The 72,089-nt window shown below is 42.9% G+C and overlaps 1 protein-coding gene and 1 pseudogene across 3 annotated transcripts; both read left to right on the forward strand.

The window, feature by feature from the left end:
- The first annotated feature begins 1,698 nt into the window (after positions 1-1,698).
- LOC147882623 (pentatricopeptide repeat-containing protein At5g27110 pseudogene) lies at positions 1,699-25,025 on the forward strand (annotated as a pseudogene). Of its 2 annotated transcripts, none has more exons than XR_015543844.1 (3): positions 1,699-5,225; positions 5,958-6,070; positions 24,406-25,025. The product of XR_015543844.1 is annotated as a pentatricopeptide repeat-containing protein At5g27110 pseudogene, transcript variant X1 (transcript). The 2 variants fall into 2 exon arrangements; XR_015543845.1 differs by having other exon boundaries at positions 24,477-25,025.
- Positions 25,026-47,279: 22,254 nt separating this feature from the next.
- LOC147882624 (receptor protein kinase TMK1-like) lies at positions 47,280-50,712 on the forward strand. The gene is made up of 2 exons (XM_087400350.1): positions 47,280-49,705; positions 49,817-50,712. Exons 1-2 carry the CDS (start codon positions 47,359-47,361, stop codon positions 50,320-50,322), a joined length of 2,853 nt encoding a protein of 950 aa, XP_087256476.1. The 5' UTR covers positions 47,280-47,358; the 3' UTR covers positions 50,323-50,712.
- Positions 50,713-72,089: the final 21,377 nt, after the last annotated feature.

Consider the following 72,089-nt stretch of genomic DNA (forward strand, 5'->3'; position numbering starts at 1 on the left):
AAGCCAATCCCATGGATTAGAGTTTGAAACTTACAAAAGATCTAAAATATTCTACAGTCAATGACAAGTACTATCAACGGCTCATCGGGTCTCTTATATATCTGACTATCACAAGGCTAGATATTTGTTATGTAGTAAGATCACTTGCACAGTTTATGGCAAATCCAAAACAGCCTCACTGGAATGCAACCAAGAGAGTTTTGAGATAAATCACAAGCACAAGACAATTTGGAATAGAATACAGAGGAAGTCATTTGAGATTGCATGGATACTGTGACATGATTATGCAGGAGATAATGAGGCCAATAGATCCACACAAGGATATGCATTTTTCCTTGGGAAAGGTGCTATATCATGGTTGTTAAACAAGCAACCACTATTTCTTTATCTTCAACAAAAGTAGAATATAGGGCACCCACAATAGTAAGGATGTAATTGATGAGAAATAAAAAATGGGTAGAGCTTAATATGGGGAGACATCAATGCATATTTTGACAAGGATCTTAGAGATTTTCATTTGTTGATAAGAAATATGCCTTGTGTTTGGGAAATGAACCATATTACAGATAAGATTAGTTGCCACTTTATAACTAATAAATTTCTAAAAGCATTTATCTTATGGTGTCTTACAATACTTGGTTGCTTGTTTTGTGAAATGATGTTTAGGATACTGTCTCGGATCATATTTTGATGTGGTAGGATGAGTGAGGATACTATATGAAACCGTATTTAGAGATTAAGTGTCCAAAGAGAGTGATGAGGATTTGAGGTAAGCGACCAACTAGATATGCATTGGTTCTACTAGCTCATCCCACTAGTATTCAGCTGTTGGGGGGTATGATGTCTATTTATAAAAAATAATGCACTATCTAACAAGGTGGCAAACAACCATTATAACCTTGCTTTTAATAAGGTGGCACAATCTCTAAGTCTCCATGTATAGTAACATGGATAAAAATTACAATAAGATTCTCCATTAATTTGTAAAAATGAAAGGAAGTGTGTAAATTGGAAGGAGAGGGAAAGAGAAGAAAGGAAGTGAAATGAGGAAAGGTTAATGAGTGGAAAGAGAGGAGAGGAGAGAGGAGATGGACCATTAAGTATGAGTGGGGACATAGTGGAGACATAAAGGTGGTGTCATACAAGCTAAAAGACAAGCATTTCATACCCCTCATATAAGGTAAACAACTTAACTGGAAACATTGTTAGTACAACGAAACTGCCATTACCGTAAAATCCCCTCCCCCCCGGTGTTCCTCTCGGCACCGCACCCTATTGACCTTGCTTGCAACACTCTTCACTCACTTGCCTAGGCGGTCCATATGTTTGGGCATGTTGTGCGGGTCCTGGGAAAGTAGGCCAAGGGCCACGGTAGTGGTCGAACCCCCACACACACACACACACACGTTTTGACCATAGGCCTAGAGTCCAATTGCACTAAAAAGGTCAACATGACTTTTTGAACATTGGCTTTTGATTACTTTCTATAGACCCTTTGGAGAGCTCCTTTCGAGTCTTCAAAAGTTGAGACCAAAATAAAAGTATTGCAGAAGAATGGATATACAATTTTTGCTGTTCGGGTAGCATATCATGGCAAAGGTTATGGGTGAAAGAGAGCTTGAAATCACAAAAACTTGTCGAAATGACTATCCGTTGCGAAAGCTATCAATTCCGTTAGGACGTAATCGTAAGCTCTCCAATATTTTATTTCCAACTTTGTTCTGATCCTTGTTTGTGAATATTTACATCTCGTATCGGCTCTCTTCAGCATCCTTGCATATGCTTAACTTGCGTGTTGGATGCATAAGATGTTCTTTTTGATTTCCCCCTCAAAGCTATGCTTATCCATCTGTTATATGCTCCCCGTGTCGTATGAAAAATTAGAGCTACAAGTTTAGAGGTATTAGATTGCGATCAGAAGCTACCACCAGGCTTCCCAGCAATGTTTGACCTACTGGATCTGCTGGAGGGGTTTGCAAAATGTCCAAAGTGGACCAGCTGGAGGACGCTGTGGGGACGCTGGATGCCATGCACAAGCAAGGGATCCCTATACTTTCAAGCATTATGCGCCTTCTTCAGAGGTGCAGTGCAAAGAAAGATTTGGCAACTGTTAGGCGTCTACATTCCCTCATGGTCAGCGAGGGGTTTGACTCACAGGCAATTTTAACAGACCATCTGATTCGCCTGTTTGCGTTTTGTGGGACCTTGCTAGAAGCAAACCTAGTGTTTTGCAAGATTTCAAAACCTAGTGTACATACATTTCATGAGGTCATTTCAGCGTATGCCAGGCATGGATATAGTAGCACGGCTCTTGAACTATATTATGGAATGCAACAGGAGGGCATACAGCCAAGCAAAATGATATTCCCATGTGTTTTGAAGGCCTGTGGTACCATAGGGGCCATTAACCAAGGAAAGCTGATACATGATCAGATAATTGGATGCGGACTTGAATCAAATGTCGTCATTGGGAACACTGTTATTGACATGTACGCCAAATGTGGAAGCCTAGAAGAGGCACGCAAAGTGTTTGATGACTTACCGAACCGAACTGTTGTGTCATGGAGTGCAATGATTGCAGGCTATATCCAGCACGGCCATGGCCTCCTTGCGCTTACGCTTTTTGAGAAAATGCAGCAGGAAGGCATCGTGCCAGATGTGGTTATGTTTTCAAGTATTTTGAAAGCAAGTGGCAGCATAGGAGCCTTGCGGCATGGCATGAACATACATGATCAGATAATCAGAAGTGGACTCAAATTAGATGCAGTTCTTGGGAACACTCTCATTGACATGTATGCAAAATGTGGGAGCCTGGAGGAGGCTCACAAAGTATTTGACGAGTTGCCAATCCGAAATGTGCAGTCCTGGGGGGTGATGGTTGCAGGATATGCCCAGAATGGACATGGTACTTCTGCTCTCAAGCTTTTTGAGAAGATGAAAAACGATGGCATACAGCCGGACAGAGTCATATATTTATGTGCCTTGAAAGCATGTGGAAGTATAGGAGCGTTAGAACAAGGCAAGCTGATACACAGTCAGGTAATCAAAAGAAGTCTTGATGCCGATGTGCCTATCAGAAACACCCTGATTGATATGTATGCAAAATGTGGAAGACTTGAAGAGGGATGCAAACTTTTCAATAAATTTCCAAATCAAGATGTTGTGTCATGGGCTGTGATGATTGCTGGATATGCTCAGCATGGACTTAGTCTTTCTGCCCTTGCGCTCTTCCAAAAAATGCAGCAGCAAGGCATAATGCCAGACAAAGCCTCCTGTCTATGCATGCTGAAAGCATGTGGCAGCATAGGTGCAATTCAGGAGGGCAAGTTCATACATGATCAAATTATCGGTAGTGGCCTTGAATTAGATTTAACTATCATGAATAGCCTTATTGATATGTATGCCAAATGTGGAGGCCTGAAGGAGGCATGCAAAATCTTTGACCGACTACCAAATCGAGATGTTCTCTCGTGGGGTGCTATGATTTCTGGATATGCTCAGCATGGCTATGGTGTTCCTGCTCTTGAACTTTTTGACAAGATGCAACAAGATGGCATTAAACCAGACATAGTCATTTTTTCATGTGCCTTGAAAGCATGTAGCAGTACAGGTGTCTTAAGGCATGGAATATGTATTCATGATGAGCTAATTAGAAGTCAAATTAAAGTTGATGTGGTCATCGGAAACACTCTTATTGACATGTATGCCAAATGTGGGAGCCTTGAGGAGGCCAGCAGAGTGTTTGCCAAATTGGAGGATCGAAATGTAATGTCGTGGGGTGCAATGATTGCTGGTTGTGTCCTGCATGAGCATGGCTGCCTTGCTCTTGAGCTGTTTGAGGAAATGCAGCAGGAAGGTATTAAGCCAAACGAGTTCTTATTCTCATCCATTTTGAAGGCATGTGGCATGATAGGAGCCATAGTGCAGGGTGCTTTGGTACACGACCAGGCTATCAGAAATGAACTTGAATCAGATGTGGTTGTCGGAAGTTCTCTGGTTGACATGTATGCCAAATGTGGGAGCTTGGAGGAGGCATACAAAGTGTTTGGAAAATTGCCAGATCGGAATGTGGTGTCATGGGGTGCAATGATTGCAGGATACACACATTCTGGCAATTGCAGGCTGGCCCTTCAATGTTTTGAGGATATGCAGCATCAAGGCTTGGCCCCAGATGAAACAATTTATGCAAGTGTTCTGTCTGCCTGCAGTCATGCAGGCCAAGTTGATAAAGGTTATCAATACTATAAATCGATGAGAGAAGACTACGGCATCACACCAAGTTCTAAGCACTTCAACTGCATCATTGACATTCTTGGGCGTGTAGGGCGCCTGGATGAGGCAAAAGAGCTACTCCAAACTATGCCAAACCCACCTGATATTTCTGGTTGGACCTCTATGTTAACTGCCTGCAGAATGTATGGCAACGTGGACCTAGGAACAAAATGCTTAGATCAGTTCGTTTGGTCGGATCCCAATGATGCTGCTGGCTTTGTGCTGTTGTCCAGCATGTATGCTGAGGCCCATATGTGGGACATTCAGCACATAATGCAAGAGCTGAGGACATGTGCTGGTGCCAGGAAGAAGCCTGGCAGAGCCTGGATTGAGATAAATGGAAATGTACATCAATTCATTGTGGGAGACAACACCCACCCACAAATTGATAATATTTATGCCAATTTAAGGAGATTAAGAGCTTTATCCAATGATAAAGGATATCTGCCACACTGGGAGTCTGTTTGGAGTCAATGTCAGACAGATCCAACAAAAGCATAATGATATTGCACCCATTCTATCCTCTGAATGTATATAAATAGAAACGAGGGAAGGATTCCTGCGGACACATTTACGGCTGACAAGATGAGACTGCCACCCAAATGCAATCTTTAGTCTTGTTCTGACACACCCTTGCTCATGCCAAATATTGGTTTGAGCTAAGCTAATAAGCTATACAATGATGTTGGGGCATATTGATCTTCTTAGACTTATAGTTAAAGCTTTTGGAAGCGGTGGAAGACCAGATTTTTCCTGTCATTGTCGCCATGGGATGCCTTCAGAAATTTTAACTCAAAGAGGAGACATATTTGAAGAATGTATGGCCATGCGAGATTGCAGACAACCACTTTTGCAGACAACCACTTTTTCCATGAGAGCTCCTCAATTGCAAAATAGTATCAGAACTAGTCAGAATAATTTTGTCAGAAGAGTATATGCAGCAAAATTTGAAGGTAAAAACTTGCATCCGTTCCTTCTATCTTTTTCTATACATTCCCACTTGGACTGTGCTGTGAATTGTGTGTTCTTGGTACTTGATATGATTTACAAGCTTGTAACATGCTTTCTTTGCAGTCCATTTTTGCTGGCAATTCTTGCATGGCCATCTGTGGTGATGAAATGCATTTGGCCAGAAAACCTGCTTAGAAAATGATTAGAAGATTAATGAAACAACATTGACATCATTCTATTCGGATGGGATGAAGTACAATGTTTTTCTGTGGTGAGAAGGAAAATGAGCATAAGAGTGAGAGAGAGAGAGAGAGAGAGAAAGCGTTATTCCAGTTTTTTGGAAGATTTTGTTTCTTGACTTGCTTGTTTATTTTTGCTTAGTCACCTGCTTCCTTTCTTCTTTATTTCTTGTTTTCTTTCTCTTTTGTTTATTTGACGTATTTTAGTAAGCACTGGGTTTGCCCAAGAGACTCCGCGGGTCTTTAGAAACCCAGTATAGCTGCTTATGCTTGGGCACTGATGACGACATAAGTGTTGCTTTGCTTGCTAAGTATGTCTTCCTTTTGTTTTTCATAAAAGTTTTTGTTTACCTCTTTTTTTCTTCTCTTTCATTTTCTCTTTTATTTTCTGTGTAGATTTTCGATCTTTAGAACAACAAAAAGATCTAAATTTGTATGATTGGACTTATTCTAGTCTTACAAAGGTATAATGTTTATAAATATTGTCTGCTCCAGGATCTCTCAGAACACTCCAGCACCAAAGCAACCTGCTTCTTGTATCAAGGCAAGGTTGGTGTACCATTGTGCATGAGTATTTTGAGAACCAGAGTGGTTGTTCATTGAATGAGGTGAGTATACAATAAGCCTCGATTTGTAAGATTGAACTTATTCTAACCTTGTAAAGGCATGTAATACGAAAGATGGTTGAAACAACATTCTTAACACCCCCCCCCCCCCCCCCCCCCCCCCCAAAAAAAAAAAAAACCACCACCACCCAATAGCCGGGAAATAGGCAAAACTGGACTTTACCCTTCTTTGGAAATAGATCCTCGAAACAAAAACAAGCACCAGGAGAGATACATCATACGATGATAGCTATGGTATCTGTGAGGAAGGAGAGGAGCGAGAGAGGACAAGGACATGACACAACAAGGTCACCTCTCAGTTCAAAAATAAACCTAGGTCATATATTCTACTAAGGTTAGGGTTGATCCCCATACACTACTTTAGACCACTCTACCCACACACTTATCCATGTACCTAATATTACATTAATATGAGACTGTAATAGTGACGCTAATATTACACCTGTTATGCTCTAGCCGGGATAGCATGACCTCGGATAGATCGGTGGGCATTTTCTCTTAGATGACCAACTTTTGTAATAGTTAATGTGCGTAATTGAAATGGTCAAGAGAAGTAACTGCCAAGGTCCTAGGTGAGGGCGGAATGGCATTGACTAGATAGTTCTGAGTGCTAAGGCCTAGGTGCACCTAAATGTGCAATAATGCCAAGGGGCAAGTGGTTTTTAATGTGCCCCAAGAGAGGGGTAAAAAGGTGCACCAAGTGGAGAGGCTAAATTGATGACATTTGGCAAGGAGAACTATCTAGGGAATTGAGGGTCTCATGGATAGGTATGAATGGAATAACGGATGGATCTGACGATGAACTATCCTTTGAGAAAAGGCTGGGTGGAACAACAGAAAGCCATCGTCCGTGAGTGTTTTAACCAAAAGAGAGGTTTAGGCTACCGATAATAACGAGGATAGATAAAGTCGTTGACATTTTGGTATCAGAGCTCAAGGCAACGAAGGGATCGATGGAAGGCTGTGCGTGAGGAAGAAGCGTGGCTGTAGTGGTGGGCAGAGGAATATCAATTTCAAGATCGAGGAAGCAGCGCAGAGATTTAGGAGGTGGACGAGGACTAGCGCAAAGTGGCCGTTGACGAAACTAGGCTATGCAGCTGGAAAAAAAAACCGATTTTTGGAGCACGATGGTAGTTCACGTAACGTGAAGGCGTCACGTCGATCAATGGCCGCATATTTGGTTTCATCTTGCTTGCTGTTCTACAGAAGCATCGGCTGCGAGGCATTCTAAGACCTTTGCACAGCCTATTTGAACTGTACGTCTGGGAAAGAGTAGCTGGCATCGTCGCAAAGATCAGGGAGCTCTTTCTTTCCGTGCAGTTTTTTTTTGTTTTCATATGGTCCTGTGATTTCTGCACTGTAGAAGAGAAAAAAAAAAAAAGGAAAGCGGAACAGAAGTGAAGGGTGTATATATTGGTTATTTGGGTTTTTTTTTTTAAAAAAAAAAAGGAAAAAAAAAAACACCATCTTCCACTGTGAACCTATGGAAGCAGAAGGGCAGAATTCAAGAGTGAATCCTAGTGAGTCTAGAGTATAGTCTACACAACAGATGTCACATCAGGCAGCACCTACTTTGATTGGTAGGATTTCGATATTAGAGGATGCTTTACAACAGATTATGAACCAGCAGTTTCAAGTGAATGCTGGTCAAAATGAGATTAGGGAGATGGTGCAAGCCTTGTTGGCTAGACCGTCTAGAATTGATAAGGGCAAAGCTCCAGCAGAGCCAGAGCCCAGTATACATTCCTTAGAGCGCGCAAGGGTCAAAGTGTCCAATATCGCTAATTATAGACCGGAGAAGTACGCTGGTCGGATGACCGAGCGCAGCTCTGATGTGATCGAGGTTTGGTTACACAAGTGGGAAGAAGCCTTCGCCATTTGTGAGATTAGATCCGATCTAAAGAAAATCCGCGAGGCCACACACCTGTTTATTGAGGCCGCGGACAGATGGTGGATAAAGCAACAGAAGGATCAAGTTGCTCCAACCACCTGGGAAGGGTTTAAAGCGGAATTCAAGAAACACTTTCTTCCACCTGATGAAGAGTCCCGAGCTTGGGATGCTTATAGAAATCTTCGTCAGAGGAGCTTGTCAGTGGTAGAGTACACTGACAAATTCAGGGAATGTGTCATGAAAATAACAGACCCTCTCCCTATGTCGGTTCAGTTAAAGGACTATATCTATGGACTGAACGACAAGATCAAAATGGAAGTTCGGGCTAAATATGTGACTACACTAGATGAATCTATTGCAGTAGCCTTGAACTATGAGGATGCCAGAGGCAGATTTGGTGGATTTGTGTAGGCAGGGACTCAGTATGAGTACCCGAAAAAAGGGGGATTTCCGAGGAAATGGGTTTCAAAGACAAGTGTCTCGCAGCCAAGTGGCCAAACCAAGCAGGTGAAGCCAGTTGAGGGACCAGTAAAAACAAGTACCACCGTTGGGGTGAAAAGGAAAATAACTCCAATGGCAGCCCGGGCTTGGTCAAAGTCCTCGTTGACCCCTGAACAAAAAGAAAAAGCTAGAAAAGAAGGATTGTGCTTCGGCTGCCTTCAGCGACATCAGTGGAAGGATTGTCCACTGAATAAAGATCGTCGCACGGCTAATATGATAATATCTGAATGCGACGTAGAAATTTAGGAGAGTCCCAATGCGGAACATATGCAGATGCAACTGGCGGGACCTTCTCAGAGGTTAGTACCTTGTTTGTTATGTGTATCTGTTGCTAAGTTAGTGACGAGTGCACCTGATAACATCCTATCTAAGCCCGCAGCAACGGGGTATACGGCCTTCAATGATACGGAGTTAATTAAAATGAAAGGGCAAGTGGCCAGTCATGATGTCATTGTGTTGTTTGACTCAGCGTCAACTCACAATGTGATTAACTCCAAGCTCGTGAAGAGGCTGAAATTAAAAACAAGTCCATCTGACTATGCGTATACAGTCAGGATGGCAGATGGAAGTTCAACTGAAGTATGGGACCAAAGGGTTACCCAGTTGGAGCTTCGGATTCAGGACTATGCTGAGAAGCTTGATTTTGAAATGACCAAGCTTGCTCATGCAGATATAGCCCTGGGTATGGCGTGGCATTCTAGAAAGAATCCAGCCATTGATTGGAAAAAGCACGTATATCAATTCAAGATGAATGATGTGCTTTATGTCTTGCGAGGTGAAAAAGATATACCTCAGGGACCGTTGGTTTCCGTGATGGAAATCAGAAAGGCTCAAGTAGAGTTTTTATTCCTTTGCACAGCATCGGTAGAGCCGGTGGATGAGTCTTCCGCTAGCACTGATGTTACGCAAAGTGGTGAGATGGCCAAGCTGGCTAATCTTATAACAAAAGAGTTCTCTGAATGTTTTAGGGATGAACTACCATATGGGTTACCTCCAGAGCGGAAAGTTCAACATAAGATTGAACTGATCCCGGGGGCAGAACCCGTGAATAGACCTCCCTATAGAATGAGTTTTGCTGAAGAAGTGGAGGTGCGTAGACAACTGGAAGAATACCTCAAGTTGGGGCAGATTCAACCAAGTTTCTCACCTTTTGCTTCGCCAGTGATATTAAAGAGGAAAAATGATGATACGTTTCGCTTTTGTATAGATTACAGAGCATTGAATAATATCACTATTAAGCACAGGTATCCGATGGCTCGGATTGATGATTTGCTAGATGCATTACATGGAGCTGTGATTTTCAGTAAGATAGATCTTAAGTGTGGCTACCATCAAATCCGGATTAGAGCCGAGGATGTGCATAAAACCGCTTTTAGAAGCAGGTTTGGTCATTATGAGTTTTTGGTAATGCCCTTCGGACTTACCAATGCTCCAGCGACCTTCGTCATGCTTATGAACGATTTACTACGTCCGTATATCGGAAAGTTCGTAGTACATTTTATTGACGATATCTTGATATTCAGTAAAGTGTTACTGAGCATCGTGAACACTTAAGAATAGTGTTCAGTACTTTGAGGAAAGCCAGTCTTTATGTGAATAAAAAGAAAACTATACTGTGTATGGTTAGGCTTGAATACTTAGGGTTCATAATTACTCCACAGGGGGTAGAAATGGATCCGAACTTGGCCAATCCCTCAGAGTCTGACCGCGTTGCGATCATTCTTGGGATTTGTCCAGTTTTATAGAAGGCATATCAAAGGATATTACGGAATAGTATCGCCATTGACTGATCTGACCTCAGATAAAGTACCTTTTATTTGGGGACAGAATCAACAGGAAAGTTTTAACACCATAAAACAAGCTGTGGTCTCAGGACCGGTGTTAAAAATAGTTGATCCCCAGAAACCGTTGTTCCTAGAAACCGATGCAAGTGGCATTGCGGTAGGAGCAGTTCTCCTTCAAGAGGGAAGGCCAGTAGCCTTTGAAAGCAAGAAGCTTTCTCCCTCTCAAAGGAATTGGCCAACTCATGAATTAGAGTTGTATGCTGTTATTCATGCTTTGAAAACATGGAGGCATTATTTGTATGGTTCAGAGTTTTATGTGGATGTAGATCATGATACTCTGAAACATTTTTGTAAACAGCCTGACTTGAGGGGCCGCCAAGCTAGGTGGGCAGAGCTCATGCAGGAGTTTAATCTAACGATTCGGTACCGAAGAGGAAAAGACAATAAGGTGGCTGATGCGTTGTCTCGCATTATGCACAACCTGAGTTTCACGGTATTAGAGAGTGCTCTAATGACCGAGATAAGAGAAACTCAAAAGGTGGACGAGTTTGTCCAGAGCTTATGGCCTAAAGCTCATGTGTTAAAACCCGGGGAAAGTGAAAAGGATGACCTGGCATCTAGAAAAGGCCAAACTTATGCAAGATATACCATAAGGGATGGTATGCTAGTTAGAAATGGCAAGGTTGTAGTACCTGGTCAGAATGATCTCAGGCAGAGAGTCATTCGACAGTGCCATGATAGCCCGTGTGCGGGACATCCAGGTGTCGAGAAGACCTATGATCTCGTGAAGCGAGATTTCTTTTGGCCAAAGATGAAAAAGCATATTCATGAATATGTGACACGGTGTTTCTCATGTCAGGTAAGTAAGGCCGAGCGGGTGAAGCCACCCGGACTTTTACAGCCCTTGGAGATACCACTAAGTAAGTGGGAGAGCATTTCCATGGACTTTATTGTAGGGCTACCTGCAACACAAGGAGGATATAATTCTATCCTTGTGGTGGTTGATCGTCTAACCAAGATGGCTCACTTCATTCCAACTAGAGAGTCTGTTAGTACCCCGCAAGTGGCGGATTTGTTCATTAGACATATATTTCGTCTGCATGGATTGCCTAGATCCATAGTGTCAGACAGAGATGTCAGATTTACCGGTCACTTTTGGACAGCGGTATTTGAGACACTGAGGACTGAGTTAGGAATGAGTAGTGGGGATCATCCTGAGACGGATGGTCAGACGGAGAGAGTCAACCAGACTTTAGAGGACATGCTGAGGGCATATGTGTCATTGAGGCAACATACATGGGACAAGTGGTTGCCATTGTTGGAGTTTGCCTACAATGATAGGAAACATTCCTCAACCGGGTTCAGTCCGTTTGAACTGAACTATGGTTATAGACCAGCAAATCCAACTATAGTTGGAATACCTTAGAAAGTGCCTAGTGCCGCGAACTTTGTAGTTCAGATGTGGGAGATGCTAGCACTTGCGAGAGCTAATATCCGCCAGGCTATGGATAGAGCCAAGGTGTATGCGGATGAAAATCGGTCTATAAGAGTATTTGAAGAAGGAGAAAAAGTTTTTCTCAGAATTCCTTCGCACTCGAAGTCGTTGACTTCAGGAGAGTGTGCTAAGTTATCACCTTGATACTGTGGGCCGTGGTTAATTCTAAAGAGAATAGGCAGTGTAGCCTATAAATTAGAATTGCCACAGGGGTGTAAGGTGCACCCGGTTTTTCATGTTTCGCGCTTAAAGAAATTTTTGCATACAGGTGACTCACTAATCGAAGGTGTGGTTTTGTTTCAGGAGATAGAGGATATTGCAAGGCGCAAGCCAACAAGAATCTTGGACCGAGGAACAATGCAAATACGAAATCGGAAGATACCCACGGTGTTGGTTGCATGGCATGGTCAGCCTCTATCGGAAGCTACCTGGGAATCCGTATACCAGTTACGGAGAGCTTTCCCAGATTTCATCATCGAGGACGCTGATGCTTGAAGAGGGAAGGAATGTTATGCTCTAGCCGGGATAGCATGACCTCGGATAGATCGGTGGGCATTTTCTCTTAGATGACCAACTTTTGTAATAGTTAATGTGCGTAATTGAAATGGTCAAGAGAAGTAACTGCCAAGGTCCTAGGTGAGGGCGGAATGGCATTGACTAGATAGTTCTGAGTGCTAAGGCCTAGGTGCACCTAAATGTGCAATAATGCCAAGGGGCAAGTGGTTTTTAATGTGCCCCAAGAGAGGGGTAAAAAGATGCACCAAGTGGAGAGGCTAAATTGATGACATTTGGCAAGGAGAACTATCTAGGGAATTGAGGGTCTCATGGATAGGTATGAATGGAATAACGTATGGATCTGACGATGAACTATCCTTTGAGAAAAGGCTGGGTGGAACAACAGAAAGCCATCGCCCGTGAGTGTTTTAACCAAAAGAGAGGTTTAGGCTACCGATAATAACGAGGATAGGTAAAGTCGTTGACAACACCCCTCCCCTTTAGTCGAAGGTTTCATGTTTATACACACAGAGGTTTCCCATACACATTTAAAATCTCACCATGGCAATCCTATGGGATAGTTGTGTCAACTTAGACAAAACAATGGCTAGGTTGAATTTCCCCTTTTTGCTTTAATGCCAAATGGAATGTTAGAAGATGCGAATGTGCTTTGCTTTTCCATGATGGTTTGGATTCTTAATTTCTTTGCTAAAGCAATTGTTATGTACCTAGATGCTAATCCTTGGATTAGTGGACTTAATCTAGTAGGGTTAGGGGCCCAAGGATTAAGGAAAGTAGGCTAACATGGGGCTAGAAGACTTAGAACAATGGCAAAGGACGAGTTGGCGATATTTAGCCAGTACGCTTTCTAGAAAGTGGGATGCTCTTCTATAAGAGTGGCCAAGGCTATTGGGTTAGCATTCTAGTGTGACCAGTGGAGGGTCTGGTATAGATCATGAGCCTCGACTCCTGCCTCTACATGGTGGATCACGAGATACTATACTAAAGGCTTCTAGTGGATGATTCCGATGGTATGGGCTGCCAGAGCTATGGGCATAGGTTGTGGGAGTTTGATCTCTAGCCCACATGCTCGGGTGTGGCTAGGAGGTGAGTCGCTTGCTGATCTTTATTTGGCTTTGCTAATTGTGTTTGCACCATGTTTAGGGCTAGATCCTAGTAGGGATGCATCAGTTGGTATTAGAGCAGCCCTCTACACAGTTGACGTGTATGAGGTATGCAGTTCAAATGGTGCTAGGGATGTAGTGGAGTGTTTTTGCATGTTGCTGACTCTATTCTTTTGTTTTTCAAAGAAAAGACTTCTATTTAGTATGAAAGAAGCCGTTGCTGAAGTGTTTTGAGGTTTGAAACTGAGCAAATTGTTGAATTATGGTGATGGGAAGTGTTTGCAATTGTTTGCGTGCAAGAAACCCCAAAGGGTGTTAAAACCTGCAAGGTAAGGGTGGGGAGGGGGGGCGGGACTTGCATGGTGGATTGCGGGCTTGCATGCTGGATGGTTAAGAATTGAGGGTGTGCTGCTGCTGTAGTTAATCGTGGATTTAGGAGGACAGCAAATTGACAGGGATCAGTTCGCAACTCCTCTTGTAGCAATTCACAGATGTTTGGGTAGTGTTCTTCTTTGTAATAAACTGGTTATCTGTAACAGGCGGGGACTAGCTGAGCGGAAATATAGATGAACATACAGGAGAACTTGAGCATGAGAGACACAAGGGATCTACCTAACTATAGTACACTGCTTTATTTATACATGGTTGCCAAATTGGCATACAAAAACTGTGCTGAGACCACTCCCCTAACTACGACATGTGGGAGATGGAGCTATGGAAGTAGGACATCCAAACCTCGCACATATGCTGGCTGGAAGCACTGCTGGAGGCTGGGAGCTGAGTCCTGAACTAAGGAAGGCTGAGTGAGTGAAAAGGGGGGTCGAAGGCCCCTTATATAGGGCTGGGAACCAGCCAACCTTGGGCCAGCACAACCGACTGGCTGGTCAGTTTGGCCGACCAGGCTGCTGGGCCTTGCCTATAAAACCAGGCCCTTTTGGGCCATTCATGAAGGCCTTGGTCCTGCGTATGCAAGGTGCCCCTCTTGCCCTCCGTACACTGTAAGCTGCCCTTTGGAATCCCCAAAGCTTGCCAAATTTGCTGCAATTTGCTGACTAGGAAGTTAGTTGTCACTGCCACCTAGTGCATGTGACATTCCCCTCTTTTGAACTTGTTGCTAGATCTGGCGAGCCGAACTGCTCCGCCGTGGCTTGTGACTTTGGGAACTGGGAATGGACCCCGTAGCTCGTGCCTGACACATCCTTGGACTAGGGCTCACAACGGGGTTATGGCGTATGATTAATGGGTCAGATTGTGTGTCACCATGCTCCCTAGTGTAGGGGTGCATGCGACGTTCCCTCCTGCTTCAATTCTGGATGATGATAGCTGTTGAGGGACCGAGTGAATCTGTGAAGAAAATGTGATCGTGTTGACCACCAGCTACTGCTCGAAACTTGACTGTCCTCCCAAAGAACTGAGGAATAACAGTCTGGCACTGGGACTGATCCGGTACCGCTCCAAAAGGCTTGAGGAACGAATGTTCAATTATGATAACACGGCGGCTCAATAAAAACTCCTAAGAATCGGTATTGCCGTGAAGACTGGAAGCTGAATTGCTGAGGCCAGTCATCCCACCACGCTGCTACTGTGAACACCTAATCCTTGGGTGGTATGGCATTTTGATAGGTTCCTGGCATGAAACTCGCTACCCTAGCATGCATTCTCCCCACTGCGGAAGATCCACCGACATAGAAATGCTAGTGCTACTCCAAGAACTGTTGGGGTGATGAGAAAGCCATTGAAGCTAGGCAACCAAAATTGGAAAACCTGGGAACTCCAGAATACTCACATGCACTCTTGGAAACGGTGGTACTATTATTTGCATGACTGCAGTAAGGGAAAGCTGGAATGAACCTGCCTCCTTTGCTCGCGTGATAATTGCTGAGGGTAAAAACTCTGCCACCCTCCTGGAATCTGGAACTGTGGATGGAAATGTCTCCCAAAGAACTTGCGTGATGCCGAGAGTTGTGGAAATAGCTGTCTCTCTGAGAAACTCCAAGAGAGATGGAACTGTGGCTGTCTCTCCAAGGAGCTGAGCGGCGATTGGCATTGCAGAGCACTCCTTCAAGGAGGAGACTATACTAGATGCTCTTCGAAGGAACGGAGGAGCTGTTGGGCACCCCTCTAATGACTCAACTGAATGTGATGCTACCTGAAAGGACTGTGAGATGTCCAGAACTACTGAGAACACCTTGTCTACCATGGATGACTGGTATGCCTCTCGAAAGAAGTGAGAGATGGCTGGCATAGCTTCTTCCTGACGGGATATTGGGACTAAGCATGTCCCCCTGAGGTACTGAGGAAGTACTAAGGCTGCTGAGCACACCTCTGATGAATCAACCGAATGGCTGTCATCACGAAGGGAACTGCAGGTGTAGACATTGGTCACTGATGTTGCTGGTGGCTCGTGATCTGATGGAGAGGACACTGTATGACTAACTTCCCGGAGTGTAGGACACAATAATGGGAAGGCCTCCTCAATCTCTCTGCTGATTGGTACTGCAGTGCTTCCCCAAAGTGCTAAGGAAGGTGAGCTGCGGAGGGAACTACATGACTACCGAGGAATCATCAACCTCCGTACTGGTGATTCCAATTGTCTTTGCACAGCTCAGGAAGCACAAGTTACTAATCAATGCCAAGAAGAGTGAGTTCTTCATGTACGAGATTCACTTTTTGGGGCACATAATAACCAAAGATGGATTGACCCTGCCAAAGCGGAAGCCATAAAGATTTGGCCACTGTTGAAGACTATCCATGAAGTACGCAGCTTTTTGGGTTTATGCTCGTATTACAAGCAGTTCATCCGCTATTTTGCAAAGACAGCATCACCCCTCTATGCTCTACGGAAGAAAGGAGTGCCTTTCAGGTGGGATACCAAGGAAATTGCAGCCTTTGACGAGCTTAAGGAAAAGCTATGCTCCAATTCTATCATTATCTTGCCAGATCTACGCAAGTCCTTTGCTGTCCAATGTGATGCTTGTGGGAACAGCATAGGAGGAGTGCTTATGCAGGATGGAAGAGTGGTTGCATACCAGAGCGGGGTGCTCAGTGATGCTGAAATATATGTGCAGATTTATGAGAAAGAGATGTTCGCTGTCATACATGCTCTTTCTACCTGGAACGCTACCTTTTAGGTGCTGATTTTTATGTGCAGACTGATCACTAATCCTTGAGGTACTTTCTCACTCAAAGAAAGCATGCGGAGGGCATGCTTCCTTTCAATGTTTCATTTGCAGATTGTACATGCAACTGGCAAAGAAAATGTTGTTGCTGATGCACTTTCAAGGAAGCCAATGCCAGATGCAGTATCCATAAAACTGCAAGTTTCAATTGTCACCATTGCATACCACAGTGAGCTTGATGCCATGAAGGATCAATATGCGCATGATGCTGACTTTGCAAGGATTTTTGATCGGTTGGTTGAGGGCCAAAGACATGAGCACTATTTTCTTAAGGATGGTTTTCAGATGATGCATGGTAGACTTTGTCTCACAAAGCAGCTCAGGCCAAAAGTTTTAACAGAGAGGCATGCCTCACTATATGCAGGATACAGAGGCATAGATGCTACAGCCAAAGCAGTAGAGCATTTCTTGTATTGGCTAGCTTTGAGGAAAGATGTCGAGGCATATGTAAAAGCATGCATCACTTGTCAGAAAGTGAAATATGACAGGCAAAAGGTACTTGGATTGCTACATCCACTACCTATTCCTTGGCAGAGCATTGCCATGGATTTTGTATTTGATCTTCCTCGTACTCCAACTGGACATGATGGGATCTGGACGATCATATGCAGATTCAACAAGCAAGCCCACTTCATTCCAGTCAAGAAGAAGATTACAACGGATCACATGGCGAAAATATTCATGCATAATATTTTCAAGATCATGGAATGCCACTATCCATTGTCAGTGATAGAGATCCGCGCATGACCAGCCTTTTTTGGAGAGGTCTCTTTGAAAACATGGACACTACACTGAATTTTTCATCCTCTTTCCACCCGTCAGATGGACAGTTAGAAGAGGCAAATTCTATTGTCTTGGATCTTCTAAAAGCTATGTTTCAGAGCATAAGGCAAAGTGGGAACAGTTTTTTGCCACTAGTTGAGTTTGCATACAATAACACAATGCATTCTTCTGTAGGGAAAGCACCCTTTGAAATGGTGGAAGGTGGAAGAAAGGTACCACCCATTTTGCACACGAAGGAAAATATCTTTGAAGTAGATCGATATGTGGAGAGTTTGGATGCAGCTTATAAGAAGGTTAAAGAAGCCTTCCAGAAAAGTCAGGAAAATCATAAGTGAGCAGCCTATCGTCACCGCCGGGAGCTCTTTTTCAAAGAGGGTGTCTGGATTTTGCTGTGTTTTCAGAAAGCAAGATTTCGGAATAAGAAAGGCGAAGAAAGGCTGTACAGCAAGCTGAACATGAGGTACTATGGGCCGTTTCAAGTCTTGTAGAAGATTAATGATGTAGCACAGGCTGAAGCTACCACAACACTGGACAATTCATAATGCTTTTCATGTGAGTTTGCTGAAACCTTTTCTATGGGGATGTGCTTGAAGAGATGCATGATGAGGAACAGCCTGAAATAGAGCAGGATAGCTCTTGATTCTAGATCAGATTTTGGCGCATAAGGAAAGAAAGATCAGAGGTAGAGTTTCCCGTCGTTATCTAGTAAAAGTCTGGAATTATTCAGCACTGGATGCAAAGTAGATGGAGGAAGATGAACTGGCAGATTCACCTGGGTTATTGCAACTCTACTTGGAAGCATTTCAGCTCGAGCTGATTGCGGTTGAGGCTCATTCAGGCTCAACAGAGCAGAGGTCTGGAGCATTGCCTGATGCTCAAAGGGGTAGCACCTCTACTCCCTCGGGACAGACAAGCTCGCGTATCTAGAGGTCGCTTGGTAACAGTGCAGGTCTCACCCGAGGTATTGATTGTTGATAGTATTTCTGCTGCGGGACCTCTATGATGAGTGTACTAGTCACTCCACACAGGTGATGCATTGATATATGGATGGACTCGCGCGCTTTCCCGACCATATAATCATTGCTGGTTGTATATTGCAGATGATGCACATTCTGGTATGGATGGACTCGCACGCTTTCCCGACCATATAATCATTGCTGGTTGTATATTGCAGATGATGCACATTCTGGTATTGTTGTTTATTTGCTGTAATTTTCAGCAGCAAACTAGATAGTTTGTTGTCTCAAGAGGGGGGTATTGACACGACCCCGCAGGATCTGACCCTATCACTGACCTAGAATCTCGTCCTCAATACAACTAGAATCATAGCGCAGGTGCCTCGATCCTCCCCGACCACCCCCAAGCACGTGGGCTACAACTCGACTCATCCATAGGCCCATATCTAACCTAGGCGTCCCATACCACCTGAGCCCGTCCAAAGGACCTTCGATACACCACCTATGATCCGCCATGTAGATGGCTAGAGTCTCGGCCTGGGTCCAAGCCCCATCCATCAGTTGAGGAGCGCTCAACTGATCTACACAATAGTACTGGCCCTCCCTCTATATAGAAGGAAACCCGCTATAGATAGCACAATGCTATGAATAGCTCCCTCCATATAAAGCGAGCACTATATATGAATCAATCTCTATATATAGCAAACTCGGCTAAAAATAGCCATCCAACCCTATACTATCCCGTAACCCATGTTCACTTGATATCCAACCCTAGGTACACCATGCACATGACATACTCCCCTTCCTCTAAGAACTCACTTCTGAGTTCACCAGAAAGCCCGAAAACTCTCTGTGAAGATGAGTCCATGCCAATAACTATACTCTGACTATCAGTTTGAGTGTGCTATACTTTCCATGAGATTCAAATCAAAGAAAATCTAAGGCCAAAGCCACAATCTTTGATAACTAACCCAAGGAAAGTAAATCTTTCAATCTAAACAAGGTTACATATCGTCGAGTAATCTTCTCGAGAAATCAAGTAACGCTTGAATCCACAGAGTTAATTCCGTTGACATATCCGTACACAAGCATGGTAAAATCCGTACCTGAAGGTAAATGATTCTATCAACCTTATCTATTGAGTATCCTTGAACTCAAAATCTTAGGTTGAGATTGAGGAATCATTGTTCGAACATCCCCATCAATTGAACCCCTCGAGGCCAATTTTTGGGTTGCAATTTCTATCAACCCTAATTCTTGAATTACTTAGGATTCCGAAAATCCCTCAACGGAATACCCTTGTAATTCAAATTCTTGGGTTGAAATACATGACAGACTTTCCATCGCAGAACAATTAGTTATCAGTTCATAACTCATGATGGAAGAATCTTCATGGAAAAGATATGGTCCCCCTGATCTATCCTTGAAATGCCCCTACATGAGGATAATCAGTAAAAATTCAGTTGGCTATATCCAATCAATGGTACTGTTCTAGACATGTATAATGAGTTCTTCTTCCTTTTGTCAAAGCAGCTGCTCATGCGTTCGATTAGTGAGTGATCTTATCAGCGTATGCCTTCTCAACTGAAGCCAACAAATCAAGTATGGGTGAGGCTCATTTATCTTTGGTCGTCAAGTTGTGTGTCTCTGAGCTCTTAATAATGAAAGATGTTTCTACTCGAGTCGAAGTAATTCTCTATGCTACAAGCTTATGGAAGGTCGTATAAGTTACAGTTTATATTTTATGTTTAGCTTTGGTTTCTTCATACGAACATTTGTGTGATGTGAGACTCCAAAAGCCAACAGTGGTATCAGAGTGGTTCAAGTCCATGGCTTGTTAAGGTTGTGGTTCGTGATTCTACCAGAGAGATCCAAGAGAGATTCTGATGGTCCAAGGGCATGTCTCATCATTCATGCTATGATTTATTTATCTTTCTCTTCTCTCTTGTGGTGGATTCCCAGATGCATGCAGTTGTGTTCTCTCCAGGTATGTTACCATAATGTTGGGAACAATGATTTTTTGTAGCATACTCCAAGTGCCCTAGTGCTTTGTTCTAGTTCAGAGGCTCAGGGGGGTCACTCATAAATATGTAAGCACAGCATGTGGGTTCAACAAATAGAAACCAAACAGGAATCTACGCACCAAGATTCGAGAAAGGGAAATCCAATTGTCTTAGTTAAGTCCAGTTTAAGATGTAACAAAGTCTCAGGTATGCTCAATGTACCATATATCTAAAAAACTGCAAGATATATGGAACAAAAGTACACGTTATATAATTTTGAAAAACCAATCAAATTATAAATGCCACTTAGTTACAAATCAAATCCAAATTAACCAAAACTTGGTCAATTTAATAACAAGACAATTTAGAACATAATTCATACAAAATTGGGGAGCTTCTTGAACCAAGAGTAAATAGCCAGGAAGGGCCAGCAAAAGCTAGGTGAATTTAGGGTGGGTGCTTGATTTAGAGCAAGTGCTTTCCTTGCTAGAGAAAAACAAAAAAGCAACCTGCTTTTTTTTAAAACCAAAAAACAGTCTCGCTTTTAATAGATTTGGTCCCGCTTTTCTCCAGCTAGCCAAAAATAGCCAAAACGCGCTAGATTTAGAGCAAGTGCTTTCCTTGCTAGAGAAAAACAAAAAAGCAACCTGCTTTTTAACCAAAAAACAGTCTCGCTTTTAATAGATTCTGTCCCGCTTTTCTCCAGCCAGCCAAAAGTAGCCAAAACGCGCTAAAATCAGGCCATACGCTCCTTCCCAAAGCCAAGCGCCTGCCCCCAATCATATCGCCCCTGTCTCTGATGCCTGAATCTCCTAGACAAGCCGCTTTCTAGGCTTATGAACGCTCTCTCTTTCCTCCTACTTCTCAACTGCAGCAAATCTAGGTCTCTAGGGTAGGAATCTCATCCTTGAGAACCTAGAGCGAATTCTTTCCCTAACCAGCCTACTGTCACGTGTCCCCACACAGCCAATCACATCAACAACCCAAGCGTGGGTAGTTATAGTTCAGTAATGATCCATCCTCATATCTCTTGCTGAAAGCATCAAGTCTTCTCATCGCCTAGAGAAGGGAATCACGATTTACAACCAGAATCATAGCACAGGTGCCTTGATCCTCCCGACCACCCCCGAGCACGTGGGCTACAACTCGACTCATCCATAGGCTCGTATCTAACCCAAGCGTCCCATACCACCTGAGCCCGTCCAGAGGACCTTCGATACACCACCTATGATCTGCCATGTAGATGGCTAGAGTCCCGGCCTGGGTCCAAGCCCCATCCATCAGTTGAGGAGCGCTCAACTGATCTACACAATAGCACTGGCGCTCCCTCTATATAGAAGGAAACCCGCTATAGATAGCACAATGCTATGAATAGCTCCCTCCATATAAAGCGAGCACTATATATGAATCAATCTCTATATATAGCAAACTTAGCTAAAAATAGCCATCTAGCCCTATGCTATCCCGTAACCCATGTTCACCTGATATCCAACCCTAGGTACACCATGCACATGACAGGTATGTCACGGGGACGTGATTTTCTATGTGCAGGCAAACCCGTGGATGCCAAAAACCCCTAGGATTTGATGCTAGAAGTGGGTTTCAATTGCCTAGGTGCACCCACTAGGCCCAAATCCTAGGGCCAAGGCAAGGAATAGAGGGGTCAAAAAGTTGGGCCCAAGGGAAAGTCATTGGTATGAGAGTTAGGGGCTTTATGAGCCATGTGGCAGTCCCCTGTGTGCATGTGCTTGCAAGTGTTGACCTTTTTCTCTCTCTATCTTGGATTTCTCTCGCTTTTGTCTCCTTTCGTCTCTCCAGCTCCCGTGCTTCTTCTCCGCTTGCACCCCCCGTTCCTGCCTAACGCCTAGCACTTAGCCTTTCTCGCTCCCGTCTCCTTCGGTCTACTATTGCAACAACAACATAGTATAATAGCAGTACACCGGCAAGGGACTACGCCAAGGACTAGGTTGCGGCAGCAATGGCATCAACAGTAGCAGCGCGTCTCGAATCTAGGTTGCACAGGAGGGGGTAGCCCTATCTTCAGCCCCTAGGCTGAGCTGAGTCCTTGGGCTTAGTCTGGGGTGTTAGAGACAGCAAGAGGGCCCCTAGCTATTCACAGGCCAACATGGAGTTCCCAAAGGTGAAGACCTTTGTTGCAACCCCTATCAGTAAACCCTCCTACTCCGACGTCGCAACAACACCCAGCCCATACACATTGCATTACAAGCGGAGGGCTAGCTCAGACCCACAGGAGAAGATATATTTTCTACAGTAGGAAGGGAGCTCCACCAAATGTCTCGTACTTGAGTTTCTCCTGTGTACCTATTGTAGATGTCACCGTACGGTACGGGTTGTCAACGAGTCTAAAGATGTCATGCATGTGGTTAGGCTAGATACACTATCTTTCTTGGAGTGAAAGTTTAGGGTTGTATTGTGGAGTGCAGCATCAATTGTAGAAGATACAGAGGACCATGCATTGCTGCTTTCAAAGGAAGGTGATGGACCATTTTATGGCTGTCTATTCACAGAGCAACTATGAGATTGATGAATTCAATAACCCATTGCACCCCAATCAACTGGTGTACTTTAAAAACCTGCAAGTGGTTTGGCATTCACACCCCTTATTCAATGACATGAACATGCTCATCGTTGATCATGCAATGTACATACTGGCTAGAAACAACAGACCATAAACCATCACTCCTCCAACATTTGACCACCCTAATGATAGTATTCAGGACATGTGTTACTGATGAAGGTGTTCTAGCCATGGCTACATGAGTGGGATTGCAGCCCAGACTGCGGCGGCAGTATGCTTGGGAACATTAGCACATTAACTATGATGATGATGAATTAATCAAAGTATAGAAGCAATTAGTAAAGATGGGTGAGAAAAAGAAATAGTAGGTGTTGGCAACAAGGTGTTACTGATGAAGGTGTTCTAGCCATGGCTACATGAGTGGGATTGCAGCCCAGACCGCGGCGGCAGTATGCTTGGGAACATTAGCACATTAACTATGATGATGATGACGTCAGTGGGGATGTCATAGTAGCTAGTCCTTGCTATGCATGATGGAGTTTATGGTTTTCAACCTTGTGAGTGACTATCATGAGATTGAAATTGCACTATGTTGTGTTTTTAGAGGATGAGTTTGGGAATGTTCCTGGATTCATCTAGGTATATGCTTCTGCCGTATTAGCGGACATGCAAATTTCACCTTGTGAAGTTTTCGTCCAAGTTGCGGCATGTTGGTATTGTGATAATTCTTTCTATCTTAAATGGTGCGTTGCCCTATCAGCTAGATTTAGATTTAGATGCTTGTTGGGGAGAGACTAAAATGAAAATGTTTAGACTTCACAAGCAGTTGTAGCTTGAATGAAGAGATTTTTGACTACCTTTTGATTAGCCTTCTCCTTTAGTGCTAGCCTTCATCATGGCTGAGTTTGCCCTTCACCTCCGGAGTGCCGACAGAAACTCAGTACAAAGATTTTGTATAAATGGATGCTCAAGTATGTGTGGGTGTGTGGATTTGTATGTGTGAGAGCATATTTTAATACTATGGTCTACACCCACTGTTGGGCGCTGATGACGTCAGTGGGGATGTCATAGTAGCTAGTCCCTGCTATGCATGATGGAGTTTATGGTTTTCAACCTTGTGAGTGACTATCATGAGATTGAAACTGCACTATGTTGTGTTTTTAGAGGATGAGTTTGGGAATGTTCCTGGATTCATCTAGGTATATATGATGATGATGAATTAATCAAAGTATAGAAGCAATTAGTAAAGATGGATGAGAAAAAGAAATAGTAGGTGTTGGCAACAAGGTAAGTTTCTGGCATTTGTAATGACTCTGGGTCACCAATTATATCTAAAGAATCAATTTCATTTATTCATGTTGCTTCTTGCGCTCTCTCTCTCTCTCTCTCTCTTCTCTCTCTTCTTGCAATGTTTTTATAGAGAGTGTTTTACTATCATGCAATTAAAATCAAACTTTGTAACCTTTTCAATTATATGTTTTTTTAAATATGGGATATTTTCTTGCAATTCAAAACCTTTATGAATTGCAATTCAAGTATTATGTTTGGATTTTGTTGAGAGCTTTAGAAAAGGGTTGCAAGAAAGTAAAGGAGATGGAGAACATTAGCAAGAAAGACATCATACAAGAAGTACTACAGATACACAGGGAAGCAGCACCTGCACCACAGTTGGTAACGAAAGTCTGGGACATGGTCACCAGTGAGGTCAAATCAATCAAAGAGGAAATCTCAGCAACAATGGACAACAAAGGCAACAAAGGCAACAAAAGTGAAGTATATGGAGAAGTACAAGAGCAAGGGAAAACAAGGCCTGCTAATGCTCGATGTCTACACATTGGAGGACTACCTGAAGATTTGGCATGAAGGGAGCCTGGTAGAAAAAATTGATAATATCATAGCAGCAACCCCTCAGATTGAGTGGGACTTAAAGGACATAACCATTGTGGCTCCTATTGGCACACAAGCCAAAGTGGTGCTCAATGACAGGAAAGCAAGAATCAAGATTCTCATGCAAACAATAAGTTGAGAGGTATCAAAGTATGGAGATTAGAGGAGCTCACCTCAATTCAGCTCAAAATTAAGTCCATAGAGTTGAACAAAGCAAAGGATGCTCGCAAAGAAGGGAAATGGGTTGTCTACAGAGATGGAAAAGCACTTATCAAAGACTTTAAATCCAAATCCAGGGACTCCCAGTCTTAAAGTGATGTAACACAGACTGACTACCTTGTACAATGTAGCTAATCTATAATAACTTTGGGAGTGGTATATGCACTTCCAAGACACTCTCAGTCTATAATGTTTAGTGTGTACCCTTTTTTATGTGTGCGCTTTGTCTCATAGTCTCGTGAGGGCTTTTGAAGACATTAATATATCTTTCTTTCTTTCTTTCTTTCTTTCTCTAGCATTGGACCTCAAGAGTTGAAACGTGGCGTACGGAATCGTTTCTCCTCACCCATGATCATTTGCATGCAAATCGAGGCTGTTGGCATGCATTTTCAAGGCCGTACAGGCCGTTGCACTCATCCCGAGGGGCCTCTCGCAAGAAATGGCCCCTCGGGATCGAGACATTTGCAGGGTCCCGAGGGGCCTCTCGCAAGAAATGGCCCCTCGGGATCGAGACATTTGCAGGGTATACGCTTTGTTTTCATGTCTCCCAAGACCTTGGGCTGATTGTACGGTCTGTTAGCATGCCATTCAATATAAATTGGTGTCCATATGACCTAATTGCACGCATCCCAAGGCATTTGATTAAATGTATGATTTTGTTGCATGCGCCTCGAGGCAATTCCTTGATTGTACGGATTTGTTGCACTCACTCCAAGGCGATGTACGGGGTTATATGGATATTCCTCATGCACGTGATCCTCCTACTCTCTCTGATCCTAGCCCATTCTCTCTATCTTCCTCTCCCTCTTTAAGCTGTAAAATTCTCCTGCTAGCCCTTGCTTGGTGGATCCGTTGTCTTTTGAGGCTGTTCTAACCCGGAACAGAGCACCTGGGAGCTGGTTGGATGCCATTTAGAGCTGGTTCAAGCTTATCAACTTCTGCTTCTTCTTTTGTTCGTGATTGAGGGTCAACTGTGCGCTGTTGGGGGCCTAAACAGAGGATAGCTGCGATGGCAGAGATGGCCCCTCTTCCAAGGACAACAGATACGGTCGTTCTGACCTTCATTTAGTTTCCATTTGTCATTTTTGAAGCTTGTTGTTTGAAGTTTCTTCTTGGCCATTTGGGCTGTGGACAAACACCCAAACACAGAGGGTGTGCCTAGATTGGTGCTAGAGGAAGAGTGGTTAGATTTTCTTCCTGCTTTGAGGTCATTTGTGCAGTTTGGGATCTGTGTTGATGCATTGTCACGCTGAGAGGCTGGACAGTGGATTGTGGGACTGCCAAACCCTCTAGACCAAGTTGGATGCCTTGTGGAATGCATTGATGCTTTTAGTTGGACACAGACAGTGGGAAATACCTTAGCCTTGCCTTGGCAGTTGGGTGGCAGTGTGTGCTTGGGATTGGATGCCTTTTGAAGCCAAGATTGGCTTAGACAATGAAACTACCAGTGAAGCAGAGTGAAAGGGGTGAGGCCCTGTTGTGAATGCATTTTCCATTGCCAAAAGAATTAAATAAATACCGAAAGGGGCACCAAAGCACTTGGGACCAATCTGCGTCCCTTGTATTTGGTTGCTGAGTAGCGGCACTCTAGCCTCCCTTTCATTGTGTTTAAAGTTGGTTTCTCAGTGTGTTTAAGTTGGTTTCTCAGTGTGTTTAAAGTTGGTTTCTCTTGTATTTGGTTTCTGAGCAGGGGCACTCTAGCCTCCCATTCAGTGTGTTTAAAGTTGGTTTCTCAGTGATATTCAACTAATGGATGTGGCTGGAAATGATGCATTGTGGCTGTGAATAGCATGGATGTCAAGTTAGTTATGGTGTACTGCCCTTTAGCTTGCTAGGGCGATTTCATTCAATCAGGATCGGGCTCATGTTATACAGGAGCAGGCCAGGGTTATATAGGAGCAGGCTGGCCTCATTCAAGGGCTTAGATATGACATTTTGCAGCTTCTAAAGGAGGGCACTGCCTTACATATAGCCCCAGCGAGTAAACCAGTGGTGGTAGAGGCACATATTGCTAGCATGCAATCTGTAATCGAGGAGACATCGAGATGGGTGGATGTGGCCAAACGGGAACTTGCAAAGGCAATTGTCTCGACTACGCTAATGGAGCAGCGGCAGAGGGCTAGTAAGGCTCTCAACATCAGAGCAAATGGGATCCCTCACACCATTATACCGATGGATGATGCAACCACTTTTGTGGCTACCACCTTGAGGGTCTCAGAGCACACGATCGAGAGGGCATGGCGAGTGGGGAGAGATCCGAATCGAGAGGAGCCTCTCGTCATACGATTCCATGATGCTCAGGCTCGACTAGCATCATTGTGCTGTAGATCGGTCCTAGGGGACCACCCATCGATCTCCATGGATGAGGATTTGACACCTTTGCAGGTTGAGGAGAGGCGTACCCTGATGCAGTAGCAGGATTTGGCCCACAACAAGGAGGGGAAGTGGGCAGTGGTACGAGACAGGAAGCTCCTCACAGTACCTTGTAGGTTACCTGCCCCTCCTCCCACGTATTGGGCGGGTTTGTGAGACTCAAGATACCAAGACTTGTCCTGTACCATAATGGTACCTTATGGTGAGAACCAGAGATTTCTCGTGGCATGTAGAGGTTGAGACATAATCTTTTACACAGAGACGCACCAGAGTCCAGAGCATCCACTACCAGTTGTCAGCGGGTACACCTGGGAGACTGCTTATAGAGACGCGATAAGGGATGAAGGTGGAGTACAACGTTCAGGATGAGTGGTAGTTCAGGTGCCATTTCTTGATTTAAGAGAGGATGCTATCTTGCTGTCAGACATAGACTCTGATGACACAAGCATGTCACGAGTCTTAGCTGATAGGCATGCCATGGCCACATCTTATGGGTAGGCACTGCTGGATTTGGGTTGGATGCATGATCTCATTATCTACAATGGTCTTAGCTGATGGCCCGCCTCAGGTGGTTTCTCACTTATTTTCCACATGGGGGGGCTCTAGCATAGTTGATTATATCATGGGATCCCCTGCCTTTGTCTCTCGTATCACTGACTTCACTGTTGCACCATCTCCTCCAGGAGCAGGCCACAGGTACTTCTTTTGCATCTCTACTCCCCGTCGTAGTACCACATACACGACCGATCATTAATACCACTTATCACGACATACACTTTGACCGCAGTCTTTCACCTACTAACTTTGCTTGACTATACACTGCTCACATATATAGATTTCATAACTCTTCTAGAGGGCCATGCAGCTTTGATCACTTGCTCACTTTACAAGGTTGCGCTTCATGCCTTTCCTTACACTACTCGTTCCACGAGTCCACTGCCTCTTGAGACTGTCCCCTATGATAGTTGGTACGATGATAAGTGTAAGGCTCTACGCTACCAAACTCAGATTCGAAACCAAACATAACCTTTCAAATGAATCGGAGACGATGCGTGAGTACCGCCAATTGGTTTGTCAGAAGAAGCAGGCTTTTGTCTGCCAGAACGAGGAGCTTCTAAGCGTCCTATTTAGTAACAACTCCACAGATTTACGGTGGAAGTTCCTTGAGCGGCGGTCCCCCTCCCCTCTTACAGATACTTAGGTTAGGCACGCCTATGTACGTACGTTATATTACATCCCACGTCAGCCCACCTGTGACCTTTTGCACTTACCTTGCCCCACCTCGTGCACTCTCTTCACTAAGGGTGGTATTAAAGACGTCGTGATGAAGCTCGTAATGGTCGAGTGAGGGTTTATGCACTGAATTACTGCATATGGGATTAATATCCTAGCCTCGCTCTTGGCAAAGCTCTTTAATGAAGTTGTTTTCCTTGGCTTTCCACATACCTGGACCCTTAACACCATTTCACCTATTCACAAGGCAGGGGATCCCATGAACGCGAAGAATTACAGGACCATCATGATAAGACATGTCATGTCCAAGATCTATGCATTAGCACTTGATATCGAGGTCAGTCATTTCAGAGAGATGAAGGGGCTTAGAGGAGAGGGACGGGCCGGGTTTCGGCATGTCACGAGACCATGGATCATATACTCACACTAAGGTGTATCATCGAGAAGCCATGCATGGAATAGAGGATTTATTGTTGTTTTGTGGATGTCTGCAAAGCCTTTGATACGGTATCGAGGGTTCGCCTCATCAGACAATTGTAGGTGGCACTCAAATGATGTAGAATTTGACTTTGACTTAAGAGGACAAAAGTGTTGATATCATCTAAGGAACAACTTTGCTTTTTACTTGAAACTGATCCAAGTAAATTATGCAATTCTTTGCCTATGAAAAAAGCTAGAGCAACAGCTTGGTAAGACTTCGGATGGAGGTGGCCAGAGAGGGACTCCTAGGGTTTATTTTGAATAAGGTTAGCTTGTTGAAGACTACAAACTAAAATCTAACACCACCCTAAGCTTGGTCATGGAGTCCAGCCTTGCTAGGGTGGGAGCATGGGAGAGGAAAAGGAGGAGGACAAAAACCTTTACTTTTTTCCCCCACTTGACTTTTGGTTGATCCCCCTTGCAGTCTGCCCTCTCTTAGTGTAGTGGGCCTCAAATCACCCCTCTTAGTGGGCCTCAAATCTCTTCTAACTTTTTCCCTCCAAAAATCGAATTTTTTTCAAAGTCTCCCCACACCCCCAAATACCTCTCAAAAATCCCCTCGAACTATCCCCATTCACCCATGACCTTTGCTTGCATGAAAAGGGCTTTTCTTTTTTTGTAGAATCCTGATGAACCTCTTCCTCCTCTCAACCTCTCCTCTCAACTTCTTCCTCTTTGCTTCCTAAAGTGGTGAAGTACTCACCTTCTCCTAGACCAAATGTATCATGTCAATTCTATGTATGTCACAATTTGAAGGATGAAAATGATGTTTGGATAACTCAAGAGTTTAGGCCAATGTCTTGGGTGACAGAGCAGCCTTGTACAATGGCTTCATACCAAAGTTTCAAGAAAGAATAGAGAAAATAAAGAGAAGCATTGGAAGAGTGGCATTGTGGGGTCTTTAAGTACAAAAAAGGTCTTAAGGCGAGGGTTCAGCACGTGTGCATGGCTTGAGATGCCTATCACGTTTAATGATTTATACGATATGATGTGCAAATACATGTCATCTGAAGTATGCTTTCTATTGGCATCAAAATGCCATAACTTGTGGTGCAACATGTATCTCTGTGTCAAGAAATTACTGAAACTATTTTGACTTTTTAGCGGCCTATGTTCATCCCTATGTTCATCCCTTGATAGAATAATGAGATTAGCAACACCCTTGTCTTTGTCTTTTCAAGATTATCATAAGTTTGAAATACAAGACTTTTGGGCCGTGCAAGTAAGAAGGGAACAAATAGGCACACTCGTCAAAAGATTTCATTGAGTGTGTTATCTAAGAATAGGAATGTTATTAAAATTTAAATATGCCACATTTGCAAACTTGGGGAAGACAACTTAATAGCTATTAAAATGATTGGATCTTGTAAATTAATCTTGCATTTCTTTAAATTGTGTGTATATTCATTTACATTGCAATTTTTGCATTATAGAACTCCACTTTTCCATTCTAGTGCATGTGTAAGTGTGTGCTTTTGTTGAGAGAGACAACCATATTGACGTGTGTGGGGGACAGATGTTGAGAGAGTAGGAGGGATGTGTGAGGGGGAGAGTAGAAGGGCAGTGTGACGAAGAGAGTATAGGGGGGGGGCATGGTGGGATGAGAGAGAGATCAGCATATCGACATCTTGTTTGGTTTACAGTGTAAATGTATTTCCTTCCACCAAAGTCAAAAGCCAACCTTTAGAGCATCTTAGAGGAACACTTCAAGCTTTTCATTCATAAATTGGGTAGTTAATCTTTTCACTAGAGTCCTATCTCGTTAACAAAGTCTAGTATTTATTTTCTATAATGCATGCTACCAAGTACCTCGAAGAAAAGGTGCATATGGAAGCCTTTGCCTGCTTCCTCTTCCTAACGTTAATGCTCTAGAATGGCCTCTTTCGGATACATCTAATGTAGATGCATTTAGAATGAAGATGAGGTCAAATATTCATTCATCATTGAAATTTACTTTTGGCTTAAAATCAAGAAATGTGAGTTCATTCATGCCCTCCTAATTGTATTTATTCACTACTTCAAATCCAACTTTCATTCAGAAAACAAAGACCATGTGGGTATGCAAAGACTTGGCATAGGAATTGCTTGATAATCTTCTAAACCCAATGTGAGATGTCAAAGAGGGCTTTCAGAAGGGATACCATTTTAGACGTGAAATTAGTAAGGAAAGTTCAATAGCAAGGTATCAAGTTGTGTGTGGAATTTCTTAAATGAGATATGCTTACAAGCGATGGAAAAATAATCATGGAAGATGTATTCTGGGGACATAATAGAGATAGAATACAAATGCCAAATGGTGAAATCCAATGCCTTGAGGTTACAAATAGTTCAAGCTTCAATCACAATTGAGAATATGTTAGTATCAACTTTGATGACTAAGACTTTCCTTTATATTTTAATTTTCTAAAGTGGACTCAAAGTATTACAAATCCTCGGCAGTGGCCTGACAATCTAGAAGAAGTACCAGTCGTGGTCCAAGAGGTGTGAGATTATAGGTATGATAAGAAGGGAGGGGGAACCTCTTTCGCAAATCGGGGGACTTCCTCACTATTCACTCTCCTCTTTATCCCTCCCCTTTCCTCTACAGCCCTTCCCTCATTTTTTCACTAATTTTAATACATTTTTAAAATTTTATTCAATTGGAGGGACTTATTGCCATAATGCTATATGAAAGTAGTGCAAGGATTAGTATCAATGGTGGATCTCTACATACATGCTAGCAACATATATGCAATAAAGAGTGAGAATGGTCCAATAATGGCAGTCTTTAGGCGCATCATTAGTTTTTCACAAGAACCAACTGACATTTATTAAAGGAGTACATGCTACATACACAAGGCACATAGGGAATATGTGGGTGGTTCTTCCACAGTGGGGAGGGTGCATGCCACTAGTTGATAGCCAGTATCGTGCCATTATAGGTCACTTGGACAAACACAGTATCCTTTAAACATATTGTGAAAATGTCCATTATAGACATCCTTTCGTGCTTGTGGGACCTTTTGTGTTGGAGCTTGAACTTTTTCATCAATAAGCACCCATACTTCCTTCAGAGATTCTTGATCCTACATTTCTAGATGTGGAAGTTATTCCCATGAAAAACTAGGGTGTTTGGGTGGTGTGTTGGTTCAAAAATATTCAGATTGGAGTTTTGAGCAACAAGTTATGCTCCTACAAAGTTCAATGCTTTTTTATGCCAAAGACGAGGCAAATTTTGCCATTGAGCACCAAAGAAAAAAAAAGGACTTTGAGGAACTTCACCGTTCAATTTTGGGACCACTAATTCGTGATCATTTCCAAGTGAAGTTCTCCTTTTAGTGATGAAGATTTGGAGATGTCAAGCTATTTGCACTTCAAGTTCAAAAAATCTCCCTCAAGCAAAGCTATCTTCTCAAGTGCACTTGTGAGGACTTGAACCTATGACCGTATGTGTATAACCTAAAAGGCTTACCATTGAGGTAAGCTTACTCATGTTAGTTGAGGAGGAAAAACTTAATTATATAAAGGACTTGGCTGTTGGACTTTGGATTAGTAAAAAAAGAAATCCTAAGTTTGAACTTTAGGGTAGCTTACCCATGTTGGTTGAGGACGAACAACTTAATTATACAGAGGACTTGGCCGTTGGACTTTGGAGAAGTAAAAAAAGAAAGCCTAAGTTTGAACTTTAGGCTAGCTTTTGCTTTGGTGTGCTCATGCAAGGTTTGTGTGTCACGTTGTCACTTCCAACATTGATTCACCTCCCTTCTTTCGCATTTGTTGTTGCGACTCTTAATCTCACCACTCCAATCTTCTCCACATCCTGAAGCTTTCTCTCACTCCTTTTAAAATATGTCCCTCCTTAATTGGCTGCCCGAATTTCCTTCAAGCTTACCACTCACCTGCAAGCTTTTCTTTGATCGAGCTCTCTCCATCCATGGCCCCTCATCCTACTTCTCCAAGTCTCCTTCTTCTCTGTGCATCTACATTTTACAATTTCTTCATCTTCATTTAGCTCAAGTTGATCTTCTCCACCATCCAAGATCCTCCTCCATGGTTGTCAGCCTCCTTTAGAAGCTCGTTTTATAGTAGTTCATCACACAGTCTACTTGCTCTTTGTTGGTCTCTCATTGTGTAGCTGCCGCTTGAGCTCTCTCAGATCTACTTCCTTGAAGTTCCCTCTTTTGTGCAAAGTGTAGAGATTTCCTTGTTTGTTGGAGCTGCCATTTGAGCTATTCACAAGTTCTTCCAACACAGCTCCTTCTACCTCACTACTATCGATTTGACATTCTTCTAAATAGTGTTTCTCTTGCTTTGTTTGTGTGTGGGTTTGATTGCTCTTGTGCTCGATCTTCCTTCACAAACTTTCTAGTTCATCACGCTGACTGAAACAATTCCTTCCTAGCTACTTGAGCTTTTGTTGCAGCTATTCCTTGTGCCTTCCTATCCTTTCAAGCTTCTCTCAAGATTCTATTTCATCATGTTTATTGAAACAAGTCGTTCCTAGCTACTTGAGGTTTTTTTTGTAGCTATTTGTTGTGCCTGTCTATGCTTTCAAGGTCCTCTCAAGATTCTCTTCTATTCTTCACAAGTCTTACTGCTATCCAATTTGTTGCTTCTGCAAACTCCACAATTGTTGCTATGCTCAAACTTTGTGGGCTTTCTTCTTGTGTTGTAGGTGGTTGTGGCTTCTTCAAGTAGTTTCTTCTTTGGGCTCTCCTCCTCATCTACTATTAATTCACACGCCTTATTCACTCTCCTTCCACATAGGGGACTCTCTTGAGATTTCTTCTACTGCCTCTCTATAGTTCATTCACGTGTAGTTTATCTAGCTACTTTCTTTGGACCTCTCAAGCTTCCTCGTCTTGAAGCTTCTTTGTTGTTGGCTTTATTTTAGCTATCTGTACCCTTTCAAGCACTCCCACTTTGAAGTAACTTCGATACATGGATTTCAAAACTCAAGCTGATGGAGAAACCTCCACCTGAGTGACATACTCTCAAAAATAGTTACAAACATTGCATGAAATGACACCTCTCTTTGCAACCCTTAAGAAACTTTTCTTACTTAGAAGTTTTGAATCTAAGATAGTAGAGGAAGGAAAACACATTCCCAAGACATACAGTCCACCCTTTGTACATTACCACTCATAGATTTCAAAAGTCTAACACACTTGTCTCCCAAACAATCAGCAAAGGACATAATTATGTTGCGGAGTCTATTGTTGGAATAGAGGCTCGAGTACATTATCAATACTTTGTGGGGTCAAGTCATGGATTAGATCTTGAGCTTGTCTCTCAGCCTCAAATTGAGCTTGTTTCTTAGCCTCAAATTGAGCTTGTTCCTTTTGTACCCATCGTTGAAGTGCCTGAAAACAAGCCTTCTCCACTTCTGCATTTGGGTATAGAGCTTCTTTTATTTGAGGCTCGAGAGCTGATGTGGATGAGCTTGGCTACTCATTGCTTGGCGGAGGTGGAGGCACTTGTGCTTTATTTTTAAGAAGTCGCTTTGGTTGGATTAGAATGTTAGGATCCTTGGTGGCCTCTTTCTGCTGGCGTGTAATTACATTCACAGGTAGTGATATTATGCTTACCGACCCCAGGCTTCTCGGCCCCAGGCTTTGATGGTCCAACCTAATGATGCCAATTGGGACGTCAGGCTTAACCTTTGTTTGTTGTGAGACCTTATTTTTCATGGTACAATCCATACAAGCATGTCCTATGCCACAATCTCTACAGAGTGGTTGGAATGTAGCGGGGCTACCACGATGAGGGCACTCTCTGCGATTCGGTGATTTTCTCCACAATCGTAGCACTTGATTGGTGCTCGATATGTGTTGGGACGTACTTGATTTGCATAGACTGATATTAGTCCCTTTGCGCCTTCTACATAGTACATGGGGTATTTTGCTTCATACTCAAATGGCGAGTCTACTTCCCCGGCTTGTAATTGATGTATTGGAACTGCCTGAGGAGCTGGATTTGGTGCTCTTGGATATGTTCGTGGATTCAGATTCCTAAGGAATTGGATTTAGCCTCGGAGCTGGGGGCGCTTGTGCAAGTGCCGGTTGCCTATACACAGGCATGGGTGCCTCTTGGTATTGTTGAGGTGCAGGCGGGTTGTTGTGCATGTTGAAGATATAATTATCTTCATCATGGCTGCCGACGACGTAGATATGGCACCACAACCTTGGCGGTGGATTTGCTTGTGCAGTGATCCTGACTCTTAGGATTGGGCACTCATTTGCTGTATGATTGGCCATGCAGTGTGGACACCAGACACTTTCTTGCCATGGATAAGTCTGAGGTGGCGGCTGAGACAAGTGAAGCTTTTATTCCATGGCCTGCATCATGTCTTCTTTCAGCTTCATGGGGTGGCCTCTAGGAGATCTTCATTTGATGTTTCGGAAGTGGACTTGGATTTGCCCTTTTTAGATGGTAGTAGCGCCCGCCAATCAACGGTGGCAGTGCCAACCAATCGACGGCAGTAGCGCTCGCTAATTTCAGGCGGCAGCGCCTGCCAACCGACGAGGCAACGCCAGTAGCAGCCCATCCTAAGGCAACAACTACCTATAAAAGGGCGGTGGTGCCTACCACATAGGCGATCACCCGCCCTCTATGTCATGTACATGGCACCTGCCCCGCCATCGCCGACAATGCTCATGGTGGTAGACCTCACCCCTCGTCCTCTCCACAAGCCTTCCCTGCTCCAATAGTTCCCACCCCTCATTGCCTTCCACCTCTACCCCGCCACCAATCTCCCTCCTCTCCCCTTCATGAACCCCTCCACGTCTACTCCCCACAGCCCCCTTTCCCCCCTCTCACTACCCTCCCCTTCTCCCACCTGGCAGCCCCCCCCCTCCATCTCCACCCCCTCCCCAAGCCCTCTCCCCTCTCCTAAGGCCCTTAGGGCCTTGCTTTGTAGGGCCAGCTGCCCGCACAGTGGTGGCATAGCTAGCCTACCTGTGGCGGCATAGCCGCATTCCGACGGCACACCCCACACAGAGGCAGAACCACCTCATCCCCTGCTTGACTACGGCTATCTCTGCCCGTAGCTGTGCTCCTCCCGCACTCTTCTCTGCCCGTAGCTGTGCTCCTCCCGCACTCTTCCCTGCCTCTAGTCCCGCTCCGCCCATTGCGCCCCCTCTGCCAACCTTCTGCCTCCATCTACCCCCTTTCCCCCCCTTCCAACTCCCACATTCCCCTCACCCCCTTTGCTCTCATCTCCACACACCCCTCTCTAGCCACTCGACCAGTGGCAACTCCCCCTCCCCCCCCAAAATAAAAAAACGCACACTAACTAAATCCTAAGTTAACCCTAGTTAACGATTAGGTAAAGGAGGGTTAGGTTGGTTAGATTAACTGTGGTTAGTAGGATAATTTTATTTTATTTATTTTTCCTTTATTTATTAAAAAAACAAAAACAAAGACCTAACCCTAACTTGAGGGACTTACCTCAGTTAGATTAGGACACACTAGTCAGGTTAGACTAACTAGAGTTAGTTAGGTTAGGTTAGCCTAACTATAACTAGGTTAAATTTTTGGATGGGCTAGGCTAACTTAACTCAAGTTAGTTAGCCTACGATTAGATCAACTAGCTAGGATAGTGCTTAACTAACAATTAGACAAATTGACTTAGTTATGATAACTACCTAGGGTCAACTGGATTGGTCCAGTTAGGTTAATTGAGTTGGTCTCCCCCCCCAAACACAAAAAAAAGACCACATTCTACCCCTACTTTGACCCATCATAACTCATCCATTTGGAACCCAAATTGGACCCGGATTGGAACCACGATTTCACACACGAAAACATCATGTTATGAGGAATTTTTCCAACCCATTGCACACCATTTCGGCATTCGTAGCACTCGTTAATTCATGCCTCCATGTGGGCCCCTTTTTGCACTAATTTGCTCATAAATTTTCGACGTGACCTTCGTAATGAAGGCTTTGGCCTTCATTGGGGGTTGAAGCGCTTAGAAGGATTTTAAGGGTTAGAGGGAGGTTCAGAGTTCAGAAGGATGTTCCAAGGTTTAGAAGGAGGTTCCAAGGTCTAGAAGAGGTTCAGGGTTCAGAAGGAGGATCCAAGGTTCAGGGTAGAGTACATGGCAGAGAACTCATCTCCCTCGTAGATCATGGAGGTCAAGGGTTAAGGGGCTAAGGGTTTAGGGGGAGCATAGAAATGGGAGAGGAAGAAGGTGGGAGAGGAAGAAGGTGTAAGAGCAGAGGAGGTGGGAAGAAGATGGAGAAGGGGGGAGGAGGAGGGAGGAGGAGAGGGTGGAGAAGGGAGGAGGAGAGGAAGGAGGAGAGGGAGAGGATGGGTTGCAAGGTTAGAGGAGAGGGGAGGAGGAGTTGCAAGGTTAGGACATGCTTTTGGACATGGAGTGCAAGGAAGCATGGACACTTGGAGACAATTGATTGGAATACCAAAGTAGAACTCAACACAATGCCCCAAAGAGTGTGGGCTTCATTCCATTATGGGGTATTTATACAAGTTAGAGACCTTCTCTCCTTGCATGTAGGAATTGTAAGACATCCTCTCTCTACATGTAGAACTTGCATGTAGGAGTTTCATGTTGCATGTAGGAGAATTGCTTGTAGGAGTTGCATGTTGCATGTAGGACTTGGATGTATAACATGCATGTAGGAATCGTATATAGAACTTGCATGTACAACATGCAAGTAGGAGTTGCATGTAGGACTTGCATGTTGGAGATGCATGTTGAGGATTCCTAAGAGAGATTATTCCTAGCCTTATGCAAGCACAAGCAGAGCTTTGCCGCTACTCTACACACACATTCTGTGCTACCTAAGTCCATGTTGGCATAGAGACAACAACTTGGTAGACTTTATCGATGACATCCAGGCAATTTCCATCCATAGAAGACAGGTCACTGCTGTGACCATCAAGGGCATGCAATTTCTCCTTTGCTTTTGGTGACCGAGGTATAGCTACGGTTATTCAGTATACTATGCTTTGGATGATGTGGAATGCCATCTTATATGAGGTTTCTCACAATATAAGAAGTTACTTTTGTTGCATCATTTGATATCTATCTATGCATTTGTCTTAGTTGTGTTTGCAATCTCTAATTTACTTACATGTACCTTAAGAAATGGAGATAATATTCAACAGTAGAAAAAAGAAAAAATTCAAAACTATAGCCTTTATTCAAATCATCAATGCTCAAATAATTACACAGTTTGATGACATAGATCGAGTATTTGGGGCAAGGACTACTCTAGCCTATGCTTCTTTCGGCTTGGTCTTGCACCCTCCTTGGCTCGTCTAAGAAGGTTGAGAGGTCTCATTTTCTAGCGCAAAGGGATCCGTAACACTGGCTAGCCTTGCAAAGATAGCCAAGACTATATTAAGAACAGCATGAAGATTCCTATGCACTCACGCTCGGTAGGCAAGGGAGTAGTTCGACGACAAAAATTCAAGGTGCACCAATACAAAGGCATTTCTAGCTAAGGCATCTTGAGTGTAGAGGCCTAAAGAAGAGTTGGTGTAAATTGATGAAGGGATTATGCCATGTAAAGAATTCATGAGAGTTATGAGGAAATGGATAAAAAAGGAGCTCAAGACTACCATTGATGAGCTAAACACATGCAGAATTGCCTTGGTAGGTTTTGAATGCTAGAATAGGAAATTCAAAGAACTTCTTGTCAATCTCTTGATTTCATTCCGATTTTGTAAGCTCTTTGCTTTTCTACCTCTTCACATGTTGCTGTGTCTTTAATGGATGTACTTTTTGAATTGATTCAATTTAGTAAAGAATGTTGTTGTGTGGACAACAAATGAAGATGAGACAAAAATGCACTCTTGAGAAGTGCGAATACGCATATAGGAATGGGGAAATGTTTGAGCTCATTTGGACTTAGGAGGACCTTGGAGACCAAGTTTTCATTACTATAGAACTCATGGACATGAATCTCATTTCCAAATGAGTACTATAAGTACTCATGGACATGAATCTCAAGTAGAAAAATGCAAGGGGATGAGCATCCCAACAATGCACATAGAAAGGATCAACAAACAAGTGGGGCCCATGGTAACAATGATGAGTAGGATGAGGAGAAAGAGGAGAGGGAAGATCAGGAGGAGAACTTGGCTTCAAGTATGTAATCTCTATTTTCCCTATATTTTAGTGTTTTAAAAGAGAAAATACATTATAGTATTGGGGGAATTTTACAGACAGGGTTCAAATTAGCCCTTGCAAAGGTCCCACCTCATACTATATAGACAATGTGAGCATGTCATAATTAATAGAAATTGGGTAGATTTAGGCATTGCTACAATCTTCTCTTGTTTTTTATTTCAAAACACAAAATAAATATAAGCATTGGTATTCTTTTTGGAACTATACCAATGCCTATTTTGATGCTTTTTCAATGTAATACCAACATTACATTTTGTGTTGTAATACCAATGTTAACAATGACAAAAAATCCACTTTTAAGAAATTCTAAGTGTCATAGTGTCGAAACAAGCCTTTTTTTAATAGTAGCCTTGGATTTTGGCTTGGGTAATCTCACACTTGTCTTGGTAGAGACAAGGCTTGCTGTTACCTTTGGCTACCTAGCTCTAGAGAATTCAAATATTGCTAGTGTTTCTTTTGTTAAAGCTATTTAGTTTTAGTGGTAGTGGTGGCTTTATTTTGAGTCATAGCTTGTATAGTCATAGGCCATGTCACAACAAAAGTAGATGTCTTCACCTTTGGTGTGGTACTCATGGAATCTATAACTAGCCAGAAAGCATTAGCTTAGATGCATCCCGAAGAGAGCATGCATCTTTGGTCATGCTCTTTAAATGCTTCATTTTGAATAAGGAGATGCTCCTCAAAGCTATGGATCATGTCATTGAGGTGATCAATGAGATCTCCCAAAGCACTTGCATGATGATAGAACTTGTTCTCCCCTTTATTTAATACTAAAAGGGAAACCACGAAAACTAGCTACATGAAACACGCCCTTTACAAGATAGGGCTACCTTATCTGAAAGGTTAAGCGCACAAGCTTCCCTATTAGACAAAGGGTGTCCAAATTCACCTATTTATATAGTCCCTCCTCATTAGAATTATTGTTTTAAGAAAAGGCATTCCATTCGACCCACCCTTTGTGACCATTATTCTTATGGTAATATATGCATTAGAAAAAATGGACGTAGAGTGAGAAATTCAAAATAACAAAGAAAACCACACACTTTGGGGGGGATGTGTTTATTCACATGTAGTGTTCTTGTGCACTCATATGGGACTCCTCCCATTGGGTTCTCCCTCTTTCATCATACGAATGTATGCAACCATGTGCTCTCCCTCTTGTAATGTTCTTGTGTACTCCTATGGGACTCTTCGCATTTGCTCTTCCTCTTTCATTGTAAGAATGTATGCAAGCATGTGCTCTCCTCTCCCATCAGGAAAAAGGCAGAGCTCATTTTGGGGCCCTGTAAGAAATTAATGATTTTCAAATTTCTTGGCTCAAAATTAAAATTTTCTAAAGTGAGAAGCACAAATTTATATAGTCGAGCATTCAATTGGAGATATAAATCATGAAACAAATAAATTGACATTTTGAAGTTCCCATTCAAGCATTTTTTAGTGTGTCATAAATGTTATGTCCCAAGGACCCAAATGGTTTTGTACTATTTTGCTATAGAATTTGGTGGTTTTGACATCACCATTGCATTTGGAGTATGTGAAAACCCCCAAAACGACTTTCGAATCACTAAATTTGGCCTCCTGGAGGGGTTAGAACGACCAAAACAGGCATCTGACAAGAGTGTGCTTAAGAAAGTGCCCCAATCGCTTTCTTAAGCACACTCTTATTAGACTCCTATTTTGGACGTTCTAACCCCTTTGGGAGGACATTTATGCCACACTAAAAAACACTCATGTGGGAACTTCAAAATGTCAATTTACCTGTTTCGGAATTTGGTGTAGCAGTTAAGACACACTAGAAAACAAGAGCGGGAACTTTAAAATGTCAGTCTATGTAGCGCCTCTAGAGAGATAGAGTCTATTTTTTTGAAAAAAGAAAAGCATTTCCAATGAAATGTTGGACTCTCTCTCATTGGAGGATCTCTATTTTTTGTTTGACCTAAAAGGCCACAAAATGAGCTCCGTTTTTTTCTAATGCAATGATCTACTCTCTTAAGCATACTCTCCCCCGTACTCTCCCTTTTATGATCTACTATATAGCCCTGTGCTTTTGAGCCTTTTTAGCTCTCTCCTATTGTTGATCTACTCTCTCACCCCCTTAAACTCTTAGTTTATGAAATTTATCAACTCTCAAGTTGAGTAGGACGATCAACCCTCCATCTCTCCCCCCCTTAGCAATTTGGGCCTAAATGGTACTCTTTTTTAAACTTAGCATCTTTTTGCACCCTTTATGTATGGGGAGGTGACATTCTTCACCAAAGACCATGGAACCCTTCGTCTTCACATAGCATTTGTGCTCTATTTATAATAGTATAGCCTTCTAATTGAATATGGACCAATGTCCTATGATGCATGACAAGCACCTTGTATTGTAGGTGGCTTAACAAAATCCTTGTGATAGTGCTATCATTGATCAAGTAGTAGGTAGTATAAGTACCAAGACTATGGGGATTCTGTATTGAAAAAGAGAATACAAAGAAAACACAAACTTAGGTGACGACGATAGATGTTAGATGCATAGTTTGAAAAGTACAAATTATATGCAAAAGATAAGCTTGATGTGAAAGGTACTAAAGCCAATACCCTTGCAATATGAAAGATTTAATACACGTGCCTTATGAGGATTTTGGCCAAGCTTTAGTGTTAATTACCTCACAAATGTTAAGATGAAGATAACCATTATAGTAATGCTTGATAAATAAATGTGAATGAGTTTGATAGTATGTCATTCAAGCCAATCATGATGTGATTGCTAAGGGTATTATTGATAAAGTATGAATGTATGAGAGTACTATAAAGACACTTTTTGGAGGATATCCTATGAACCTAAGAGAAGGGAGAGTAAAGGGTTATTTAAGGAGTCAGTCATACATATTATCCACGTACATACCAAGAGTTGAAGGGATTCACTCTTAATTCCATATGAATCAGGTGCATGTAAGGAAGGGAGTTTCTGTGATTCAGTTGTTCCATGTATAGAAGGGATGTTCTTTCAATATAAAAGCACATACATATATGTATAATTTACTAAACGAGTATTCGCTTTGAAAGGTCAACTCAAATATACAGAGGCTTTATTGAGTGTCCATGCATGCACATGACGAGGTTCCTCATAGTACAAGTGAATGACTAAGGTTCCACGTACTCTATTATGTCAACTTTGTGTATTGGAAACTTTTAGTTTTATAATGTGTGCACATCTATATAAGGATACCTTGATAGTTTACTAAAAATATTTTCTTTATACAAGGAAAAGTATTATGAAAATGCATTCTTCTAAGGTGTATAAGTAAGCTACACTAGTTTACTTATGGCATTGAAATGGTATGAAGATGGCATTAAAATGATGCAATAGAAAGCTCCATTTCTATAAATGTAAAAAAGGAACAAGCTTGGAAAACTAAAGTATAAGCCACAAGATGATTCTTAGTATGCTCATTTTGTCTCCAATCAAAGCATCGTTCGAGTTATCAGTATCAACCCAAGCTCGCACCCCTTGCTCTAGTTGTGTGGTGGAGTCGGCACCTCCTTAGAGAAGGTGTATTAGCATCTTAAAGAGCATGCACACACACATGCACATGCACACGTGCACGTGCATGCGCATGCACACACGCATGCGCACACACACACACATGCACATGCACGCACACGCACGCATGCATGTGCACATAGGCACATGCTTGCACATGCGTGAAAACGTGCACATACATGTATGCACATGCACACACACGTGCGCGTGCACACACACACACACACACACACACACACACACACACCATGTGCAAACATGTACACTATATATGCAAACATACTTTTGGGATTTAGATACATATGTGCAAAACACATACTATTTATAAAAGCAACCATACTTATGCGTATTACACTTTGCATAATGATTGCATTTTCTAGAAGGCTCACACATGATTGTATAGGCATTACCAATGACATTCAATATGATTGTATGGGTATTATCAATGAGCTTTGGTATAAAACTTAGAAAGAAAGAAGTCATGGGGTATCTTGGATCAAAAACCACAAGAGAATAGACATCCTTTGCCACCTAAATGCATCGATTCTTTCTTTTTTATAGCATAAATTTTTTTGAGTGAAAATAAGCTTTATGCAAAATGATAATTTAAGTGGGTAGTTACGAAAGAAGCTATTTTTGGCTCACTATAATAAGCGTTTTTGCATGCGCACACATGTGAAACCATCATAAACAAATGTAAAGGACACAACCATCCTTCTTAGATGTAAGTGATTAAGACATAAGTTTGGTACAATTTGGATGATGCTAAAGTCAAGATGAGCATGAAGGAACTATGCTTTAGCTAGGTTATACTAGGAAACAAGGTAGAACTATTTCACCCATTCGTGCATAAATGAACTAAGATAGCTCACAAAGGTACTCAAGACTACATTTATGAAGTGTAATGCTAGGAAATCTATGGCAATTGTTAAACAAACTAACCTTGCATTTTGTATATGGCCCGCTAGAATTATAGCACATGCAAGGAAAACTAGAATATGTTAAAGTGAATCATGGACTCAAACTTTATACACACATGATTGAGAATCTACTTGAAACTATAAACCTAGCTACCTCCACCTTAGTGCTTGTTAATTCCAAGACGTGACGACCCTAGAAGGATGTAATATTACAAATCATGAAATCTAATGAATCTTAGGTTTTTCCTTCTTATCCATGATAAAAAATGGTCATAAAGATAAGGGGAGGCTATAGAAGATTATATTTTTAGACCTAGAGTGGCAATGGGGTAAACGACATATTTTAGATTGTAGTTAGCTCTAAGACATGCCAGAAAGTAGTGGATTGTGCTTGTTGAAGGACATCAATCAAAAAATTATAGAACCCTACTTTAATCATGAGGCCCCTTCGATGGATTCTAATGATGTATTACATTTTGGCTTTGAAGCTAGTAGTGCAATTAGGAATACACTTTATTTGGCAATTATCTATAAGGAAGGTTTCCAAGTGTGGCATGCTCTTGGCATATGCTTCCTTTTATTAAAAATACTACAAGTTAACCTACTTCCCATCTTATTGCACATTGAAAAAACCTATCTGTGACCTTGTAGTTTTCCTATAAGGTGTACAAGTTTACAAAATAAGTTAGTACCAAAATTATTGTAATCATCAAGGAGAGCCCTCTCAAATTGGTATCTTGCTTATTGGGCTCATCATCCCATTGGACAAAAAAATTCTGATGGAGCAATTTGATTGAATTCAAGAGTATCCTTCATCGTAGGAAAGGCCATCTTATGCAGTGTGTAGGAAGCCCAGTGTGACAAAATGGAGTATTAGCTAACTAGGTTAGCTTGCTCAAATTAGTCTGTCTTACGAGATGAGGAGATGAGAACTTTGAGGAGCAAAAAAGAAGATTTGTCTCCCTTCATCTTTAAGATTGATGATAAGCAAGGGGCAAAGGGAATAAGAAAGGCTCATTTAGGTTTTGAAATAGTGTGCCATCTTAACACTAAGGCGCTTTTCATGGTATTGCTTGTGCTATTGTGTGTGTGATCTAAATGCTTATAGGTCATTCCTATCTGTTGTGTTAGTTTAATGCTACAAGTTCGGTTTTGGGATGCCCTTTGGAGAATTCATATATATATGCATTTGTATATGGGTCCCATGTAACTTCAAGGTGAGTGTAATCATAACTTTGTTTGTGGTTGCAGGTCATGGTCATGGGAGTCTCATGGTGCCATCTCTTGGAGTAGGTCTGGAGCACATTTGGCATGCTTCTTTTTTGATGGGTTGTGATCGTATAAGTGCCTAATTCTTTATTTGTTATTAAGAAAACGAGTGCGCATTTCTTTCTTGAGATTTTAAATGCAAAGGTAGATTTTATAAGCAGAATGAGCAAAAGGTTAGGGTGGTAGCACCCTTGCAACTTTTGGTCCCTCAAGCCTATCTTGGTTCTTTAGGTTAAGGGAATCTTGCTTGATGTAATATTTTTAAGTAGTTTGCAGAGGGGGGGAGGGGGGGGGGGTGTAATTTCGGGATCTGCACACCTATATATTCTTTATGAATTAGCTTTTTCTTTAAATATGCGATGGTGGCTATACCATAAAAGAATGAATGTTCAAGGGAGTAAAGGTACTAACACTTGAAAGACTAAGGTTTGCCTTTAGCATCAACTTGCAAGGCTAGAAAGCAATGGAGTCATAAAGTGGCATTTTGAAGAAGCAATGTTGTGCTTTGTGTTATCAAGGAGAGACATCATGATGAAGAGGGATGGGTTTTTGAAAATTCCTTAGAAGGGAGGGAGCCTTGAAGGAATAAGGAAAGGTCTTCTCTCAAGGAAAATGGCTTGCTCCACCTGTCTAGATGGAGGGGTCAACTCCATATCAAAGGAGATGCATCACGAAGGAGATTTCTCTTGGGCTCACAACTGCTTTGTGGGCTGATAATGATGTTTACACACTTGCCCTGTGCCTAAGCTTGGGCAAGTGATGGGTGGCCAAGATTGGCTGTCCATCAAGTTTGGGTGATGGATATGTTTGCCACATTAGCTCAACTTGGAGAGCACCCTCAGTGTATAAGCACTAGAAAGATGTGTGGAAACTACCAGGTGGGTAAGAGGCCATCTGCATGCACTGGCTAGAGATGATGGGGGGCCTAAAAGCTCACTCCATCCCCATATCAAGCTTCCAAGGGTTCTGCCTACAAAGCTCTGACATAGAAACATGCCTTCGTAGATAGAATTTTCTGTAAGAAGAATTAAATGTATGACCTACCCTCCCCCCCCACCAAACCCTCGTTGCTAGAGGGTGCTGTAGACACTCAAGGCTGCCTATGGGGGCTCTCCTTGGACTCCTAGACTTGCTTGCCCTACGGTGTGGGCTAGACGCTAGTGTTCCTAAAGAGGGCAAACTACGAGGAACGGATGATAGAGACTAAAGGTAACTTGGAAGGGCGGAAAACAGGGCTGAAACAACGTGATTGGTGTTGGAGTTGGGCGCGATTACAGTTGGTGGACGTTGGAATGGGCGGTTTGGAGATAGATATAATTAAAGGTTAGAGGTCAAACTTGGGGGGGGGGGGGAACTTTGGATGCGGAGGACCGGGGATGATGAACCTATCTGATCTGGCGTGCACTGTATAGCACAACAACTTTGGCGCAAATCACTGAGATGCCATCTACGGAGGTGGGTCCCATGGGCAAACAAACGCGGGTGCGCGCCACAGGCTGGCGCCAGCCTTTTTTCTTGCTTGACAGCGAGGACAAATCTCCGACGTGGCGCCATGTGTGGGTTTTACCCGCGCTCTTTGCTAACAGCGGCGTGGCGCCACGTCACCCAAGCTGGGATGCCTTTGAGTTATTAATAGAAACGTTGTTGGCGCCGGACAGCAAACTGCGCGCCGGCGGGCCGGGCGTGTCAGTTGGCTCCCTCGGGAGTTGGTAGGTGTAAAAACTCGAGTGTGACTTTGAAATGCCCGGCTGGCATTGTCAACCGTCCGAGGTGGCAACGTAGGGTCCACGCGGACAGCACGGCGGAGTAACAGGCAGCTCAAGCGCTACATGTGGCCTATGCCTGCTGGACACAGCAGGGTAAGCCAACTGGTGCGGCGCACGAAGCTCGGACGGCGGCCAAACAGGGGCGTAGGCACAGATGTCTGACTGCGAAGTGGGCAGCACAGCCAACGTGGCGAAAAAGGGCAGTGGCGTAGGGGCCAGCAGGCAGCAAGGCGGATCTTTTGCACACGTGGCCAATGCCTGCTGGAGACAGCAGGGCAAGGTCGGGCGAGAGGATGGCCGGTCCAACTGGTGCATGGGGTCCACGAAGGGGGAATAAAACAGGAGGACGCACCTGTATTCTCTGCCAAAAAACTGTCACCCACTGCCAACCTGGACGGCGGGCGGATGCGATACAGGGGCGTAAAGCAGAGGTGTACAAAGCTGACGAGGAGTACGCACCTGTAATTGCTGCCAAACGTGTGGCCAACCTGGAAGCCATGCACATGGTCTGAAATCTTTTTGCATATCTAAAACAAGATCTTGATGGAGATAAATTTCGTCTTCTTAATCATTACATTTTTCTCGTCTTCTTCTTCTTCTATTTCTTCTTCTTCATCATAGGTTCATATTCTTCAGCTTCTTTATCGTTTTCATCAACTGCTTCGTTATCGTCGTCTGTCTGGTTATTGTCGAGCTCGAGCTCCTGGCTATGGCGGAGCACAGCTTCCACCCCGCCATCTTCCTCCTCCTCCTCCTCCTCTCTCTCCTCCCCACCTCCTTCGCCTCCACAGACCCTTCCGATCTCGCCGTCCTCCAATCCCTCCTCCAGAGTGTCTCCACCCCCTCCAAGCTCTCCGACTGGTCCGGCAACGACCCCTGTGGCTCCGGCTGGCTCTACGTCCTCTGCACCGGCTCCTCCGTCACCCAGCTCCAGTTCGGCAACGCAGGCCTCTCCGGCTCCCTCCCTCCTTCGCTCAACCAGCTCTCCAACCTCCAGCAAATCGCCCTCCAAGGTAACAACTTCTCTGGTGCTCTCCCTTCCTTCAACGGTCTCTCCCATCTCTCCATCGCTTACCTCGGTGATCAGTCCTTCTCCTCCATTCCTGCTGATTTCTTCACCGGCCTCTCCTCCCTCACCACCCTCACCCTCCAGAATAACCCCCTCAACTGTAGCTCCGGCGGCTGGACTCTCCCCTCCCAGCTCTCTGCTTCCTCCTCCCTCTCCCTCCTCACCCTCACCAGCACCTGCCTCTCAGGTCCCATCCCTGCCTTCCTCGGCTCCATGCCCAGCTTGCAGCAGCTCCGCCTCGCCTACAACCGCCTCTCCGGCTCCCTCCCTTCGACTTTCTCCGGCTCCTCCCTCCTCCACCTCGAGCTCAACAATCAGAACGCCACCCTCTCCGGCCCCATTGATGTCGTCGCCTCCATGCCCTCCATCACCACCCTCTGGCTTCACGTCAACAGCTTCTCTGGTCCCATTCCTCCTTCCCTCGCCTCTGCAGTCTCGCTCACAGAACTCAGGCTCAACAACAATAAGCTTGTCGGCCAAATACCTTCCACGTTCTCTTCGTCCTCGTTGCAGATCTTGGATGTCCATGGCAACATGCTAGACGGCCCTATAGTTTCCATCCCCTCCATCACCAACGCTTCCGATTATATATACTCGGGAAACAGCTTCTGTTCGAGCCTAGTGGGAGTAGCCTGCGACCCACAAGTCACCACATTGCTGTCGTTCCTGGCTGGCGTGAATTATCCCACGACTTTGGTGTCGTCGTGGACTGGTAACGATGCTTGCTCTTCCTGGCAGGGCATCAACTGCGACTCTCAAGGGAAGAATGTTATCTCCGTCAACCTGCCCAAACATCAGCTCTCCGGTACTATTTCTCCTGATCTTGCAAACCTGACTTCCCTCACCAAGATAGTCCTTAGCGACAATAACCTCACCGGCACCATCCCAGCTTCCCTCATCAACATGAAGTTCCTCGTGCTGGTCGACGTGAGTAACAATAACATTTATGGTCCCGTCCCTGCATTTAACACCAGCCAAGTGACGGTGAACTCTACCGGCAACGCCAACATCAACAACATTTTGTCGCCGTCCCCGTCTCTGACACCTGGTTCTTCTTCCGGGGCGCCTGCCGGCTCTAGTGGAAGCCCATCGGGGTCTACAGCAGGAGCTGCGGGTGGCAAGAAGAAATCTTCACTGTCCGTCGGAGCCATCGCTGGCGCTGTCGTTGGGGGGATGGCTGTTATTCTGGCGGGTGCCCTATTTGCTGTATTTGTGCTTTCAAAGAGAAGGAACAAGTTCTTCAGGGTGCAGAGTCCAAATACGGTGTACCTCCATCCACAAGACGGAGGTGATGACACAGACGTGGTGAAAATTACCGTCAACGGTAACGCTGCTAACGGAGGTAACCATGAGATACGCACTCATGCAGGCAGCGGTCCCAGTGACGTTCATGTGTTGGAGGCTGGCAACCTTGTAATCTCCATCCAACTGTTGCGCAACGTGACGGATAACTTTCACGAATCGAACGTGCTTGGGAAAGGAGGGTTTGGAGTGGTTTACAAAGGGGAGCTGGACGACGGAACAAAGATTGCTGTGAAGAGGATGCTGGCCTCTGTGGTCAGCAACAAAGCTCTAGACGAGTTCCAGGCAGAAATTGCAGTTCTGACAAAGGTGAGGCATAGGCATTTGGTGGCTCTTCTCGGGTATTGTGTTGAAGGGGGTGAAAGGCTTCTGGTGTACGAGTACATGCCTCAAGGTACCCTGAGCCAGCACTTGTTTGAGTGGAAGAAACACGATCTGCCACCTTTGGACTGGAAGAAGCGTCTGAGCATCGCATTGGATGTGGCTCGTGGGGTGGAGTACCTGCACGGACTGGCGCACAAAAGCTTCATTCACAGAGATCTGAAGCCGTCAAACATATTACTTGGGGATGATTTCAGGGCAAAGGTCTCGGATTTTGGCTTGGTTAAGCTTGCACCTGAAGGCAAGTTCTCAGTAGAGACGAGGCTAGCTGGCACCTTCGGTTACCTGGCTCCTGAATATGCAGGTATGCTGGAATCATATCATTTGTGGGGTGAAGTAGCTTCTTCAGTCAGCTAATTTTGAGACGCCATCTCTCTGTTTCTTCTCCTAATTGTGTTTTGACTTCCTCCTGCAGTCACAGGCCGTGTCACAACGAAAGCTGATGTTTTCAGTTTTGGTGTGGTACTAATGGAACTAATCACTGGCCGCAAAGCGTTAGATGAGACTCAGCCTGAAGAGAGCATGCATCTGGTCACGTGGTTCCGACGCTTGATTGTGAACAAGGAGACTCTTCTCAAAGCTGTGGATCCTGTCCTTGAAGTGACCGATGAGAGCTCCCAAAGCATCTGTATGGTGGCAGAACTTGCAGGGCACTGCACAGCAAGAGAGCCCTACCAACGCCCAGACATGAGCCATGCTGTGAATGTTCTATCGCCCCTTGTTGAACAATGGAAGCCCACAGACGTTGATGAGGAGGATGGGATCGACCTGGATATGACTCTTCCCCAAGCCCTCAAGAAATGGCAAGCCTTCGAAGGCTCGAGTTCAGAGTTGCTTGATAACACGAACGCCTCCATAGCAAGCATGCCTGCTTGTCCCTCGGGACTTGCAAATACCTTCTCTTCAACAGATGGTCGGTAGGCTGCAATGTTTTTGCAAGTGTCTTTATTCTGCATGTGATTTGCAGATACAAGTTTGATCAAGGTGGAGCTGTTATGGAAGCATGGTCAAGTTCAGAGGGCAAAGGCTACCCGCCAAGTACCTTGGTGGATTAAGATTTGTGCACAAGATGACATACTAGTACAGCAATCAAAGTGATCTCTGTTAATATAGGTCCAGCCTTACACGCAGGTTGTTTTCCAGCTAATCCTGACAGGTGGACTTGAAACCATTTTCTTAAGGAAATCTTGCGCTCGGAGCAGCACTGCTTGTTCCTCAGCTGTCAGTCTATCATTTTTTCCCCTTTCATTCAGGGGGGTTGTATCATGTATGTTCAACAGGCATGAACAATACGGGATTTAGATTTGCGTAGAGGACCTTTTTGTTGGATCTGTTTTCAGGATTCTCCTAACTCCTGAACAGAACTCATGTTCATAACATTGTCTCTGTGATGGTAATGGGGTGGAACAGTGTACCCTTCCACAATGGGTGCTGATGAGCTTGACACATACATGTCTAGGATGTGATTTTTATCACTGTGTGATTTACTTTACCGGTCTCCTCATTAGAAGTTGAAAAAAAAAGATGTAGCTACAATGTTGCCCTGTCCTAACTGGAATAACTAGAGGTGTGCCTCATTGTACATGGGGAGAATCTGCCCAATATATATGAGTTTTGCTCAGTTTCTTTACTTGAAAAAAAGGGGAAAAGAGGTTTCAGTGTAATATCCTTTAGAGTTATCTTTATACCTCTGACAAAAGTACAACAATTTTCCTAGTGGTTCTCATCTCATTAGCACGCCTCAACAGTTTGTGCTTGTGATTGAAAGGTTTATATATTCAATAACCTGATGAAAATCTTGCCTGATAGTGCATATGAATGAACGTGGCCTACGCATGTTTGCTCCAAGCATACTTAAATAAATGAGTAAAAGACACATAGGGGCACCAGTGCATGAAGCTTCCGGCAGCAATAAAAAAGATAAATTGGCTCTAGAGTGGAGATTGCCTCGGTTCCACTGGAACATATTTTGTAAATGGTAATGAATCGGGTAACATGCTCTTCTGATTGATGGTAAGATAAAGAAAGTCGAGCTAGTTTAGGTGTCGCCCTTAAGTTTTGTGGCTGACTGTATTTTTGGCATACAGATTATACATCTTGCTACCTTGTGATGAAACAAGCCGTCTTTAGTTGACTAGGATTAGGATATACTCCAGGGTCAAGAGAGACGGAAACCTGTGATGAGGTCAGGCTCCATGAGCTGTGGATGAGACACTGACAATGAAAGTGCTCATTGAGGTTGTTACAGACTTCGAGTGCCAGGGTCAAGACAGGCAGAACCCCGTGATGAGGTCGGGCTCCATGAGCTCTGGATGAAACACTGACAATGATAGTGCTCATCCTTAAGACTGAGTTAGATTGACTTTTTTTGGACACGGGAAGGTGAAGGTCTGACGAAGATGAAAAGATTTAGTTGATTGAGGCCATCCTAGGGTGTCAGTGGAGAGGATGAGTTTGGAAATATTCCTGGATTCATCCAGGGATGTGGCAGCCTGTTGGTTTAGGGGACATGCAAATTTCACCCTGTGAAGTTTTAGCCCAAGTTGCAGCCTGTTGGTTTTGCGATAATTCTTTCTATCTTAAAATAGTGCGTTGCCAGATTTAGATGCTCGTTTGGGAGAGACAAATGAAATCATTTAGACTTAACAAGTAGTTGTAGCTTGTACTTTTTGATTAGCCTTCTCTTGGAGTGCTAGCCTTTGTCATGGCTGAGTCTGCCCTTCACCTCCGGAGTGTCGACAGAAACTTCGTACGAAGACCTTTGTATCAATGGACTTAAGTATGTGTGGGCATGTGGATTTGTATGTGTGAGCATATTTTTATACTATGTTCTAAACCCACAGTTGGGCACTGACGACATCAATGGGGATGTCATAGTATTTGCTATGCGTGATGGAGCTTATGGTTTTCAATCTTGTGAGTGACCGAAATTGCACATTGTTGTGTTTTTAAAGGATGAGTTTTGGGAATGTTCCTAGATTCATCTAGGTATACAGGATTGAGGTTGGCTTTAAAAACAAAATGCCACCGGAGAGGAGAGAGGTTGGAGATTTAAAAAATAAGAAACAACCGAGAGGTTTGTGGGAGCGACTAAGGTCATTTGAGTGAAGAACTAAAGAACACCTAGTTGAGGGCTGCAAAGAATGGAAGACCTGTTGTTTGAGCTAATGGAGCTAGCTATGAATTTTTAGAGCTTTTGTTATTAAAGATGTTTTATCTCTGGTAGAGTTGTTGTGATCCCTCATGTAGAACTCCCTTATTGAGCCCTTGTAGTCTGAGTGAGTATTCTAGGCCTTCCTTGACTTTACGGACTCCTTCCTATGGGTGGGAGTGACTCTTGAAAAATCTTTGACGCTGTGAGGTGAACACTCCTCCCTCAAAAGAAGGCTCTCTCTCAAAGACGGGGGCTTGTTGTTAGAAGCATCCTTGCACATGAGAGGGGATGCTTGTGAGTTACACTAAACACTACTCTCCACGATGTCTGCTCATTCATTCTTCCATTCTTCCACTCTTCTACACTAATTGAAGTGGAAGAGTGTCCTCTCTCAAACGAAGGCACTCTCTCAAAGACGGGGGCTTGTTGTTAGAAGCATCATTGCACATGAGAGGGGATGCTCGTGAGTTCCACTTAACACTACTCTCCACGATATCCGAACTTACTGAACACTACTCTCCACGATATCTGCTCATTCCATTCTTCCATTCTTCCACTCTTCTACACTAATTGAAGTGGAAGAGTGGTATTGAGTGCCACTACTCACACCACTCTCCACGCTCTCTACTCATTCTCTTCTTCCATTCTTCCACACTAATCTAATTGGAAAAACCCAGAATATATATCTTCCCTATGTGTTACCCTCGTTCCCCCTCCAAGAGGATGGGGATCTTTATGTGTTGATCTTCGTTGGGTAAGAGTTTTGGAGCCTATGACATTACTCTAGGTGACCCATAATTTGACACCTTGAGTGATGAGTTGGGCTCCAAGGAGGAAGTTTCACTTCTCTTGACTTTGCCACATCATTCATGACGATTTGGAAGGATTTAACGAGTTGGGTCTGATCTACTAGAGTATCCATTTGTAATTGAAGATCAAGGCCTGCTTCATAGATAGTCATTGATAGCTGGCCACGGCTTTGATTCGGGTGTTGAAGGCTAGTTGTCAAGGCTAAGATTAGTTTGATTGCTGGACCTAAGCTTTTAAGAGCACTGACTGCATATGTTTGTCTTTCGGAGGTTGGTCGAGGGTTCTAGTTGAGCTTGGTAGTTGGATGTTGGATCTTGACTATGGACTTTTGGAACTATGCTACTGGATGGAGGTTGAGGTTGGGTATGATGACTTTTGTTGAACCTCCTTGATGGTGTTATTGGAGTGCGACGTAGAGGTCCTATTATCCTTGCTTCAACCTTGAGTTGATAGATAGATGACTTTGCAAATGCCTCGACTATGTTTGGTGCATCTAAATGACAAATCATCCTAGTTCTTAAAGGGTGGTCAGTGCACTAGGCCTTTATGAATGTGGTGCCAATTCTTGGACTGTTAGATAAAGACAACCCATAGTTCCAGAACCAAGAAACAAATAATACTTACAGTACAAAATTAAGAAGAAATTACATTTAAGACTTTGACATTATTTCATAAAATGCCCCTTTTCGGGGAGGGAAAAAACGAGAGTAATTGGGGCCCTTTTTAATCCAATTTAAGGATAGAATCAACCTCCTTAAGCTATTAAACTTTCTAGTTTTTCTAGAATCGATGATCGTACCAAACCTGCTTGGAAATTCCATTCATCTACAATACAAATTTTATTAGTAGCATTGACTTTGAAATCACATTCAATCCATAAAGAGGGTGTTGGTGTTTAATTTCTATCAAGGTAGTCTTGACATTCAGCATTATGAAAATAGCCTTGATGGACAAAGACCATGAAGATGGCCTTGATATCATGCTTCTATCAAGATGGCCTTAATGGTTGACATGTAACCTAGCTTTAAATTTACAACCTAAATCTAATTTGAAATTTAGAAATAATCAACTTGACTCCATGGAAGATCTATTGAATCCATATAGTATTATATCTTCACGAATAGTCCTTAATAAACTGGATGAAGTCCAAAATATTATACTTCTTCATGGAATTAATCCATCAACAAACACAGGATTTCCAAAAGACTATCCTCCATGGAATTAGTCCAAGCAAAAATTGAATGAATCCCAAAAGATATCCATCTTTAAAATTGGATGAATTTCGAAAGACTGTCCATCTTCATAATTTAATACATGAAGAATTTGGGAAAAATTCCAAAACACTATTGATCCTCATGGACTTAGTTTGTTAATAACCTAGTAGTCTAAGAGAAACTTTGCAATGGCGCTAATGAAGTTTACACAACTGGCTAAGAGAATTGAGGTGGTTATCTATACGATGTGGTCACTTTATAAAAGTTCTCGGTAGTCCATGTCATTTTGAGCATGACATCTATCATGTTGTCAAAGAGGGATGGACATGCCGAGAGGAGACGCATCAAGGAGGAGGGATGGGAATTGAGGAGAGGGGAGGTGCTAACTCTACATCAACATGGACTCAAGTAGCACAGAATGTGTGTGTAGAGTAGCGGCAAACCTCTGCTTGTGCTTACATAAGGCTTGGAATAATCTCTCTTAGGAATCCCACATGCTATTCCTACATGCAAGTTCTAGATGCGATTCCTACATGCATGTTCTAGATGCTACATCTACATGTGCATCCTACATGCAAGTTCTACATGCGCATCATACATGCAAGTTCTGCATGCGATTCCTACATGCATGTTCTAGATGCAATTTGTACATGAGCATCTTACATCCAAGTTCTATATGCCATTCCTATATGTGCACTCTAGATGCAATTTCTACATGTAGAGAGAGAAATTCCTACAATTCCTATATGTAGGAATCATAGAGAGAGCAATGCCTACATGTAGAGAGAGAAATTCCTACAATTCCTATATGTAGAGAGAGAAATTCCTATATGTAGAGACAAAAGCTCACCAAACTTGTATAAATATCTCGTGATGCCACTAAGCCCACACTCTTTGGGGCATTGTGTTGAGTTCTACTTTTGTCTTCTATGTAATTGTCTCCTAGTGTCCATGCTCCCTTGCACTCTCACGTCCAAAAGCATGTCCTACGCTTGTCTCCTACTCCACCCTCCTCTAACCTTACAACTCCTCCTCCCCTCTCCTGCTCCCCTCTCTTGTCTCTCCCCCAACACCTTTGCTCTTACACCTTTTCTCTCACCCACGCCTACGCTTCTCCTAAACCTTACCCTCTTAGATTAGTTTTCCCTTTTCCTCCAAAATCTATGAGGGAGACGAGTTCTCCATGATGTACTCTATCCTGAACCTTGGGTCTCCCTTCTAAACTTGAAGCTCCTTATGAAACTTGAAACTCCTTCTAAACCTTAAAACCCCAATGGAGGCGAAAGCCTTCATTACCCCAACCATGTTGTTGAGTGTTTCTTTCATGCAAGCATGTGTAATGTTTGTTACCCACACTTGAGTCCACGTCTCTCTTCGGAATATGACCCTAGGCCCTAAGCAACATGTATACTACAATGACAACAACAATGACATCGACACCGACACCGACACCGATATACTTGTAGGTGACAAAAAACCTTAGAACCCTACACACCTTGCACATCCTTCAAATGCAGTCAAGAAGGGACAACACATCCTGAGAATGCCATGGAGAAGGGTCAACACACATGCGGAATTGTGTTGAGTTCTAGTTTTGTGTTCTTTGCAATTGTCTCCAAGTGTCCATGCTCCCTTGCACTCTCACGTCCAATATCATCATGTACTACCCTTGTCTCCTACTCCCCCCTCCTGCAATCTTGCAAATCCTCCTCCCCCTCTCCTCCTTCCTTATCCTCTCTCTCTCTCTCTCTCTCTCTCCCTCCCAACCCCTTTGCGCTTACACCTTTTGCACTCACTCCTACACTTCCCTCAAACCCTTATTCTCTTCGATTAGTTCCTCAAGCCTTGTCCTCCAAGATCTATGAGGGAGACGAGTTCTCCACCATTACTCTATTCTGAACCCTGGATCCCCCTTCTAACCTTGAACCTCCTTCTGAACCCTGAAACTCCTTCTAAACCTTAAAACCCGAATGGAGGCAAAAGCCTTCATTACCCCAACCATGTTGCCGAGTGTTCCTTTCACCCAACCATGTTGCCCCCTCACCCCTCCACCTCCCCTCACACTCCCTCAGAGCAATTGCCCCCTCCCCCCTCCACCTAGCCCCCTCACCCCTCCGCCTCCCCTCACACTCCCTGAGAGCAATCCCCCTCCCTTGCCTCTTGGCCTCGTGCCCTCATCCCTTCGCCTCCCCCCACACTCCCTCCCCCCCTCCCCTTCACACACAGGCTGCCGTGCCCCCCCCGGAAAAAAAGCCTTAACACTAACTTACCTTAGTTAGGTGAGCCTACCTTAGGTTAGGTTAGGTTAACATACGACTAGGTTAGTTATGTTAGTTTAACAATAGTTAGGTTAGATGAACTAAAGCTAGGTTAGCTTAATTGTAGTTATGTTACACTAATTACAATTAAGTTAGATTAATCAGCCTTAGGTTAGGTTAACTATAGCTAGGTCAGGCTAATTGACAAGTAGCTTAGTTGAAGTAACTACCCAGTGAGACTAACTGGATAGTGAGGCTAGTTAGAATAACTGGTAATTAGACTAACTAGTAGTTAGACTAACTAAACCTAGTTTAGTCCCTTAAGTCTACGGCCCATTCACACTTAGACTTAAGTCTAAAGACCCCTCAAAACCCTAGAATTCTCCCCAACTTTGAAGGACCATAACTCACCCATTTGGGCCCAAATTGAACTTGGTTTGAACCCAGATTTCACACATGAAAACAACACATAACAAGGTTATTTTCCTACTCATTCAATGCAATTTTGTCATCCCTAGCACTTGTTAATTTGGGATCCCATGTGGGCTAATTTTTACACTAATTCTCTCATAACTTTCGCTCGTCACCTGCGATTGACAATCCATTTGCATCGACACATTCCCACTCTCAAGGGGGACAATCCTAGGCACATTTTCTAGCACAAATTTGTGCACATTACCAACGTATCTATAACCCTCATAACATACACAACTCAACTTGTGGGCCAAAGGAAGATGCACTTAATCAAACACATGCCAAGTGTGCATGCAAACGATCATGCTAACATCTACGACAATCCTCCTCACTGGATCCACCTCCTCAATCAAAACCGTCGTCCTCATCCAATCCGAAACATGGTAGATCGTCATCGAGATGATGATGACCTTGACTTAGACAACTATGGCAACAACTTCTTCAACCACACAAACTTCAACAACAATGGATGAAGACCCATGGGAAAGCTTGAACTTCCAACATACAATGGCCAAGGTGATCTAAAGGGATTCTGTCAACTCTTTGATGCTACTTGTAGAGCAAGAGGTGACCAATCGAATGAGACCAAAGCCGCTTAGTTCCCCATGGCATTGTTCAACAAAGCCTCCGAAGGGTACTTAGATCTTCTAGTTGAGGAACGTGCCACATGGTCCCTCCGTTCAAGCCAATTAAAGTGACGATTCCAATTGGAATGCCGTCAAGATGACCCGGCTCTCCAACCAGGCAAGATCAAACAAGGCCGTCAAGTAGAAGGCCACACATATCTAGGCTAGATGAAGTGTGTGATTGCCAAATGCAAGCCATGCCCAAATGATAAATACCTGATCACATGGTACACTGTAGGCCTAAAAAAGAAATTTTGCAAAGAAATGAAGAAGGTAAGCAATTATGAGACATTCAGTGCTACCCATGCGGTAGCAGTGGACATTGAAGATGCCATGATGAATTCTAACTCCAATAGTGATGATAGTAACCAAGGACAAACAATCCAAAAAAGGCAAATATAGATCAACTATAGAAACATCTGATGAAGGTTTCTTCTCGACCATGACCATGAAGCTGAAAGACGAAATGATGCAGACCATAAAGAAAAAGTTGCACGTCTCTCAGCCACCACAATACCCAAGAAGAGAGAATGTCTGGTGCCTACACTGTATGGCCAACCACACAACCAATGAGTGCTCCACCCTTTGATAAACAAACTCAACCCATCAAAAGTGGCTCAACCCTCAAGGTTATGGTGTGCCATTTGCAACGTGAAAGACTTTGATGTAAACACCTACTTCTATAATATGAGGGTTGCACAACCCCCACCCCAACAATGCCAACAAGCACTAATCCCTATATAAGCAGCAAGCACTAGCACTCAATGCACAAGTGCCATAGATTAATTCCATCCGAATGAGGACACAAGTGCCTAAACTATTGAGAAATCCCAATCCTCCGCAATATCCTCAAGCCCCCAATCTTGCTCTAGTAGCTCTCGTGTAATAACTCCAACCTGAAGAGCTAGAACCTCAATATGAGTATGAACCAGAATACCCCATGTACTACATGGATGGTGATGAAGGACTCATTCCAATGTATGCCAATCATGTAAGACCAACCACATATTGAGCACCTATCAAGTGTTGCGGATGTGGAGAAAACCATCGGATTGCTGAGTGCCCTCACAAAGGTAGCCCTAGTCCTTTCCAACATGTGTGTAGAGATTGTGGATTTGTGCATGCTTGTATGGATTTCCCACTCAAAGCAAAGCCTCAACCCCATGAAGCAAAGCTGGATGTACCCTTGGAATCATTGGCATAGAGAGCCATAGTGTAGCAACACCAAGTGTTGCATTCCAACCGGTACTAGTGATAATAAGGAAGTGGCACAACAAAAACTAAATTTTGCTCAAAAAGCAAAAATCCCAAAGGCCACGCAACAAGAACATTGATGACACTTTTTCCAGCATAGCCACCAGTCACACATCACTTGAACTCAAACCCACAAAAGGTGATAGCCAAAGTGACATCAACAATTGGATAAAGACATTAGCCACAATTGACAATTGCAAAACAACACATCCAATGTTGCCAGAATGGGCACACAAATGATACATCTAGAACCACTAATCTGGGATGATGAAATTGAGGTGGTGGATTTACCTATCTTCATGGTGGGCATAGAATGGGATAGTGATCATGGAAGAAGCCATCATTGAAGGTTATGTGAAGAATTTGATTGGGATTCGGAAATAGAAGCCAATAATGCCACACTCCACCTTGATCAAGCAATATCTCTTGATCCAAGAAGGATTTGAGGGCACTCCAAAAAGGAAAAACACTCGATTTTTTGTGCTCTACATGCTCGTTACTTCATGTGCACATTTCAGCACAAGTATCACACACTTTTTAGCCTCGGAGACAAATCCACTTCTTGCATGCACGTTAGGCTCTACATCAAAGCATCTGACCCATCATTGAAAACGAGCAAAGAAAAGAAATTATTTTCTATTTTTTCATCACTTGACGGTGGGTCTAGATCTAGATAAGACTAGATTAGTTCATCCTTAGAGGAGAGAACTCCAAAGCAACCACTCATAGCCATGCCCAAAAATTTCTAAATAGTACTTACTTGGAGTGAGTCCCTTCGCTCACATATGGTTTCGCATCATGACATTTTCTGAAACTAGACCACCCATCAGTTTAGTGAGTAGACTTTAGAGTTTTTAGAGGCATTGGCTGATTGATCAGTGGGCAAATTGCACATTACACACACATGTCACCATTGTAAAGACCTCATTGGCTATTTTTTGATATTGCGCACTTTATTTGAGCCTTGTAAAGCCTCTCGACTATTCTCGACATCATTTACCACAAACCTTGTAACTTATTGGATTATATATTGTAGTTCTATCTCCATCAATAGTTCACATGCTAGTTGATATAGATAGCATATCGCGGGGTTAATTCAGGTGGTGATTTTCAGGAACTTTGAGTACTATCTTGCACCATGTCTACTGCTAGCAACCTTAACTTGGAGGCATCTGCTAAGCTAGACAATTCCAACTATGGCACATGGAAATACCGAATGGAGACCATTGTTGTACTTCAATAAAAATGGGAGTATGTTGATGGCTCTACACCTAGACCATTGGATGATCTAGCATCCACTCGCACCATTGCCGCAGCACAAGCAGCGGGATCTACACTTGCACTAATAGTGTCCACACTTGCAGTAAGTCCTGCCATTGCCCAAGCATAGGTAGAATGGGACAAGAAAGACAAATATGCATATCATTTGATCAAGTAGAATGTCCAAAATGTCATGCTAGGATAGCTCAATACCGTGAAGACATCAAAAGAAGCATGGGATATGTTCACAGCTCTTTATGAGTCCAAGAACACATCCAGGATTCTCACACTGAGGAAGCAAATCAACTAGAGTTTTTGCAATAGCAGCAATGAAACTGGTCATGCTTACATACTCAAGATCAAGGATTACAACAATCAAAACTCACAGCAATAGGAGAGACCATGAATCCCGTAGAAATGGTTCACGTCATCCTGAATGGACTAGAAGAGTGATACGAGAATCTACTCCAGAGTATTGCCATTCATCAAAAAATTCCAACATTGGAATAAGTACAGACAATGTTACTTGGTGAGGAACTTAGGACTTAGGCCATTCATGCATGCAAAGGTCATTCCAATGATTAAGCATTCATAGCTTTAGATAGAAGCAGAGGTAGAGGTAGAGAATTTCAGCAAATTGGTCATCGTCAACAACAAAGTCATCCTCAAAGTCAAAATCAGCATCAGCATAATCCTCAGCAGCATCAACATTAGCAACCAAGAAGAAGTCATTCCAACAAAGGAAGATTCCAACAAGGAAGAGGGAGTGCATCCACAAGTGTATCAAAAAAATTCAATGCGATTTCTATCATAAGTTTGGACACTGTGAAAGAGATTGCCGCAAGAAGCAGTACGACCAAGGAGGTCAATCCAGTAGTAGTTGAGGGAATTTCCAAGGACGAGGAAATCATCGCGTGGGACATTCAAGTCATAGTCACTATGCCAATGGACATGAGAATATGTTTCTTGCAAGAGAGGACATGCAAAGACTAATACAGGGTAGCTTGACATTAATTGCAATTCAAAAGGGGAATGCAATTATCAAGTCGATCAAACAGATCAAGATCCTTGGTAGATTGACAGTGGCGCATCATTGCACATGACAAAGCATCCAAAATGGTTCACAGAGATGAAACCATTAGAAGGGTAGAAGAACATTATCCACACTGCAGATAATACACCAAATCTAGTTAAAGGGAAAGGCATTGTCCCAATGAACAATTTCATTAGCACGAAAGGATTGGTGAAAGATGTACTCTATGTTCTAAAGCTCAACAAAAGCCTCTTGTTAGTTGGCTACCTAGTCATCTTTGATGGGGATGAATGCATGATTAGAGACAAATCCTAAGGATATTAGCTACTAGTAGGAAAAGAAGTCAAGGAAGGATGCTTGTTCTAAATACTAGCTTCAGTATCGAATTTGCATGCCATGTCAACTCATCAAGAGCTGATGCCACTTTCTGCAGTATGGCACAAGAGATATGGACATGTCAATTTTAAAATCTTGATACAGCTCAAAAATAAGAATATGGAAATTGGAAATTTGAAGCTATAGTTTCTTAAAAAAGTTTGCAAAGCATGTTGCTTTGGTAAACAAAAGCAAAACAACTTTGGTAGAAGCACCTCTCGAGCACGAGGTATTCTTGAGTTGATACATAAAGATGTATGGGGATATGCATAGACCCAAAGCATCAATGCTTCACTTTACCAGTTGACTTTCATCGATGACTACAACAAATATTGTTGGGTCTACTTTCTGAAAGAGAAATTTGAAGTCTTTTCTAGATTTTAAGAATTCAAAGCCATGGTAGAGAACCATACAGGAACAAAGATCAAAGTCATGAGATAAAACAGAGGAGGTGAATATATGTCTTCAACATTCATGAACTTTTGCAAAAGTAATGGCATTCGAAGACAATTCACTTGTGTGGATACTCCTTAGCAGAATGCAAGAGCTGAAAGGAAGAATCGTACTTTAGTAGACAATGCTAGAGAAATGATTAGTGAAAAGCATCTTTCAAATTAGTATTGGGTAGAAACAATTGTAACTGTAAACTACTTACTTAATTGACTTCTAGTCGAACTGATACATGGTATGACACTTATGAAACATTCAATGGATACAAGCCATGCATTGGGCATCTATGCATATTTGGTTCCATAGCATATGCCCATATACATGATGATCATCGCACAAAGTTGGATGTGAAGTCACATACATGCATTAGGAATGCATCATGGTTGGCTACAGTGAAGATAGCAAAGCATACAAGTAACTGTATGATCTTGTCAATAGCAAGGTCATAATCTCCAGAGATGTAATCTTTGATGAAGAATCAAAATGGAAAACATCAAATCCTTAGGATATGGACACACCAATTACTCAGTCACCTACAAAAATGTTGATGAAGAAGAGCAAGAATTGCCAGAGACACCCTGATAAGAGCAACAACTTAAACGGTCCACTAGGAAAAGTAGACCACCAATTAGATTGACATATGCTCAGAAAGGAAAAGCAATTCAGGTTGAAACTTCCAATTATGCTCTTATGACTACCATCATGGCTACAGAAGAGCCAGTGTACTTCGAAGACACAGTTGACAGGCCAGAATGGCAAACTGCTACTATGAATGAAGAAATTGAATATTTGTACAAAAATAATACTTGGGAATTATGCGACCTTCCACCAGTAAAGAAGACCATAGCAAGCAAATGGGTTTACAAAGTGAAGTATCATCCAAATGGAAGAATTGAAAGATACAAAGCCAGAGTAGTTGCAAAAGGTTTTGCACAACAATATGGTCAAGATTATGATGAGCCTTATGCTCCAGTGGTAGCAAAGATGGATTCCATATGGTTCTTAATATCACTATCGACACTCAGTAGATGGAATATGTACCAGCTAGATGTCAAGAATGCTTTTCTCAATGGCTACCTAGATGAGGAAGTCTACATGCAACAACCAGTAGGTTATGTTGAACCAAGCAAAGAGCATCAGTTTTTTCATCTCAAGAAAAGTCTCTATGGCTCCCAGAAGTTGGTACAATAGAATTGACAACTATTTTGCTAATTTGGGATATATGAAGTCGAATGTAGATCATACTCTCTACTACAAAGTTCAAGGGGAAGATATCACTATTGAGCTTTTGTACCTAGATGATCTGATTATGATAGGAAGCAATGATAGCTTCATTAAGAAGTTGAAAAAAGACTTATCTATAGAGTTCGACATGAAAGATCTTGGACTTATGCACTATTTTCTTGGTATTGAGTTCTGGAGAGACTCAGATAGCACCTTCATGAGTCTGCTAAAATTTGTTGATAGTCTCTTGAAGAAGTTTCATATGGCAAATTGTAAGACTGTAGCCACTCCCATGGAACAAAGTTTGAAACTTACCAAAGACCCAAAAAAGCCTACAGTCAATGACAGGTACTATCGGCAACTCATCGGATCTCTTATATATGTGACTATCACATGGCTAGATATTTGTTATAAAGTAAGATCACTAGCACAATTAATGGAAAATCCAAAACAGTATCACTATAATGCAACCAAAAGAGTCTTGAGATACATTAGAGGTACAAAATAGAATAAAGAGTAAGTCACTCTGGATATTGTGACAATGACTATGTAGGAGATCATGAGACCTGCAGATCCACACAGGGATATGCATTTTTCCTTGGTAAAGGTGCTATATCATGTTGTCAAACAAACAACCAACTCTTTCTTTGTCTTTAACATAAGCATAATATAAAGCAATCTCAACATTGAATAGGTGCATGTGCTCAAAAGACTATTGCCAAAAACAAATTACTTTGATAACAAAGATAACAACAATATACTGTGATAATTGACTGGCTCAAGCATTCCTCTCACATCATCTCCACTCTTCTCCTCTCCTCTCTCCATATTTGTTCAGCAACTCCTACATGCAACATGCAAGTTCTACATATGATTCCTATGTGTAGTTCCTACATGCAATTCCTACATGCAACTTCTATATGCACATCCTACATGCAAGTTCTACATGTAGGGAGAGAAAGTATTACCATTCCTACATGCAGAGAGAAGCTCTCCAACTTGTATAGATATACCATAATGGAATGAAGCCCAAACTCTTTACGGCATTGTGTTGAGTTTGATTTTGTTCTTCTATGCAATTATCTCCAAGTTTCAATGCTCCCTTGCACTCCATGTCCAAAAGCATGTCCTAACCTTGCCTCCTTCTCTCCTCTCTCCCAATTTTGCAACTCTGCCTCTCCCTCTCCTCGTCCCTTCTCATCTCTCTCCCCCACCTGCTTGTACTTACAACTTCTTCCTCTCCCACTCCTATTCTTCCCCAACCCTTACCCTCTTAGAGTAGTTCCTCAACCCTTGACCTCCATGATCTACGAGGGAGATGAGCTCTTCACCATGTACTCTATTGTGAACCTTGGACCTTCCTTTTAACCTTGAACCACCTTCTAAACTGTGGAACCTCCTTCTGAACCCTGTATCCTCCTTCTAACCCTTAACCTCTTTAGAACCTTGAAACTCTTTCTAAACCTTAAAACCCCTAATGGACATGACAACCTTCATTAGCCCAACCATGTTGATGAACATCCTATTCAATCAAACAAGCATGCACGATGTTTTCTTTCCACACTTGAGCCCACATCTCTCACTGAAATTTATCCCAAGGTCCTAAGCTGCTACACTTATATGACAACAAAAAAGCCATTTATCTATAGGTGATAGAAAGCCTTGGAACCCTCCACACCTTGAATACCTTGCTCAGTCTACAAAAGCCATGGGATAGATCCTATAGAGGGGTATATGAGGGGAGCGGGGGAAGAACTGGGCAAATCGATTGAGCAACTAGGTAGTCCTAGATGGTGAGATTAGCAATAGTAGCAAAGAGATTAGGAGTGAGGGGATGGAAAGTTTGAGACTATTGTGTGAGTTGGAAGTGGTGAGAAGCATAAGCGAAGAGGTAGTGAAGGAAATAGAGATTTGACTAGAGCTCACGAAGGGTTAAGAGTGGTTGCAACAAGGGGGAGTGAGGTTATGGGATTGTCATAGAGAGTGGTGAGATATGGCAAGCTAGATGTGGGATAGGCCAAGCCATCCTTTGACAACTATTTTTCTTAGTGAGATAGGATCATTACCTACAAGGTGGGATTGTAGACATGTCATTCCCTATAGATAAAGTTGAATTTTGTATTAATGGAAGCAAACCGTTAGGATCACTAGCTGCAAGGTGGGATTGTAGACATGTCATTCCTTGTAGATAAAATTGAATTTTGTATTAACAGAAGCAAATCGTTAGGATCACTAGCTGCAAGGTGGGATTGTAGACATGTCATTCCCTGTAGATAAAGTTGAATTTTGTATTAACGGAAGCAAACCGTGATGACCCTAAGGGGAGGACTACCCATGAGGCATACATATGTAGTGAAAGCATTTGTTGTGAGTGTCATAAACCATGCATGGACAAATCGGCAAAATATATTTTTGTCATATGCTGACAAGTCTTGATTAATTTTGTGCAAAGATTTTTCCCCTATGGAACGTTTCCATGTTATGTTTGGATGAGCAAATATGACCTTGAGTTGGAGTAGCTTCCATTGTATTAGTGCACATCCTTTGAGATGATCTTCAGCTTGTTGAGCAACAAAGCTCTTGGTAAAGTGCACTCGTGCACCATAGAAGGACTTCATTTATTGTGTCATCCATGTCCTCATTGGTCCCCACTAGGGATTGTAACCTTGTAGGAGTTCATCTCATCATACTTCTCCTTATACTTATGGTAGATTGCTATATTTGTAACCTTAAGCCTCTTCCTCTGTAAGGTGACCTATGCTTGTTGAGGAAGGGATTCATTAGTATTTGACCATTGCTCCAAGACCTTGGATTGAGTAGTGGTTTCCTATAAATTGGTGGCAACAAGGGGTTCTTTGAGTAGAAGGCATTCCCTTGTCATCTCCTCAATGCAAAAAGTGCATGCCGCCAGAGACTACTGCATCTCTACAAACTTTTCCTAGAAATCCTAGAGTTCTTCTTATTTTTGGACTAGTGTGAGACTAGCTTGTACAAGCTCCCTTGTTTGCTGAGCATGGACTAAGGTTAAGTGGTCATTGGTGGTCTATAGGATTGTCATAGCATGAATTGCTACTACTAACAGCTATATTTGGCTTTGCTAAAGGTTGGAAGTCATGTCAAGCACTATTTTCTCTTGAGTTTTGAGAGCTTGGTTCATCTGCACTTCTTCAACCTCTTTCTCAACTATTTGGGCCTAAAATGCTATGACCTCTATCTTGATTCCATGGAATCGGTTTTGGATGTCTAGTACAGCTTGTCATCCAATTCTAGAGTATGCTCCTCCTTGGCCACAAGTTAGTGAATATTTTTGATATTTGGAGCTTTTGGTTGGTTCGATGTTGGAGGATGGAAGATGGTGATAAGATTTGTTGAAATTTTCATACATGATGTGCCCATGCATCCATCTTGATAACCTTGCAGTGTTGGTTGTGGTTTGCTCCATCAATAGATCTGACACTCGAGTGCAGTAGTCTTATTGTTGATCTTGTAGTAAATCTCCTTGTGGCTCATTGAATGCCATGATGTTGCTGGGGAGACTAGCATCTTAATATGAAAGTAGATATGTAAGCATGTATGAAAAGAACAAACCTCAAGAGAACTCTTAGTTTTATATCACTCAAGGGCTCGGAGAGATAAAATAGTTCCAACTCTGACATAAAATAAGAATCCTAATAAGAAACCTTCAGTTACCAGCTTAAGGAATTTAATATTTCTTTAAAAAAAGCCCCTTAAAGAACAAATCAAGCCATGAGATGGACACGAATGTGTAGAGTGCAAAATTATAAACATTTCGCCTTTTTACAGAAAAATAATTCAACATACCCATGAAAAGTTACGGGCACTGAAAAGTTAACTGGTACATGCCCCTCACCCCTCTCCTCATAAAATTATTTCCACCATTAGATCTTCACGAAGATCAACGTCTAAAAGATTATGACATGTGTCCTCATGAGGGCTCAGAAAGGGAAAACTTCCCTCTAGGCTACCTATTGTAAAATGGGAATTTGGAAATCCTATTTATCCTATTATCCAAATGTGAACAATTTGGAAATCCAATTTATCCTACGTTTCCATCAAGTTTTAATTTTCCATCATTCTTTTCTTTTTTCTGTCCAATTTTCCCCTCCCCTCTCCCTCCTCCATCCCATACCCATTCCATCCACTCTCTCTACCACCACTCTTCTTTCCCCCATACCCGTTCCATCCACTCTCTCTACCACCACTCTTCTTTCCACCTTCTTTTCTCCATTCGCTCTCTCTACCCTCATTCTCTCCCCGATACCACCCCCACCCGTTCCATCTCCTCTCTCTACCACCACTCTTCTTTCCACCCTCTTTTTTCCATCCTCTCTCTCTAACCCATCTCATTCTCTCCTCTCTGTCTCTGTCTCTGTCTCTATCTCTATCTCTGTCTCTGTCTCTATCTCTGTCTCTGTCTCTTTATTTCTCTCTCTCTCTCTCTCTCTCTCTCTCTCTCTCTCTCTGTCTGCTAGCATGTGCGGTGGCAGGATAGCTTGCAACAATAACACACCACTCGCCCATGGTGGAACCACATATGGGTAGAACCCCTTGTGGTGGTGGCTCATGCGTCCACCTCTGCTCACTCCTTTCCTTGGATGCCTACTCTTTCTCTTTGCTCACCCACTACTGGCCACTCCTTTGCCTCACCGCTCGGCTATGCCATTGATGAATGCCATTCCTTCATCCAGCTCCGCCTCCTCCCCACGTCCACCTATGTACTAACTAACCCTAACCTCACCTACATACTAACCACACATAAAACTAGCCTAATGAGTCCTAACTAATCCAACCAACCACATTTAGGTAGTGGACTTAGGTAAGTTTAGATCTAACTTGAGGTTACAGATTCTAACTATAGTTAATATAACCACAATTAGTATTCTAACCACAATTAGTTTAATCTAAATGCAATAGTAAATCTGATGAGGGTTAGATCAACCTAACTAAATTGTGGTTAGCCAGTCTAACTAAATCAGGTTTAGTTTTCTAAAGAAAACTCCATTCACACCTAAGCTTAAGCTTAAAGATACATTTACACATAAACTTACTTTAAGCCTAAAGTTGCTTCACACTAGTGCCTGAATCACACTAATTTTTACTATAACTTTAAGAGATTATGCATAACTCAATCATTTGGAGACCAAATTGAACCCTATTGGAACCACGGTCTCACACACAAAAAAAATGCTATGGGTTATTTTTCCAGCCTATTACAAACCATTTTGGCATCCCTAGAAATCATTAATTTGCACTCCTATGTGGGATGAATTTTGCACTAATTCATTCATACCTTTCACTCGACCTCCAATTGATGATCTGTTTGCATCGAACATTCCCGCTCTCAAGAAGGAAAAAATAGACACATTTTCTAACATAATGGTCCCCAAAATACTAACATATATCTAATCCTCATAACACTCGCAATTCAAATTCTGGACCAAAGGAGGACAAACTCAATCGACCACTCAAAAAGTGTGTATGCAACTATGATCTGACCAACATCTATAACAACCATCCTCATTGAATTCCCCTCCTCCAACTAATCCAACCCGTCTTACCCCTCCAATCCACAACATGGTAGAGTGCCATCGAGATGATAGTGACCTTGACTTGGAGGGGGATGGTAATAACTTCTTCAACTGCCAAAACTCCAATGAATGATAGAGTGACAACCATGGAATAAGACCTTTGGGAAATCTTGAACCTCCAAAGTACAATGGCCAAGGTGATCTAGAGAGGTTCCTCCAACTCTTTGATGCGCATGTAGAATTGGATGTGATCAATACAACTAGAGCAAAGCCGCTTGGTTCCCTATGGCATTGGTTGATGAGGACTTCGAATGCTACTTTGATCCACATGGGCCCTTCTTTCAAACCAATTCAAAAGGCGATTTCAAATTGAACTCCTTCAAGATTCATCTAGCTCTCCAAATGGGAAAGATCAAAAGAGGCCACAGAGAAGAAGTTTGTACTATGTGGAAAAAGAAGAAGGATTGATACCTGCCTATGCGAATCAAGTTCAACCAAACACATATTGCGGAGAGAATTATTGAATCGTAGAATGCTCCCAACGTGGTAGCCCCACACTACTTTCCTACCACTCTACAGGGATTGTGGCATTGGCCATGCTTGCATGGATTGTCCCCTCAAGCCCAAACCTCTGCAACAAAATGTGTCTAAGCATGATGTTTCAATAGGCATCATTGGGGTTGATCAACAAAGTATAGGGCCCAAAAACATTATTTTGCATCATGTGGCAACAAAAGGAGGCTACCAAGTAATTACTTCCTGTTCAAGAAAAAAGGTTCTTTAAAAAAAGCACAAGTGCCAATTCCTCTGCCAAGCAAAGAAGCATTGAGTACATCAACCTCCAAGTTGGATCAATTTACAAAGAAGTACTATACCCTAGTGCCAAATTGGAGAAGGCTTAATTTCAATGACTCTAACAATGGGTGGAAAAGGAACAAGCCCAATTTGAAGCTGAAAAGAAAGCACAAGATCCAATATTTGTCTTGGATCCACCAAGTCTTGACACCATAATTGAGCCTTTGTTCCATCAACAAGAGCTACAACACAATGTTCTATAATGCCAACTAGAAGGTGCATTCCTCTCGAGCATCTTGAGCTATGCTGCATCCATACCCATTGGAATCTCCTTTACAAAATTGTCGTAACCTTTGGGCAAGTTTCAAGGGATGGTTTGAATCAGCAAATTTCCCTCCACGTGTGGAAGAAATAGAAGACATCCTAGTCCGATTGGGTGAAAGACATGACATATGCAATAGCACCATGCCTTTGATCCATAAATCACATTATGAGGTCCAAGCCATTATAGACGAAGGTGTAGGTGTGAATGTCTTATCAAAATATCTCTATGATGAATGGGGTATTCCACCAATGAAGAAAGCTCAGTTTAACATTTGCCTTACAGAACAATCATGCACAAAACCCTTGGGTGTCATGGAGTGGGTATCCACAACGGTCGCAAAGATCTACTTTTCCCTCCAATTCATAGTCTTGGATTTCCCCAAGACTTTCTATCAAGTTTTACTTGGATGCCCACAAGAATCATAATTGCTCCATGATTGGGTATTGATAAACTCATGATACAAATGACAACACGGTAGGTGAGGATCAATGTGGGGATAGGAGCCAACAAACCCATTGTGTTGAGACCATTGTAATTTACTTCCTCTACCACAACTTCCAACAAATCAGCCCTCCCACAACAATATGTCCTAGCAAGGATACACATAGTAATATTAACAATTCCGGATCCAAGCATCGAAAATGATTGATAATTGCCATGCAATAGATCTAGTCCTCCTAAAAATTGATGTAAAGGTCATGCAAGTAGAATCTCCACTCAATACTTGAAAGCCCAATCGATCCTATAGCTCCAATGTTTGTGGCCGACCTTGAATGGGATAGTGACCGTGAAGAGACTATCATTGATAGTGATGGCTCTGATTGACCATGGGACCTTGAGATAGAGGATGCAAAAAATCAAATGTATTTGATAATGATTTAGCCATTCTACATGCCCGCATGGTTGTTGAGATGACCAAAGCCAAAAATCCAAAGCTACATAACAATAGGAGATCCTGAAAGAAGTCTGAAGGTGAGAAACAATACAAAGCTAAGGTTGAGCACTACAATGACTTTGAAAGCATGTAAAATAGGATTGTGGAGTTGTACCTCACCAAGCTAGTCTACAATCAACTAACCCTCCTCAACTTGAATGGGACATAGATGGTCTTAAAGGAGTGTGCACAACAAATGAACCTTGGGAATACTTTGCTTGTGGAAAACTTACCCCACAATTCTCAGCATAAAAAGATTTGGAAGTTCAAGCCACATGTGAGAATGAAGATCAATTCTGACACTACAACAAAAGAAATTCCCCAAGATACTAAAAGGATTGATGATGATACTAAGCCCCCCCAATGTGATGATACCATGTGTTCAACTAGTTCAACTTAATCGAATATTCGTGAAGTACCAGATTACTTCAAGACATATACAAGTGGAGTGTCCCCATAGCAATGTGTAGACCACTAGGGAGTCAAAATTACAAGAAAGTGATAGCATTGGCCCAGACTCCAATATATAAGGGACCAGGCAAAACATGAAAAATCAACGTCACTCTTGAAGAGGAGGAAGAAAAATTAGGGTTCATTGGGAAGCAACTCACCCAAGAAGAAGAAAAAAAACTCAAGGCACTCCTAATGGAATACCAAGGCTAATCCTAATGGAATACCGAGACTACCTAGCATGGTCATACAAAGAGATGAAAGGAATTTCACTAGAAATGGTAGTACACACCATACCTATTAGGGAAGGTGCCCACCCTAAGGTATGTGGACCATATAGAACAAATCCCAAATATGGCACCATAGTGTATAATGAACTAGAGAAGCTCTTAGATGCATGATTCATTTATAAGATAGATCATATGATTGGGTTTCCCCCATTGTGATTGTGATGAAATGCAAGACGAACCTATGGATATGAATGAACTTAAAGAATGGAATGT

Source organism: Dipteris shenzhenensis, chromosome 29, assembly GCF_047967505.1.
Source record: "Dipteris shenzhenensis isolate YYH24624 ecotype China chromosome 29, Dip_SZ_1.0, whole genome shotgun sequence".
NCBI classification, from domain to species: Eukaryota; Viridiplantae; Streptophyta; class Polypodiopsida; order Gleicheniales; family Dipteridaceae; genus Dipteris; species Dipteris shenzhenensis.

Coding starts and splice junctions, on each gene's coding strand:
- LOC147882624 (XM_087400350.1), top strand. CDS start 47,359: ATGGCGGAGCACAGCTTCCACCCCGCCATCTTCCTCCTCCTCCTCCTC. Junction 49,706..49,816: donor CCTGGCTCCTGAATATGCAG/GTATGCTGGAAT, acceptor TTCCTCCTGCAG/TCACAGGCCGTGTCACAACG.